At 43.4% G+C, this 72,089-nt stretch overlaps 1 protein-coding gene across 3 annotated transcripts; it reads right to left on the bottom strand.

Annotated features, from left to right (window-relative positions):
- Positions 1–34,505: 34,505 nt before the first annotated feature.
- On the bottom strand, positions 34,506–67,375 carry PPP4R2 (protein phosphatase 4 regulatory subunit 2). 3 transcript variants are annotated; one of them, XM_083426331.1, is made up of 9 exons: positions 67,165–67,375; positions 66,112–66,193; positions 45,826–45,996; positions 41,889–41,982; positions 40,764–40,801; positions 39,949–40,023; positions 38,933–39,076; positions 38,104–38,378; positions 34,506–36,956 (listed from the first exon to the last, which is right to left on the bottom strand). In XM_083426331.1, exons 1-9 carry the CDS (start codon positions 67,358–67,360, stop codon positions 36,640–36,642), a joined length of 1,392 nt encoding a protein of 463 aa, XP_083282457.1. In that variant the 5' UTR covers positions 67,361–67,375; the 3' UTR covers positions 34,506–36,639. The 3 variants fall into 3 exon arrangements, with proteins under 3 accessions (XP_083282457.1, XP_083282455.1, XP_083282456.1); XM_083426329.1 differs by having other exon boundaries at positions 66,944–67,262; XM_083426330.1 differs by lacking the exons at positions 66,112–66,193; positions 67,165–67,375 and adding exons at positions 49,437–49,488; positions 65,025–65,126.
- Positions 67,376–72,089: the final 4,714 nt, after the last annotated feature.

Genomic DNA, 72,089 nt, shown 5'->3' with positions numbered 1-72,089 from the left:
GCCATTTTATCATCCATGGTGAAAGGTCGTTAATAATATGCATAAATTATTTTAAATTAATGCAAATTTCAAATTGCCTGCTTGCTAATCTTGGAGCAAAAGGGGACAATCAATAAGCCAAAGACAAAACAAACCACTGGCCTGTCATCAACCCATTTGGAGGATACAATGCAAAATCAGAAATAAAGCACAGAAGCAGCTTATTTGTATTTCTTTATCTGCCCTGGAATATTTTTACCAGCCGGATACTTCTAGACAAAAGCTTTCCATTTCTACTTGGAAAGGAATATCCATTAAATCCTACACCAAGGCAATAATAGATGCTAAGAGATATAATATCCCACTCAAAAATTGCTACTATTTTTTAAATGAGAAAACACACTCTATTGGTTTTCATTAAGAAAAGCCCCTTGGGGACATCAGTATGTTTTTGTCTAATTTTTCATTTATCAAACTTATGGTTCATTTATTCTTTAATGGTAAGTAGGGGCTTACTCCAAGCTTGTAATTCCTGGTGACTAGCATAAAAATAATATGATAGATCACCTTGCTTACTAGAATCACATTTGTCTTTTTCCTTCCCCAGAAATATTGTAAGCGATTATGCTTGACTTCAGCGAATCAAGATGAGAAATTAGTTTTTGCTCCTCAGTCTTAAAACACATTTACTTGGTGCTAAATCTCTTTTCACATCGGCAAGGCTTGCTTCCAAAGCAAGAGCACTAGGATTGTCATCCTAAGCTTTCCTCTGTATATTAATAGGTGAAGGGATATATAAAAGCAGGCAGTCTCCCCTTCTCCACTTCCTGAGTACATCAACCCAAGCCACCTTTCGTGGCCACCCTTCCTACCTACATTTATCACATGTAAGGAGGTCGCTGTGACAGCTGGAGCCCTGCTCATGGGTCCAGCTCTGGCTCTGAGAAAGCCCCTGGGTGCGCATGTGTTTGTCTGGAGGCAGGGATCCTACATGTGACCAGGTCTGATCTCTCCAGGATCATTCCCCCACCCCAAAAAAGCAAGTTAGTAGCCCTCTTGATTACAGAATCAAAACAGGTAAGAAATGTGGTTCTTGAAGATCTAAAAATTGGTCCAGCTAGGGGACGGGGACTGGGTTTCAATCCTCTGCAGAACTTACTCCTCCCAGCTACCCAGCTTTTACCAGACCATATTTGCAGGGCATTTTTTCAGACAGAACTCAGTTCCACACCTCTCAGGTGGGCCCCCATTGACATAAGAGAACAAGGGAGGTGTTCATGGTGAGTGAACCTCTTTTTCTAAAAAAATAGCTGGAGAACCACATCTGGGGGTCCACTCGCTGTTTGAAAATATTATACAACATTCTTGGACTACTTGGACTGTTTCTCAGGTTCAGCTTACACGCAAAAAAAAATTCCGTATGTTTTCCTGCACGGGAATCTTTTTGGCAAGCTTCTTTCAGAGTCTGCAGAACATCAAATATCAATCAGTATAAAGAGCATTCCATATTATTATTTTTTGCTAAATGATATAAATCATCACCTTCTCACTCAAGTTAAATTCATGAGTGCGCAATTATCAGCATAATGATGGTTTCTCTTATTGTGTTTTGGACCCATACAGATCCAGCTGTTGAGCCAGGGTTATCAGAGTGCAGAATTAGGTGCATGTGAAACTCCCTCACTTGAAACTCTCCTCTCCTCTGGGAGGGAATACCTCTTCATCTTAGCTATGATTAAAGGATTAGTGAACCCCATGTCAACCCTGGTTACAATAAGCAAATTCTTTGCTTTCCAAGGATTCTTATCAGCCTTTGAGGCAGAAAGAGGGATTTTTACTTCGGGGATGGAGCATGGAATCCCATGGTTTGTCACTTATTTTTAAAAAACTCTGGATAAGACTGTGCACACAACTGTGCAATTAATCCAGAATGCAGCAGCTAGACTGGTGATTGGGAGTAGCCACCGACACCGGTAACACCGGTCCTGAAAAATCTTCATTGGCTCCCAGTACGTTTCAGAGCACAATTCAAAGTGTTGTTGCTGACCTTTAAAGCCCTAAATGGCCTTGGCCCAGTATACCTGAAGGAGCATCTCCACCCCCATCGTTCAGCCCGGACACTGAGGTCCAGCTCTGAGGGCCTTCTGGTGGTTCCCTCACTGCGAGAGGTGAGGTTACAGGGAACCAGCAGAGGGCCTTCTTGGTAGTGGCACCCGCCCTGTGGAACGCCCTCCCATCAGATGTCAAAGAAATAAAAAACTATTTTACTTTTAAAAGACAACTGAAGGCAGCCCTGTTTAGGGAGGTTTTTAATCTCTGGTGCTGTATTGTTTTTAATATTCAGTTGGAAGCCACCCAGAGTGGCTGGGGAGGCCCAGCCAGATGGGCGGGGTATAAATATTATTATTATTATTATTATTATTATTATTATTATTATTATTAATTTAAATCACACCCCTTCCCCCCACCAAGGAACCTGAGGATTATAGTTAGTTACAGGTGCTGGGAATTTTAGCCTGGTGAAGGGTAAATATCCCAGGATTCCTTGGGGGAAGTCATGTGCTTTAAATGTATGTTGCATCTGCATCAGCTGCTAAGAGCATGAGATTTAGCACCCTACTTCCTTTAAGAAACCATAGTTGGTGTTTTGTGCCGAACTATTTCCGTTTTTAATAGAGAAAAAGCTAAAAGGATACTGATGGGCCATTAAGGTTATTTCTAAGCTAGGAAGCGTCCATGGAAAAACAGTAAAAAACACAACCATGCCACTACGTTTATCAAAAGGAAAGAACAGAGCAAGGAAGGCGTTGGGCTGAGAGAAGAAAAAGTTCACCCAGCAACACTTGCCCTAAGCGCTAATTGCCTTCATTCGCCGCGGGAGGACAAGAGTCTGCTCCACCAATATGCCTGTTTTTCTAAAGTATTGATCCGCACGTTCCCTGTAGGGCTGTTTGCACTTTCTACCAGACAAGTGTCAGCTAAATATGGAAGAGTGAACACCTAGGGCCCACAATGAAACGAAATGCTGCTTAGGAGGGAAATATCAGAAGCAGCTAAGAAAAGCTACATAGCGAGTTAAGTGGGTTTCTGAAAGGCTGAGGAGAAGCAGAGGAGGTAGAGAAAGGGACACTTAAAAAGAACACAACTGTCGTTTGAAAAATCAATATGTGTCACCACCATACACAGAGCCTTCGTCCGCCTACCAGGGATGCGGCGGCGGCCTTTGACAGAGCTGGGAAAGAGGCAGGCAGGGAGGCGAGGTGAATGGGTACACCTAGGCAGTTATCACAACGGCTAATCCTCTCTGCACGAACCTCCAACCATGACCTTAGCAGAGCCCCCGTGGAAATATAGGCTTGCCTTCCCGAACAGAAGCATCACTTTCTTTTTAAAGAACTGTCCAGTGAGTCATTCAGCCTATACAGCTTGCTCCTGTGTTAGATGCACTTTCTATATTGTCACAAAAATCATACAAATCAGCCATTAGCAGAAGTGGGGATTAGGTCTGCAATCCAGTACATGGGGTAACCCCAGGGATGTGAGGAGTGCAGCTCTCTATACATTTCTGATTGGCCCTTGTGACTCTCCCCTTTGCCTCTGACTGTTTTTGCCTGGCTGGAATTTGTCGAAGAAGAAGAAGAAGAAGAAGAAGAGGAGGAGGAGGAGGAGGAGTTTGGATTTGATATCCCGCTTTATCACTACCCAAAGGAGTCTCAAAGCGTCTAACAGTCTCCTTTCCCTTCCTCCCCCACAACAAACACTCTGTGAGGTGAGTGGGGCTGAGAGACTTCAGAGAAGTGTGACTAGCCCAAGGTCACCCAGCAGCTGCATGTGGAGGAGCTGAGACGCGAATCCGGTTCCCCAGATCACGAGACTACCACTCTTAACCACTACACCTCACTGGCACCTGAACTCTGATAATGCTCCTTGTTTGTCTTGACAGAGGGCAGAGAGGGCTGTGTGACCACATGTGGACACCAGCCTACTGCACAGAACTAAAATTCACATTCATGGCCCCGCCCACCATTGACACATGACTCTCAGACGGTTGGTTGCCTAGAAGGGAATGTGGCCCTCTGCCTGGAAAAGGATTCCCCGCCCTTGGAAACTGGACAGAACAACATAGACACCACAGGTAGCCCTGTTCTTAAAAGGAGAAATTGCGGCTTTATTTGCTTTTATGCAACTCCTGCGTTCAGTCTTGTCTTTCCATTCACAGAAGGGCTTTTGATCCAGTGGAGGCTTCCATGAATGGAATGAGGTGACAGTTTGCATGAGACCCCCTTTCCCTCTGTAACCTCCTGTGTTCCAGAGGACATGAGGACTCTCCAGAGCAGATGGGGGAACCAGTAATTTCCTCAGAAACATATATTTCTGTGAATGGGAGTGGGCTTCTGCCTTTTTCATACGGTACACACAGACAACAAAAAGAACAGTCTCCATGGGGAAAAAAATATTAGCTATGCTCTATGGTTCCTGGTGCAGTTATCAAACCTCCCCTCAGGCATTTGCTTGTAGTATTTACATTTTTTACTAAATTATCAAGTGAAAATCCAATTGTTCTTAATGACATTCACTCTGTGTGTCTCCCATTCTCATATATGAGAAAGGGTTTATTATCCATTTGGAGTAATTAAAGTGCTGATGTTATATGGATCCATAAAAACAACTTCATTGAAGCTACCAAAGTGGCTTTTATCAAAACTGCAGCTGGAAATATATATATATATATGCACCAAATTCAAAGGAGGAGTTAAAGGTGGTTTAAAATAGCACTGTGTGGCTCCAAAACGTTCTTGAGCTTGACTGATGTGTTATTAAACTACACAAAGTACTGTGCAGGGCACGGGGGGGGGGGGTACTTGTTATCTGCCAGGTGTTGTTGGACTTCCAGTGCCCATCAGCCCCAGCCAGCACATCTAATGGGGATGCGAGCAGTTGACTTCTAGCAACATCTGGAGCATATTGTCAACTTTTCCCTTTTCTTGTGAGGAATCCTATTCGGAATAAGGGAATTTCCCTTTAAAAAAAGGAAAACGCTGACAGCTATGATTTGGAGGTCCCCAACCTTGTCGCCAACCAGGTATACAGTTAAAGCTGCTGTACATAGCTACCATATTTTTTGCTCTATAAGACTCACTTTTTCCCCTCCTAAAAAGTAAGGGGAAATGTGTGTGTGTCTTATGGAGCGAATGCAGGCTGCACAGCTATCCCAGAAGCCAGAACAGCAAGAGGGATTGCTGCTTTCACTGCTCAGCGATCCCTCTTGCTGTTCTGGCTTCTGAGATTCAGAATATTTTTTTTCTTGTTTTCCTCCTCCAAAAACTAGGTGCGTCTTGTGGTCTGTCTGGTGCGTCTTATACAGCGAAAAATGCGGTATTCCTTTTTCTCTACCAAATAACAATACGGAAACACTATAGAATGAAAATGCAAATTAAGACATAAGAATAAGTCTTTCTCCAAGAGAGAAACTTAAAACTAGATGACTGTGGTTTGGATGCTATACAGGCCCGTTTTGTGACCTCTGTCTTTCTCTCGCCTGCATCACAGAAGCCCTTTTCAGATCTCCAGGTTCCATGTTGAATCAGTGTGTGGAAAGAGGCAGCATTGCACCAGCTGTTCCTGGCCTCAATCTCTGCATGCAGCCATGAAAATCAAGATCACCCAAAGAGTCTTGTACGCACGTGGCGTGCGTGCCATCATTCCCCCCCCCCCCATTTCTGTGAATTTATTCCACATGGAACTTTATTTTAAATTATCTGTAAATCACTTTGCATTAAAAATACCCTAATGGCATGCAAAAAGTGAAAACAACAGTGGATAGCTCAGTTGGTAGAGCATGAGAGTCTTAATCTCATGGTCATAGGTTTGAGCCCCCATGTTGGGCAAGAGATTCCTGCATTGCAGTGGGTTGGACTAGATGGTCCTTTGTGGTCCTTTCCAACTCTACAATCCTGTGATTCTATAATATCATAAAAATCAAATCAAATGTCAAAATAACAAAACAAAAAAAAACTTTTGTATATTCATAGTGACAAGCAGTGACGAACAACAGCAATTAAAACTAAGCCTGGATGGGGGGGAAATGTTTTTAGCATGCACTAGAAACACTGTGAGTGCATGCCTTATTTTCAGGGGAAGATTCTTCCAAAAAGCAAGTGCCACCACACATAAGGCCCTGCTCTGGGAAGCCACAAGATGAAAGAAAAGCAAGACTGTGTGGCAGCACCAGGAGGAGGTCATTAGATGTTCACAGGCCAGAATGTAGGAGGAGAGGAAGAAATATTGTTGTCTAAAGCTGTTTATACACTAATGGTAAAACCTTAAAGGTGTGAATGGAGCTAGGGCTAAGGTAAAGGGACCTAGGGCTAAGGTAAAGGGTCCAGTCGTGACCGACTCTGGGGTTGCGGCGCTCATCTCGCTTTATTGGCCGAGGGAGCCAGCTTCCAGGTCATGAGGCCATCATGAAAAAGCTGCTTCTGGTGAACTAGAGCAGCGCACGGAAACGCCGTTTACCTTCCCACCTATTCATCTACTTGCACTTTGATGTGCTTTTGAACTGCTAGGTTGGCAGGAGCTGGGACCGAGCAATGGGAGCTCACCCCGTCATGGGGATTCAAACCGCCGACCTTCCGATTGGCAAGTCCTAGGCTCTGTGGTTTAACCCACAGCGCCACCCGAGTCCAGGAGCTAGGGCTGCTGTGAGGCAATTATCAATGAAAGCTTCAGCATGTTTCTGTATATGCTGGAAGCCGTCCAGAGTGACTGAGGCGACCCAGTCAGATGGGCGGGATCTTCTTCTTCTTCTTCTTCTTCTTCTTCTTCTTCTTCTCCTCCTCCTCCTCCTCCTCCTCCTCCTCCTCCTCCTCCTCCTTTTCCTTTTCCTCCTCCTTCTTCCCCCTTCTGGTTGCAGAGAGGGAGAGGAGAGAGAGACCACTCAAGAACACCAAGAGAAAAGACGGAAGTAAATACATCAAGCATAAATTTTTGTTTGAATTGCAACAAAAATGCTTCCCTGTACAGTGGTACCTCGGGTTACAGATGCTTCAGGTTACAGACGCTTCAGGTTACAGACTCCGCTAACCCAGAAATAGTACCTCAGGTTAAGAACTTTGCTTCAGGATGAGAACAGAAATCATGCCACGGCGGCGCGGTGGTAGTGGGAGGCCCCATTAGCTAAAGTGGTACCTCAGGTTAAGAACAGTTTCAGGTTAAGAACAGAAGTCCAGAATGAATTAAGTTCTTAACCCAAGGTACCACTGTAGTTGATGTCACAGTGCGGTTTGAACTAATAAAAATATTAAAGTGGACCCCAGAGTCATTTGAGTTTTGCACTCCCGATTCTAATCAAGATCTGTCAAAATCAGCAACTCAACTATTTCCCCATTGACATACAGTGTGACACTTACGGCACAATTATGTATATGTAAAAAAACCCTGACAAACAGATAGATCTCGTCAGAGCCAGCTTGTAAACCCTAATGCTGTATTAATTTGGTATGTTTATAGATCGTATATAAATTCTAAATTAAGGAGCTTTGTCCATTCTGCTCTCTGTTTCAATGGGACCAAGTTGCACCATATGCTTGTTTACCAAGATCTGCTCCCAACCCCCACAGCCACCATTTCAATTTATTTTCGCCTTGGCTATGGAACAATATCCGATGTTTAATGGAGAATTTCATGGTGCATATTACACTGCCCAAATTGCGTCGCTAATTATCTCCTTAATTTATATGAAGTTTTGCTTCTATAAAGCAAATTATTTGCATATACATTAGTCACAGCATGCATTTATACAGGACTGCTGAAAGTAGCACACATTAGCTCCCAATAATGGCCGGTCCAAAGGGAGAAGCGGGTGGGGGATGCCTCTATTATCGCTTTTTACAGCATCTTGCGCAAATGGGTCCCTCCTCATCCTTTGAGTGGAAAGAGAACTAAAGTAATAGACTTACCCCTTTTTATGTCCTTTGTTGTTCTGTAGGATGCAGTTGGCTCATCGTTTACAGCATCTTCAACCTTCCCAATGAATACATTATATTTTTTCACCATTCAAAGCTATTTTTTTACAGGCAGGTCTTCACAGCAGAAGGGAACCATTCCATACTTGTCCGTAGGCTGAGGTTTAAAGTGTCCTCAGAACAGGCCTGTGAAGGGAAAGCTTTCCAGTGATACCGGTAAAAAAAATAATCTCACTGACTTCAGACAGATCATTTGCTGTAAATGGCAAAACTGAATTTATTTTGAAGAAGAAGAAGAGTTTGAATTTGATATCCCGCCTTTCACTCCCTTTAAGGAGTCTCAAAGCGGCTAACATTCTCCTTTCCCTTCCTCCCCCACAACAAACACTCTGTGAGGTGAGTGGGGCTGAGAGACTTCAGAGAAGTGTGACTGGCCCACAGTGGCGTAGCGTGGGTTGTCAGCACCCGGGGCAAGGCAAGTAATTTGCGCCCCCCCCCCCCCGCTGCACTGTTCCTCCCCCAGATAGTCCCTCGCTCTCTCTCTGCACCGCACCGCACGCCTGGCACCCTCCCTCCGGTCCAGGCGAGGGAGTCCCTGCAAGGGAGAGTCATTCCAAGGAATCGTAGAACTGTCACGTCGGAAGGGACCCCAAGCTCTTTGCAAAGGCGGGAATGACAGCTTAAAAACCCCAGCCTAGGCTGGAAAACCTCCGATGAATCGCTAGAATCAGGGAAGCGTAGAGTTGGAAGAGACCCAAGAACCATCTAGTCCAGGCATCCCCAAACTCGGCCCTCCAGCTGTTTTGGGACTACAAATCCCATCATCCCTAGCTAACAGGACCCGTGGTCAGGGATGATGGGAACTGTAGTCCCAAAACAGCTGGAGGGGCCGAGTTTGGGGATGCCTGATCTAGTCCACACACACACACACCCTACGCGCCATGCAGGAATCTCGGCTAAAGAACCCCTGGCAACTCAGTTGCCTCGATTCCACCACCAGTTTCTCCCCCGATATTCTGCCACTCGTCCCAGCCAGACATGCGGCGACGGACGAGGGCACCCCCACCGCCTTTCCAACCAGCGGAGGACAGATCCCAGGAGATCCAGCGGGGTTGGGATGGGAAGATCTTGGAAGGAGAGGGGGAGCCTTTCAGAAAAGCGATCCCCGACGGGGTGTGGGATCCCCACCGCTTAAAGGTCTCATCCCCAGCCACTGAAGAGGCGGAGAAGGGATGGATCCTGCGGGAGACGGGGCTGGGATCCCGGAGCACCGACCTGGGGCTGGGAGCGGACGGCAGGGAGAGCCGCTGGACCGCCGCTCGGCGCAAGGCGGACCCCGGAGAGAGAGAGGCAGCCGGACTGAGCCGGCCCGGAGCTGCCCCAACCTCCGTCCCTCCGGCCCGCAGTGTGTACGCTGTTTCCCGGCAACGGCGCCTCCTCCTTTCCCCGGTCCCGGGGCGGCCCCAGCGCAGCGCCCGCTGCGTCCCTAACCAGCGTCTCTGGTCTGCCTGCTTAAAGTCTGTCCTGGGTTGCGGGAGGCCCTCCACCCTCCTGGCCACCCTCCCCGCCCCGCGCCCCTTCATAGGCACGGCTCGTTCGGCCGCGCCGCCCCACACGCGTCCCGCCCTGCCCGCCCCGTCGAGGCGCACGCTCTCGCCCGCCGCCGGCTCCATGGACGGCTGCGGCGCTTATCGCTGCCGCGCCAACCGGCACCTGGAGGGCGGCCAGTCGGCGCTGCCGGGCTCGCTGCTGTTCGCGGCCGGCCTGCTGGGCAACGTGTTGGCGCTGGGAATCCTGTGGCAGCACCAACTCCGCGCGCGGCTGCAGCGCGCCCGCGGCTGGGGGCGCCCAAGGGCGTCCGCCTTCTACCTCCTTCCCTCTGGACTTGCGCCCCCCCAAATGTTGCGCCCGGTGCGGCTCGCACCCCTGGCACCCCCCACGCTACGCCACTGCTGGCCCAAGGTCACCCAGAAGCTGCATGTGGAGGAGCGGGGACACGAACACGGTTCCCCAGATTAGGAGTCTACCACTCTTAACCACTACACAGCTCAACTGGATATACACAGAAGTAGAGTGCCTGTTTAAAACCTTTTGTAGATAGCCATTGAAAAATGTACCGTGTGAAGAGGTCCGTGGGTTACATTGCCCCTGCTCTCCTCTGAGGGTCTCATTATGGGAAAGGGAACCTTTTCAGCTCAAGGGCCACATCAGTGGCATGCGGTGATTTTTTTTGTAGGGGAACAGTTTAGGGTCAGAGGTGCCAGCTTGCAAGGCCGATCGGGGAGAGACATCATGTGTGTAAGCCTTGTTCCTCTCTCCGTAAGCTGAGCAGAAGCTTCCCGGGCTTTGGGAAGAAGGTGCCAGGCTTTAATACTTGAATACTCCAATTTACCAGGAACATTTAGGGAACTAGCCTAGTCTCCCTAGGCCAGGCTTCCTCAAACTCAGCCCTCCAGATGTTTTTGGCCTACAAGCCCCATGATCCCTAGCTAAGAGGATTGGTGGTCAGAGATGATAGGAATTGTAGTCTCAAAACATCTGGAGGGCTGAGTTTGAGGAAGCCTGCCCTAGCCCATCGACTGCACTGGGCCTCATCTATTCCCAGAAAACCTATTGAGGGACACAAGCCAACGGTGGCTGGGACCAGAGGGAGAAGTGGCAGAGCTACACATGTACATTTTACCAGGAGGCATTATTAGAGTTCAAGGTCACAATCCAGCCAGGCAAAAACACTCAAGGAGAATGCAAAGCAGGCTGGTGAGGGTTGTGGCCAGGGAAGGGATGTGATGGTCTTTGGGGACAGATAGAGAGGCCCTGTTCTAACAAAAAACAGCAAGAAACTAAGAACAGAGCCATCGTTCCATGTATCTTGGATAAAGCCCAAGACATCTATTTCCTGGGACAGCCCCTCCCGGTATGCTGCTGCCTTCACTGCCAGTCCTGCTGCCGCCGGCAGAGAAGCGATGATGATTTTGTGTTGATACACTCCACAAGATCTTATGCACTTTTGTCAAGCTCTTTCTTGAAACTGGCACTGATGCAGGCAGCAGAGGGGTGCCACGGGGATGCTATCTTACACTGCCTAATGGCTCGGCTGGCCCTGCTCTGTCCTCCATCATGTGACCTCAAATCACATTGCATTGTGTCAACCCCAGCCTTCTGATGCCATTGGCTGCATCATACACAGTGCAATTGAATTATGTTACATCATTGTGGCGTTTGCCCTCCTATGTGTGTGACATCATACTGGGTTCATAGGGAAAGGGTTAACTAATTGACTAATCAATGGGAACCCAGGGGGCAGAGTTAACTGTGTCTAAGTTTTAAGCATAGAGGTTTCTAGTGAGTTAGAGTTGTTGAGAAGACAGTCTGGAGTTAGGAGAGACAGAGAAGATAAGTCTGAGGGTTGGGCTAGTCTGGTGTGAGAGAGGGAGAAAATTTGTTAAGAGGAGTCAGTCAAACAGTTGAGATAATCAGTCAGAAGGTATTAGGAAGGTACAGGCCGGTAAAGAAACTAAAGTTAAGATACCGACAGGAATATTATCTGAGAAATCATAAACTTGTTAATGTTTGTAAAATAAACTTGTTTGTTTTTTTTTTTTGGTTCACTTTTAACAACTGACTAGACTCAGTGTTTTACCAGAGAGTAACTGGTTGGTGGCAGTGGGGAAGCGAGCACAGCAGTGGCACAGGGATCAATAGACCATTAAACGTCCGGGGACCCTGTGTGATCGCCACAATCGTGCATTCAACCCAGCTAAGGGTTTTAATGAAACAGCATTACAGATCAGCCAGAGCTCTGTGTCTCAGAGGGAAGGAGAGATAGAAGCCTAGTAGAAGGGACCGTTCCATCACAGCTGATAGGATGTTAAGCAAACAATGAAAAACAATCAGATGTGGGGGAAAGCAACCTGCCTGTAGCCTATGAAAAATTCAAAATTTTGGGCTATTTCTCTCCCCTGCAATCTATATATTATTCGGGGGGGGGACCCCTCCTCTAGCACAGCATCAGGTGTGTGCTCTTTTTCATCCTTTCTGCATTTTGCCTCCTGATGCATCTTCAGGAAGAGAAGAGGGGAGGAAAAAAATAAAATGAAACCCTCTTGTTCTTAAGCCAGAAATAAAAACCACACCTGCTTTTTTGCCTGAAATGCTCAGCATGGAATTGCTGGTAACACTACTTAGGAGCATAACTGCTCGAATTATTTGCTATAATGGCACTGCTTTATGGTTCCCAGCAGAATTGGAAATGCTGAATCTTGCAGTCTTCCCAAGGAAGGATATGCTGGGACGGTGCTTATGTAAAAATTCACTGTGCTTTGGCCACCAAGGGAATAAGTCCCCTCCTGTGATAATGCAAAGCATAAAACATGTCAGATTTTTAAGACTGCAAAATAAAACCTGTGTGAATAAATGATTGTTTATATAAAAATGCACAGTCAGAACATCTGCTGCATGAAGACCCATGAAACTTAACCCTTTCACTGCACCTGCTATCTCTATTCCTTTCCTGATCAGCCATGTTTGTAGATTGATCTGATCTGGGTCCACTGCACTTTAAGGAAGAAACTTCAGTCATACATCAGAAGTTCCATGGTCTGCAACACCTCATGCTGCTTCCGGAGTCTGAACAATTCCTCCGCTTTCAGGAACAGCATTTCGGGATGGTGAACCTCAACAGCAGCAACTGGCAGAAGGTCACCCAGTAGCAGCAGCACACCCAATAACACAAGGGTTATTCAATAACACACCCACATTTGGATTGCCCCCTCTCCATCTCTTTCCTCACACCCTTTGGAGAGCACATAATCTGACTGGCCACTTATTTGCCTCATAGACATTATAATAGATCTGTGGTGCTAAATGTTTAGCTTTAGTAAGTAAGGCAAAGGTAAAGGGACCCCTGACCACTAGGTCCAGTCGTGGCCGACTCTGGGGTTGCGGCGCTCATCTTGCTTTATTGGCCGAGGGAGCCGGCGTACAGCTTCCGGGTCATGTGGCCAGCATGGCGAACCAGAGCAGTGCACGGAAATGCCGTTTACCTTCCCGCCGGAGCGGTACCTATTTATCTACTTGCACTTTTATGTGCTTTCGAACTGCTAGGTTGGCAGGAGCAGGAACCAAGCAACGGGAGCTCACTCCGTCTCGGGGATTCAAACCACCGACCTTCTGATCGGCAAGTCCTAGGCTCTGTGGTTTAACCCACAGCACCACCCGCGTCCCTAGCTTTAGTAAGTACTAGGATTTAATTAGAACATGTATGTTATAGCTGGGATATGTTGTAAAACAGCCTCAATGTGTATATAGAAAGGGGGTTCAAGTTGTCTAATTAGAGTTTATGTGTAAAGACCGTGTGTCAGACTTTGAGAATGTAATAAAGATTCATGTGTATTGGAATGTGTGGACCTACTTCTGAGCATCAGCAATTAGGCTGTGAAGAGTTAATTAACCTAGACAAATATCCTTAGTATGTTCCAGTCTTTAATCCTAGTCAATCCACAAATGCTGATGAAGCGGAACTCCTTTGTTAGGTGACACCTGAGGAGATTAACCAGCAGTACCTCAAAGCACCAGGGACGTGGGTGGCGCTTTGGGTTAAACCACAGAGCCTAGGACTTGCCGATCAGAAGGTCAGCGGTTTGAATCCCCGTGACGGGGTGAGCTCCTGTTGCTCGGTCCCTGCTCCTGCCAACCTAGCAGTTCAAAAGCACATCAAGTACAAGTAGATAAAAAGGTACCGCTCCAGCGGGAAGGTAAACGGTGTTTCCCTGTCCTGCTCTGGTTCGCCAGAAGCGGCTTAGTCATGCTGGCCACATGACCCGGAAGCTGTACGCCGGCTCCCTCGGCCAATAAAGCCAGATGAGCACCGCAACCCCAGAGTCGGCCACGACTGGACCTAATGGTCAGGGGTCCCTTTACCTTTACCTCAAAGCACCAACAAAACTGACCATTGGAATGCAACTGAATAAAGGAGGCTGAGTTTTTAGGGACAGCAGAAGTGCTGCACTACTGTGGGCTACAATGACCATGCTGCGAGATCTGGAGTCCCTCCACGCAGAATGAAGGTGTAAATAGGTGAATAAACCATATTGCTTAAAGCTACAACTGTCTCCACAGTGCCTGTGTTCTCCAAAGGAACACAGACCCTGGGTAAGTGCCTGGAACCCCCCCTGGAATCTGGCAGAGAGAGTGGAGGACGGCACCCAACTCATCACTACAGACACCGTGATGAGTGCAGCCCTAATTTTTTGAGCCCAGCTTCCCATCTGATGTTTCTGTACTGGACACAGATTGTTGCGTTGGTCTGCTCAAGGTATAGACTCCCCTCTCTGACAATTTCTCTCTAAGCAACCACCCAGCTCCACTTAAGTTTCCGACTGTCCATTAAATCGATATTCTACATCCAACTGTGGTAGCAAACAGTTGGAGGTTTCCTGATCTTGTTTCAACGCATCACACCTGCTACTCTGCATCTTTGTTATAGCACTGGACTCAAGGCCAAGCTAAACATGAGAGAAGATCCATGACTAAGTCTAAAGACATTGTTTCTTTTTCCAAAAAGCAGATTGAGCTTTGGATTGGAGCCTGATACGGAGTAGGGCTATTCCCACAAAAGAATGCCCACCTCTGGGGGCGCTAAGCAGCAAGGGTACCGCAGAGATGTAAATGACTATCAGACTTTGTAAAGCTGGTATAACTGGGTCAAGTCCGTCTATTTGGTTGAATTAATTAAGCTAAATAGTTTTCATTGGATTTTGAATAAATGTGCAGTAAATTGTTACTGCTTTGAATATTATTGTGCTGTTATCTTCCTTAGTGGGTTGTGCAAACCTCTATTCTAAATAGGAGGAACTGAGGATGAGTTTATGGAACCAAGGGGGCAGTGGCCCAAAAGATTTTGAAAGCATTGATTTAACTAGTTGGCATTTGGAGTGACTGTGGCCTTGTTTTCAGACCTTTTCAAAATCCCCTGGCTGGTCACAGGAGTCAGAAACAGAAAGGACCTTGGTCCAATCCAGGAAGGCTCTGATGCTCTCATTGTCACCCTCCCCACACATTTTTCAAGTATTAGAGAACTGTCTAAAACTCCATTTATACTATCATTTTAATTGAATACTAACAAATAATAGTTCAGTGAATACAAGATTTAGTGCGACGCATAAAAAAAATAAAGCAACCATAAAATTTGGCACATAAACTTTTTTTATTTTTGTTATATAAAGAGCCCTAAACTCTAGCTGTCATATTTCTCGAATGTCAATTTCTTCTTCCTCACGCGCTAGAAAAAACACACAATAAATTACCATTATTGGTAAACATTTGCATTCAGTCCTGCAAAGCACAGATACTGATAACAAACATAACTCTCCCCTGTCAAAAAACATTCCCATCTTAAAGACGTTATTTATCATGTGTGACTTTTAGAAGGTTTACAAGCAGCATCTGCGGAAGCTAATTTAGGGGAACACCTTCATTCTGACCTCAGGGGCTTTTGGTAGGGAAAAGTAAAACAAATTAGAACTCAGATATTCACAAATGTACTGGATAAAATCAATAGCTTTAATTTTCACATTTAAACCCACAATTTCCCTCTGACAGGCTCAGCAGGTTTTAATGGACACAATTTACTTTTACTGTTTTAATTGTTTTTAGTCAATCACTTTTATTGCTTCCCTGCATCTGACTAAACAAATTAATAGAGCCATGTTCATAAATGATTACTTCGTGAAACTGCTTGGTACATGCATTTGACAATTTCACCTTCAATTACTGCCAGCATTAGTAATATTTATACCATTAGGTGCCTTTACAGATATATTTTTTAAAAACCCACAGAAAGCCAACAGGTTAGAAGCAGAGCGGAAGCAGGGAAGCTTCAGTTACAGAGAGAAACTTGACAGAAACATCATCTAATTTCAATATTTTTTAATTTTTTTAAAAGGTGCCATGAGATTGAGGGATAGGCCCATTTATGAAGGCCACTGAGGGAAGGAACAAGCCACAAGGTGTTCAAATTGCATCAGAGATCTTGTTGCTTTACATGCAAAGGCGGCTAAAGGTCACCAGTTGTAAAACCAATAAATAAAAAGAATACTGATGGAGCAAGCTGACCAGGGGAACCATGAAGATAGACATAAACAAGAATTAACATATTTCAACAAAATTACCCCTTGCTAGCCCTATTGCTATATTCAGCTTCATCGCTTTACCTTTTCTTCTTGTTGCCTTCAAAGTCATTAAAAAAAGCATTGACACGACCATACAATTTGACTTCATGTTCCAATGTCTGCTCTAAGCAAGGGGTAACAACTCAGGATACGACACCAAATGCGTTTTTGTAAGTACATTCTTTGCACAAACAAATAAATCCCGCAAAAGTAAAACCTTGGTGCAGAGATAACCTTGAGGAAATAAGACAGACCAGCTAGTTGTCAGCCAGTGGATTGGGACCCGCTCCCGGGTTGCAGCCTGATCTATGGTGGGTTGCAGCAACACCACATCAATACTTAATTTTAAAAGAAGAAAAAAAGGGATGTCAAATGCATGACTGGCTTAAAGGTGGTCCAAGGCTGAAAAGGTTGAAGCAGTGGTGGAGCTTCATGCTCTGGCACTGGGGAGCAGAGAGCAGGCGGGGGCGTGTCTGGTGCGTGTCCTGGGGGCATGGCACGCTGCCTGCAGGGGCATGGCATGAGTCCCAGGGGTATGGTGCACCACCCACAGGGGCGTGGTGCACATCCTGGGGGCGTGGTGTGCACCTGCAGTGGTATGGCGCCCAGTGTGGGCAGGGGGGCAGCCGCAAAGGCACCCCATTGGGATTGCGCCCCCACACCCCTCTTCCTCTGCCAGTGGGTTTAAGACTGCTGGGCTGGGGCTTACGAACTGCACTTCCTCAATCGAATCAGGGCCTGACAGCAGGGTCCGCTGCTATCCAGCTCCTCCCTTCCCCATTCATACTTTTCTATCCATTTGGAGTTGTTTATAATAAGTGGAGAGGGAAGGTGTAAGAAAAGACTAGCAGCAGAAGCCACAGCAGATGTCTGCGGTGAGTGTTCTGGCATAGTGCAGTTCTCTGGATTGCAACCGTGTAACCCTAGTGAAAAATGTGTAATCTCCCTCTTTGAAATACATAGAAAATGCACAGGGGTTATGCTGCTCATCTTCTCTTTCTTTCTTTTCTAACTCCCACGAAACCTGTCACTGAACGTAAACAAATCTTCCCACCACTTAATGATAGGAATTATTCTTGATTAAAAGAGTGTTCGCTTCTGAAATATATTCCACCTTTTTCAGTGCATGAATACACACAGCTGTTCGAAAGCAAGAAGCAAAATGAAAGCAAATTCATGCATGTCCTTTTAAGAGTAACACTGCACACAGTTTGTGCTCTTGTGTCAAGTGAATGTTGTAGCAGCAACCTGCCTTGGATAGCATTTCCTCTGACTGTATTTGTGATCAAGACACCCCCAATAACTGGAAATTGATATTATGTAGATTCTCACACTTTTATTATGCCCCAGGTTCTCGCTTCTCCTGTCTACGGGGGTGCAAACTTGAGTAAAATATGGTGGGGCAGGTAAGCCCTGCCCCACATAATCAATCACATGATGCGACACATGCACACCATTTGAATGGCAATGCTCATCAACTTTTGGAGGGCGGCCCCTCAGATATTTTATTGGGGTTGCCAAAGGGAACTCGGCCCCTAGGAGTTGGCTCCTATGTCTGTCTAGGTTAACCACAGGCAGAATCTCACCACCAGCATTTTAAAAGCAATCTGGGTGTCTGTTTTTTCTGTAAATGCAAAACAAATACAAGGGTATTTTGGTATTTTTCTAGCATTGGAAAACCTGCTAATAAATGGAAAAGTTCAGGAATAGTCCATGCTAAAACTGTGAATTATACATAGTTGCCTGTATTTTTTATTGTATATCTTAATGATATCATCATCATCATGACAATGGCTATTACTACTACAGTAGGCAAAGTTTTTCCCAACATGAAGTGATCACGGTGGGGAAAGCTTCCTCTACTGAATTTCTGCCTGTTGTGTAGCTCGAAACGGCACACACACACAGAGAGAAAATTGGTAACCTTCGCCCCAACATGTCTTACTGTGTGGCATCCTATAACGTGAAGATAAATTACTTTGGGTGAACATTGTTAGACTAGCAACAGTCCTTGAAAATGGAAAAGTGTCTTTCGTTTCTCAACATCCAGTGTTCTCTTTGTGTGAGGCACTTACCAGAAAGTAGTGGCAGGTAGGAGTAGTGGCTGGAGGGGCCACCATTAAAATTTCCCACAATGCCCTTGGGCATCAGAGGAAGGAATTCAAATGGCAGCTACACCCAGCTGCCCAATACTAATTAGATCACCAAGTTGGGGTGGGGTGGGGTGGGGAGGTTAAGAGTCCAAAGATACAAGGTGCTGGCCCTGCCAGTTAAAACTCATTGGCAATCGTATAACTCTCACTCATGTTGTTAGGATACATAGCTCTTAGTCCTGTCTAAAGAGTAAAACGGCGATACATCAAATTACTTCTCGGCTGCTTATGGCACACCTCATTTCTGAAAACAAGATAAATTGCTGGAACGGTTCACGCCACCCGAGCCCTTCTATTGCCACGTCGTAAACGTGATCCCAATTTACAAGCTTTTAGAAGGATGCTTGCCTGCCACCGCTAAAGCCGATGGTGCATCTTATTGACACAGTCCAGCTGAGCCTCTGAAAATCATTTCAGCTCCACAATAACCTTTCACAGCAGAGTGTGACTTTCAGGAAAACGCTCTGCAAAAACCCTTGGTATAATGTCATGTCAGGAAATGAAATGGCAGAGGGCTGGCTTCTGCCGAGCGCCGAGCGAAGGCAACTAACCTTTCACCTTGTGAGGCCTACACTTAAGCCCCGCTAAGGTCACAAGCGGCAAAGGTTTGGGAGCCCTCAGCTCACCACCCGGGCACTTCTTATCCTTACTTTATAGCTTACCTTAGAGCCACTCTACCAGACTAAGCCTTTTGAGAGGGAGCATATAAATAAGCTTTCCATAAAGGCCAGCAGGGTGCTAACTATGTTCTCCTTACTGGTCCTCCTCTCGCTTCCCAGTTTTTATCGTTCCAAATATATGAACATGCTTTAAAAAAAATAAAAAATGTAAATATAAAAACGATCCTTTGCCCTTTTGCAATAAAAGCTTTAAGCCATCTAAATAATGGTCGGCAAGAGGCCGATTGCTTGTGGTCCTAAAGTGAGGGCAGGTGAAAAGCTAATACCCTGCAATGCAAAATGCAGAGAGTATTGCTGTGGGTTTGTGTGAGGCATAAACATGGAAGACAAAGGGAAGGAGGTTTTTGTGAAGTGCTGCTCAGACTGTAGTCTTCCATTTTAGTATTATGAGCTTTAGGCAAGATCTGGGTGAGAAAGGGCCTGTAGGATGAGGCCTACTGATTTCAATGCCTGGTGGGCAGCCCAAGACCAGACATGACCCTTCCATGCCCTCCAACATTTCTCTGATGAAAATAAAGGTAAAGGTAAAGGTACCCCTGCCCGTACAGGCCAGTCTTGACAGACTCTAGGGTTGTGCACCCATCTCACTCAAAGAGGCCGGGGGCCAGCGCTGTCCGGAGACACTTCCGGGTCACATGGCCAGCGTGACATCGCTGCTCTGGCGAGCCAGAACCGCACACGGAACACCGTTTACCTTCCCACTAGTAAGCGGTCCCTATTTATCTACTTGCCCCCGGGGGTGCTTTCGAACTGCTAGGTTGGCAGGCGCTGGGACCGAGCAACGGGAGCGCACCCTGCCGCGGGGATTCGAACCGCCAACCTTTCGATCGGCAAGCCCTAGGTGCTGAGGCTTTTACCCACAGCGCCACCCGCGTCCCTACCATGGATGGCTCTGATGAAAATAGGGACATCCTATTCTACATCAGGAGATTTCTCCCACGTTTCAACTTGCTACACACGCACACGCGCACACACATGCCTTGTACACATATATACCTCTGTCACCCTGAGCCAATTACAACCTTTCAGCATAACCTGCCTCACAGGATTGCCATAAAGAAGAAATGTGTGAGGGAAGGGATCGTGTACAACACCTTCTGCAGATAAATGGAATGAAATAAAATTTCAGCTGTAAGCTGCCTTGTGGCAGGATAGAAGAAGAAGAAGAAGAAGAAGAAGAAGAAGAAGAAGAAGAGGAAGAAGAGGAAGAAGAAGAAATAATGGAAACTGTGAGAATGATCGGGAAAATACTGGATGGTAAATCCCATTTAAACTCAGTGGGACTTACTTCTGAGTCCCATGGGCGCAGTGGTGGCGCAACTTGCCCTTCTTCTGATAGGAAATGCTATGAGGGGGCAAAAGATGAGGGGGTCAGTTGGTGGGGAGTGTCCCTATTTTCACCTGAGGAATGTTGGAGAGTCTGCACCTTAATAGAGTTCAGCTAAGAGGTCTTTCTACAATCTGTCGTTTCACGGAAACCTAAGCAGTAATACCATACTGAATTGGCGATTTTATGAGGACAGGTATTTTCAGGCGTTATAATGATAAGAGCGCTGAATAAGCTAGCAAGATGCCTTCACTACCCAGCCATTCCTTCACCTGCATAATACCCACCATACAATCCACTCACAACTTGCATTTCTTTCACTTCTCACCCAGTGTAGCCGCTGACCTGTATCACCCACTGAAAGTACAGCCCATTAAACAATCTTCGAACCCATTTTTCCCACTTCTGAGGAAACCTGTGTCCCTCCACAGGTTGCTTGATTCCAGCTGCCTAAGACAGCATGGCCAGCGATGGTGGGAATTATAGTTCAGCAACTTTGGGGAGGCCGTGGGTCTCCCAAACTTGCTCTGGTCCTCCTCGTTCCTCCTGGAGGTCCTTCCTCGAGCGAGGCTGGCTCTCAACCCACACACCCAACGCACGCATTTTGCTCTCAGCCAAGAGCTCGCCCCGCACTGGTCCCTGAACAGCCATTATAAATCCATGAGAGTGATCATCAGATTGAGATACCGCATGTTAAGCTGATATTAATTGATATTTGTTTACGACACTTTGCGCTGCACAACAGCCAGACCTGTGAGGCAGGGGGCCTTTCATTTATTCATTAAGCGATAAGTATGCATCTCGACATCGAACAATTAAGGATCTTACCTTACTCATATAGTTACACTCTGCCCATTAATTATTCAAAGCAGCTAATGTATGCACATTGGTTGTGTTTATGCTAAAAATTCTCCAAAGTGTTCGAGAAGAGCCCTTAAGGTTTATCTCATTAGCTGCTCCTGTATAAGGCAGAGTTGGTGATTGAATGCTGCTTTTCCATTATTCAGAGGGTTTTTTCAATGCACTCCTGCGCCTTTTCGAAGATACTTCACTGGCATGACAAGTGAGGCGAGTTTCCCCTGCAAAAGTAAGAGATGTCTAAGCCTGAGGAAACCGAGGTTGTGGACAGGCAAGCCTTTCTGGTGGAGCAACAGAAGCCGTTCCACCTCTTAACGCCATTGCAGTGCTGGCTCTGATCCAGAGGGGCTGCATCCCATTTCACCGCCTGAGGCAAAATGGGAATGTGCCGCAGTTTCCCCACCTCTGGGAAGCCATACCTGGGAAGCTGAAGAGGCAGTGCCCCATGGGCAAGGTTTCACCAGAAACCGGTGCCATTGCTAGAGCCACTTCTCCACAGGTGCCCCCTTGAGGGCACTGCCTCTTCATCTTCCTCCACCCAGGGTAGCTGCTTCACCCTGCCTCATGGGTGGGCCGGCCCTGCTCTAATTCAACACGAGTAGTTTGAGGTCACATCTACGCCATGCATTTAAAGCACATTGCTTCCCGCAAAGAATCTTGGGAACTGTAGCTTGTGAAGGTTGCTGAGAATGGTAGCTCTGAGAGGGGAAAGCAATGGTCACCAGGATCCTTTAAGGCATGTGCTTTAAATGTACACAGTGGAACGTGCGCCTTGCCTCTTGAATCTTGACTAATGGAGACCGGTTCCTCACACAGGAATGGCCAGCTTTGTCTGGTAAAGTACAGAGTGAGACCTTTAAAAGAGGCTCCATGGATACAGAGTACACATGTTCCATGGAGCCTCTTTTAAATGACTCACCCTGCAGATAACACCCTCATTCTCCCAGACATGTGGGCAGATACACCCTTGTTGTTTCTGCGGCTATTTTGGCTTATATTTTGATGTTCATCATGGGGTTGTATGGGAAAGATAATTTATTCCTAAATTGATTGTTGTGGGTGAATGCTTTTAGTGTGTTGTTACTGTTTTTTAAGCAATGTGTTTGTGCTGAATTGCATTAGCATGCTGAAGGTCATTTTGAGGCTTTCTCTGGTAGGAACCAAGAAATTAAATCAACACCAGCAACAATACAACAGGTTTATAACTAAACAGGTTTATAATAGAGGCCCCGCATTTACTATACGGTGGTACCTCAGTTTTTTAATGCCTCCGTAGTTGAACGTTTTGGAACTCAAAACCCGGAAGTAAGTGCCTCGGAACTCAAACAGGAAACACGGCTTCCATTTTGAGTTTTCCATATTGAGGCTTGCGTTCTGAGGCTTCCGCTTTTGGTTTTTGGTTTTTGAACGTTTCGGAACTTGAATGGACTTCCAGAACAGATTATGTTCAAAAACCGAGGTACCACTGTATATTTAAAGTGGTATCATACCACATGCCACAATCATGGCTTCCCCACTTCCTAAAGAATCCTGGGAACTATGGGTTTGCTGAGAGTGCTGATAGAGACCCCTATTCCCCTCTTTGTTGTTGTTTAGTCGTGTCCGACTCTTTGTGACCCCATGGACCAGAGCATGCCAGGCCCTCCTGTCTTCCACTGCCTCCCGCAGTTTGGTCAAACTCATGCTGGTAGCTTCGAGAACACTGTCCAACCATCTCGACCTCTGTCGTCCCCATCTCCTTGTGCCCTCCATCTTTCAAACTTTTTCTTTCCTATTCCCCTCACAGAGAAACAATTCCCAGAGTTTCCTGTGAAGATCGATTCGCTGTTAAACCACTTTGAGAATTTTAACTCTGTGAGGAGAATAAGGGTCCCCAAGATCTCTCAGCACCCTTAACAAACTTTAGTTTCCGTGATTTGGGGGGGGGGGGGCGAGTCACAACTCTTTAAAGTGGAATGATGCTGCTTTAAATGTATAGTGCAGATGGCTGTCAAGGCTGTTTGCTTTTAAAATTCTCTTGTTTTTCCTTTCTCATTAGCTGCCTAGAGGGTTTGGGGTTTTTTAAAAAGGAAAGGACAGGATATGGTTTCAATAAAATGAAAACACTTAAAACATACTAAGGGGACAGCAGGACTGGGCTTAAGGGGACAAGAACATCGAAAGCTGCCTTATACTACTCAAACCATTGATCCATCTACTTCAGTATTGTCTCCGCTGACTGCCAGTGGTTCTCCAGGATTTCTGGTAGGACTCTCTCCCCACACTGTTGATTCATTCTGCCTGAAAACAACACACTAGCAACATAAACACCAAGCATTTAAAGCACATGACTCCCCCCCCCCCAAGAATTCTGGGAACTGTATTATGTTAAGGGTGCTGGGAACTGTAGCTCAGTGAGGGGGTAAGCTATAGATCCCAGGATTCTTTGAGGGGAGCCGTGTGGTTTAAATATGCTTTAAATGCTTGTATGAAGCCGCTGAAAATATATACAGTGTTGTTGTTTAGTCGTTTAGTCATGTCCGACTCTTTGTGACCCCATGGACCAGAGCACGCCAGGCACTCCTGTCTTCCACTGCCTCCTGCAGTCTGGTAAAACTCATACTGGTAGCTTCGAGAACACTGTCCAACCATCTCGTCCTCTGTCGTCCCCTTCTTCCCATCTTCTTGTGCCCTCCATCTTCCCCCTCCATCTTCCCAATATCTTTTCCAGGGAGTCTTCTCTTCTCATGAGGTGGCCAAAGTATTGGAGCCTCAGCTTCAGGATCTGTCCTTCCAGTGAGCACTCAGGGCTGATTTCCTTCAGAATGGATAGGTTTGATCTTCTTGTAGTCCATGGGACTCTCAAGAGTCTCCTCCAGCACCATAATTCAAAAGCATCAATTCTTCTGCAAAAGGAGGGAAGTATGGCGGGGGAAGGTGCAGAGGGGAAAGAAGTTTGACCCATTACCCTAAGGACACGTGGCAGCAACTTCTAAATATCTCATGCAAGTCGATGTGCTTTGCTAAACCACATTATAATCAGCCTCTGGTCTAGTTAATTCCCATGCTCCTAAGGGATACTTTAAGAAAAGTAATAAGGGAATTAAAATGTTTTGGAATGGCAGAGTGTTACTTAGAGTATTAACTTTGTGTACACCCACTTTTGAACTGGTGAAGTGATCAATCATGTAAATGGATCCCACACTGTTGTGTACTTTTTAAATAAGTTTAAAAACAGTTCCAAAAGTGCACTGGGCACAGGGCACCCACAACAGTTGCACCAAAAAGTGGCTTGTGGCAAACTCTGTTGCATGCTTCTGGAAGGAGCAGAGCTTGAAATTCTAGAAAAGTCTGCATCGCCAGTAATTGCCAGAAAACCTGGCAAGGCATGCATGTTAACAAGAGGCCAACAGGCTGCCCCCAGCTCTTTGAAAAGCTCTCACCTGTACATAGGTTAGTGCCGGCTCATGCATGGGGCAAGTTGAGACAGCCGCCTCAGGCGGCAGGATCTACAGGGTCAGCAGATCCAGATGTCAATCTTCCTTCCTCCCTTGCTCCTGATGTAGGTATTTCCTCACTCTTTCTTCCCTGGTGGGGAGGGGGCATCATTTGGGAGTCTGATTCAGGTGCCAAAATGTCTTGGGCTGACCCTGGCATAGGTAGATGAGGGGGGTCAGGGGAAAAGGCATAAACTGCATGATGCCAGGTAATCCGAAAAAAATACTTTTTACATACTTTCTTGGGTTTAGGACATAGGAGGCAGAAAACGTCTCTTTGCCTCAATGTTCCTTGTGATTTTTTTTGCATAACAAATCCTTCTTCCTCCAATTTCCAAACATGGTGCTCCCTCTACTGGACATTGGTGATCTTGCCCAGCAAAAGCCGTTCAAATGAATGAGGAAAGCACCCTTTTATGCGCACAGGAGTGAGCCACCCAGATAGCAAAACCGTCCAATAAGTTGTCGAATTTCTTATCAAGAATTTTTACACGCATCATTTCATCTATTTCACAGTGCTCAGGTGAGTGTTGCTCTTACATAGCCAGAATAGCAGAACTCGTGCAGAAAGGGAGGTATCAGAAGGCTTGGGAGAAGCGCAAGGTTTGCAGAATATTATATATATATATATATATATATATATATATATATATATATATATACACACATACTCCAAGACAGAACCCCAAAACAGTCCAATAAGGTATAAGCATACTCAGTGGTTATAGAATGCTAGAATGTGGTGGAAAACCAGATGGAAGATGGAATTCTGCAACAAACTGAAGAAAGGCATTGCTGACTGACTGGAACAATAAACAGGAGTACTCTATGCTGCCACATTTTGTTGCAGGTACCTCTTGTCATTTTCAGTTCATACATTGGTAACGGCATGTAAAAATAGGCTTCCTGCTTATACTTTTACTATTTTGAATTTTTTGTGAGTGGGGATGTAACTTTAGGGTTGCCATGTAAAATTTCTGACACCCGCAAAGTTGTGGAGCTTTTGGGGGGAAACATTCCCTCCCCCCCAACCCCCCCCCCCAGTGATTTTCAGCTATTGGAGCTGATTCCACTGCTTCTTCCATTGCATTGCCATACATTTGGGTTTTCCCGACACTTTGCCGATTCAGCGAAATTGGCCCCCAATGCCATATCTACACCCAAAAACCAGGACATGTCAGGAATTTTCCTGACCTATGGCAAGCCTATACTTGAACTGAGGAAACCCAGCCTGATGTATTATTATAATAAATTATTATAATTATGTAAATTTAACTCCCATATCTAGAACCAGAAAAAAGTATCTGAAGTTGTCCATCCAGCAGATAAATATATGCATTTAATCTGCAGAAACATATGTATTAATGCACTGTACTCTGTTGCAATCTCTGTTGCACTCAGGCCAGATCTGCGCATTCTTTATGGTTCCATGTACAGCTAAGTTGCGCTGGTCTCGGTGGAGCTTCCAAACACATAATTGAGAACAGTGTTACAAGTCAAAGGAATGAAATCTGCTGAAATAAAAATAGTTTCCACTCTAGATCAGTAGTTTGTGATAAATGGTGCCATAAAAGAGGGGGAAGAGAACCTAGACCTCCAGTAACTCAAACATCTTTTTGGCTTGGTTATTTAACCTAACATGCTGCTATTATTTTCTGCCTTATACACATCATGACTTTCTGCTGACCAATACCCATTATTTGCTGTTTGCATTGCTTCATGTTATTCTTAATTTTTTTAAAAAATCATTTTTTTAAATAAGAGGGAGAAGGAACACAACACAAGTGGTCTGTCAGTAGGCTTAGCAATGGCTGCCTTTCAACACAAATTTGCATGGCTGCCTCTCAGGCATTTACAAAATAACGCTGCCAGTATTATCAAAGCCCTGCTAATCCCTTAGCTTCAGATTTTTTTGAGAACGTACATATTGCTATTACTCACCATCTTAAACGGAGTGCCGGAATTAAGCAGTTCACCTATTTAAACAACAAGTAGCAAGCACTTATTTCTGTGCATTGCGGAACCAAACTCTGGATTAGCAAACTACAGTGTGCCTTTTGCTGCGCTGCCACACGGACCTCCCAGGAGAATTGCTGGGAGACACAAAACACCGTCCTGATACCATCAGACAATTACGGAGATCAAACTTCTCCTCTAGTTAAATAATTAGCTGCTACTAAGCCATCCAGCCGTCACCCAAGGGAGTGCACAAAGGCGCAGGCACCAGACAGGTTATTTGTAAAAAATCAGAGAGATGTTCTTGATTTACAGGCTGTTTAATGTCAACCTGTCAATGGCTTGGCTGAATAAGCATTGCCAGACAACACACTGTCCTCGTGCCATTCATCAGCAGCAAGAGACACTTTGCCGGTCCTCAGTTGCATTGTTCCACATGTCTTTTGCTGTGACAACATCTCAGCTCTTTACTGAAGAGTCAGGAACAGAGCCGTCTTTGCCATTGGATTTACTGGCGTGTTGCATCAGGGCGCGGCCTTTCAGGGGCGCCCCAGCAAGTGGGGGAGCTGCGCAGCTTTGCCGGCGGCCTCCCCTTTCCCTCCTGCATGCCCACCAGCTGCACCCCATCAACCATATGGCTGCTGGTTGTGCAGTTTCCTTCCCAAGCCCCAGCGGGAGGAGAGCAATCCCCGCAGAATGCGGCAGCTAGACTGGTGACTGGGAGTGGCAGCCGGGACCACATAACACTGAGAGATCTGCATTGGCTCCCAGTACGTTTCCGGGCACAATTTGAAGTGTTGGTGCTGACCTTTAAAGCCCTGAACAGCCTCAGTCCAGTATACCTGAAGGTGCGTCTCCACCCCAATAGTTCAGCCCGGACACTGAGATCCAGCGCCGAGGGCCTTCTGGCGGTTCCCTCATTGCGAGAAGTGAGGTTACAGGGAGCCAGACAGAGGGCCTTCTCGGTAGTGGCGCCCGCCCTGTGGAACACCCTCCCTTCAGATGTGAAGGAAATAAGCAGCTATCCTATCTTTAAAAGACATCTAAAGGCAGCCCTGTTCAGGGAAGTTTTTAATATTTAATGCTGTACTGTTTTTAACACTTGATTGGGAGCCACCCAGAGTGGCTGGGGAAACTCAGATGGGCAGGGTATAAATAATAAATTATTATTATTATTATTATTATTATTATTAGGAAAAGGTTGACAACTCTAGGAAATGGGGGGTGGGGCGCCGGAGGGATCTTTGCACCACGGCGCCGGATATGCTTAAGACGGCCCTGGTTGGGAACATGGGAAACTGCCTTATACTGAGCCAGACCATTAATCCATCTAGTTCAGTATTGTCTACACTGACAGACAACACCTCTCCAGGATTTTAAACAGGGTTCTCTCCTAGCCTTACATGGAGACATCAGGGATTGAACCTGGGACCTTCTGCAGGCAGTGCAGATGCTGTACCACTGAGCTATGGCCTTTCCTCCACTCCTTTATGGGAGGAGCCATGGCTTAGCAGTAGACAAGGTGTTTTATGTGCCGGAAGCCCCAAAGTTCAGTCCTCACAGCCTCCAGTAAAATGGTCTTAGGGAGCCATTATAGTATTTTATTGTTTATTAAATTTGTGTACCGCCCTATACCCACAGGTCTCAGGGTGGTTCGCCGCATAAAATCACAATATAAAAACACAAAAGACATAGTAAAAGCAAAAACAAGAGCAACCCAATAATCCCCTCCTCCAAGTGATGGGGAAGACCTTTGTGGAAAACTCTCGAGAACCACAACTGTCATGTCATATTGGGCTCAATGGACATATAGGCTATGCACACATTAGCTGTGTTTCAAGGCATATTTGCACATTGCCATGCACACCAGAGAAGGGGCAGGGGTGTCTTCACCCGATACACATCCCTTGCTTAGTTTCTCCACCCCCCAGCAGCCCTCTGAACTCCTATTCACGAAGCTGTTCATCTGTGCATGTGCAATGGCTCAAGTTTTCCTTTTGCATGTATTAGGAGAATTATAAGGTCTGAGATATAAAATAAATGTTAATAAATGTACCAGGCAAACACATACATAAGTATATAAACCATGTGCCTGAAATAGTACAGGAGAACAATCCTGAAGCCATTTTGACTCCCAAATTGACCTCAAATATTTCTCTGCAAGGAGGAAGGAAATGGGAAAAGCTTTCTAATTGCCTTTGGACTGTAGGGGCTTACACCTCCCTTTTCGAATACAGTCTGGCAAGTATCTGTTAAGCTGAGCACACTATCAATATGCAAAAGAGATTCAGGAATGGAGTGTTTACCATCACAAAAGAATGGCCAGACCGCCCAGAAAATGCAATCAGTGACCATTATCAGGTATCTGACAGACAGAATTTCTGCTGTAGACCGCTTCCTCTGCTGTTGACCGCCTCCTTCTGTGATGTATGTATGATGTTTCAGGGGGGTGGTCTCACTGGCGGAGGAAGAGGAGTGCGGGGGGGAGCGCATCACCCCCGGCAGTGTGATCCCCAGGGTGCCATCATGGCTCCCCCCCCCCCCGGTCGCGCTGGGTGGCCCACCCCGGCAGAACACGCATCACGCCCCCAGGACACGTGCCATGCCCCTGCAGGCGGCGTGCCCCACTCCCAGACACGCATGAAGCTCCGCCACTGGGTGGTCTTGGGCTACAGGGTGGGCAATTTCAAAAGTCTATATAAGAGCTTGCACACCAATGTTCTGGGTTCCTCCTCCTTCCTGCATGGGGAGGTGAGCACCCTATTGCAACAGTTTAATAAAGATCAGGCTTACTAGCTGCTTTGCTTCTCAATATTCTCTGGTCTCCGTTAATTTTTCTACTACCCATAGAGAACCTACATAAGGGCTCTATACGGGCTCTTGGGTACCCCATAAGGGAAAAGAAGCAGTTTTTTCTTATAACAGTTGGAAGCTGCTTTGAAGGAAAACAGCAGTATTTCTCAAGAAACTACAGGATAGCACTGAATCGTGGGTAACACTGTGTGTACAAGGATTCAAAAGCCAGTGACGGGAGCACACCGTAGCCAGAGTAAAATGGTAATGAGTACACAGTCACAGTCTAACCTGTGTTCCTACCCAGCTGGCATGAATACCAAGACCATTTCAAAGGCAGGAACCAATTTCAAGTGCAGGGCTTGAAACCTGTGGAGTCCTAGCAGTGTGTTTGAGCAGGGGAACTTCATTTATTCTATTCATATTTCATACTTTTTCTGTGGGTCTCGGGTAGTAATGGAAGCGTCTGTCAATATTTCTTTTCCCCAGTTTTTATTTATTATTTCTCTACAGTCTTTTATAGCCTGTTCACCACTGAATATTTTCAATTACAGGAGCAGGGAGCAAAGAAATAGAAAAAAATAGAGAAAACATTGTAGTAGATCTGTGGTGCTAAATGTTTAGGTATACTAAATATTAGGATTTAATTAGAACTTGTATGTTATTACTGGGATATAAGATGGTCTCAGTGTGTACTAGAAAGGCAGCTATATGAAAGGGGTTCGGAGGTTTAATTAGTGTTTATGTGTAGAGACCGTGTGTCAGACTTTGAGGATGTAATCAAGCGCCATGCGTCTTGGAATATGTGGACCTACTTCTGAGCATCAGCAATTAGCCTGTGAAGAGTTAATTAACCTAGGCAAATATCCTAAGTGTGTTCCAATCTTTAATAGATACCAGCCATTCCAAGAGAAGGAGGGAGGTGTTCATGGTAAATTCTGTCACCTCTTCTTTTAGAAAAATAGCACTAAATTCCTGTCTGGCAGAGAGCTTCACGGCTAAGTGGGATTGAGTCTGGCCTCCCAGCTCAGCAGTCTAGATTGTCTCCAATATTTTTTTTCTTTAACCTCATCGCTGAGTAACCTCAACAACTAAGTCAGAATAGGGGCAGGGGCAGGTAGGGCAAGTTGGAATTATTTAATGTTACTTAAAATGGTGTATAATTATAATTGTATTCAAGTTACAGTGAAGATTGTTTGAACAAAGGATGAAGGCTTGTAGTTTTCCATTGCAAAGGTGGGGTGAGCTAATCCATATGACTTGAGTCTCAGGTTTATGGATAGAGTTTCAAAGTGTTTACTTATGTTAATGAAGTTGCGCACAGCATTCAAGAGTCCTGAGTCATTTAGCAGGCAGGCACAAATCTCCCTGGGCCTTGACCAAAATGCAGCAAGTTGGAAAAGAAGGAGTTATTTTGCTTTTTAGCTGAAAATGCTGGTTTTGGGCAAAGATTTGCTCTTATGCCTTATACTGGGATCAATGCGTGCTGCAAGAACAGAAATTTGTAACTGAGACAATGTGCCGTTTATTGTTTTTTGTAACGTTTTAAGCCAAGTTTCTGCAAGTAAAGCTTTAAAACTTATTTTTGTGTGTGCTGAGAATTTATTTCTACATAAAAAGTCAGATATTATTATTATTATTATTATTATTATTATTATTATTATTAGCTTATACCCGCCCATCCGGCTGGGTTTCCCCAGCTACTCTGGGAAGCTTCCAACAGGAGACTAAAAATACATTAAAACATCAGCCATTAAAAAACTTCCCTAAACAGGGCTGCCTTCAGATGAGAGAGAGAACTTCCATTGGCAACATTAGTAATCTGTAAGGCAGAGACTACAACTTCCAGGAAGCAACCAGATTTTGTGGTGTGTAATGTTGCCACCTCCTTGCCCCCATACACCTAATAGCCCTAAAAGAGAACAGGGAAGGTAGAGCCTCTTTCCAAGTCACCATCCAGCTCACCCAAGGCAGTAGCGGCAACTAGCGGAGAGCCTCAACAGCAACCACTTCTGGTCCTACAATCAGCCGGAGAGGCCCTGTTGGTGATTGTGCTACTCAGTTGGTGTGAACCCACGACAGGGCCTTCTTGGTGGTGGCTCCCCACTTTTAGAATGCCCTCCTGGTGTGATGCATCTGTCTCACTCAATGTTCATATTCAGCAGGAACTTTAAAATATTTCTGTTTACCCAGGCATTTGATGGCTGAAAGAAACTGTTCCTGGCAGCCTTGAAAATTTTTGCCTGGGAGGGTTAGTGATTATTTTTAGATGTTAGTGGTCCCCTGTGGTTCAGATGCACAGCTTGCAGCTACCCCCCCCCCCAATACATTCATATATTGTGGCCCATACCTATGAAAGGCCCTCTCAACTGAGAATGTGCTGGACAAAGACATTCGTATTTCAGCAAGCATTTTAAGGTGATTTCTGACTGTCGTGAATTTTAATTGCTCTTATTCTTTAAAGAAAGCATATGGAGAAATTCTGAATATTAAGCAGTACCTGGAATGAATAAATAAATAAATAAAATGTTTTTAACGTTTTGAGATTTTTTAAAACTTCTTGGTCTTTGCTGCCAGGGTAGTAATTTGATAAATAACAATAAATAATAATAACAACAGTGAGTGACCTACGTGCAGAGACACAACGATGTGGGAATAGTCACTTTTTTGGCAGCCATTTCAGCTGGTTTACTGCTTTTCTGGATCAGTGATGAGGGGAGGATTGTGTCTGTGTCTCCCCACACAACTGAAACTACTTGTTGAGACCCCCTTTCCCACCCTTTTACCCTTCCTGGAAGGTTTGCATTTTTATTTTTATTTTGGTCCAGAAATTTTTATTTCACATCTGAAGGGCTTCATCTTATCCCATTTTGCTTCTCCCTTGCTGATACAACCCTTTTCTTTTCTTTCCAGCTTTCTTTTTTCCCTTTTCTTTCAAAAATATTTTGGCTCCTCTAATAAAACAAGCATTTGCACTAAACACACACACACACCGCTTGAATGCTCCCTGTGGCTCCTCTGTTGTGGTTGCTTTTAAGTCCCTTGAATTATATTGTTTTGACTGAACTGTCAGGATTTCAAAACTGCTTGCTGACTGAAAACATATGCAGCCACCAAAAATAGTGAGGCACCTCTCTGGCTGAAGAGAGCCCTGTTTCCCAGCAGAGGGCAGAATGGTCCTGTTTGAATCCGCGATGCTTCTTCCATATGCCACAGCAACAGGTTTGTTACTGAGATGCAAGAAAATGGGTCAGTGATACACACAACCTGAAGTATTGCTTTCTTTCACTCTTCCGCAAGAGACTATTAATTTTTTAAAAAATTCCTGTGGATGCTGTTGGATTCATTTTCACCACCTAGACTTTTCATCTTTCTCCATTATAGGAAAATACAGGTGTATGAGAAAACGAAGATTAACTCAAAGCTTGGCATTTTATGCACATCTCCTGACCATTGAGAGCCAGTGTGGTGTAGTGGTTAAGAGCAGTAGACTCGTAATCTAGTGAATAGGGTCGCTTCCCTCTCCTCCACATGCAGCTGCTGGGTGACCTTGGGCCAGTCACACTTCTCTGAAGTTTCTCAGCCCCACTCACCTCAAAGAGTGTTTGTTGTGGGGGAGGAAGGGAAAGGAGATTGTTAGCCACTTTGAGACTCCTTAAGAGGAGTGAAAGGCGGGATATCAAGTCCAAACTCCTCTTCTTCTTCTTCTTCTTCTTGTAGTATTTGTGGCAGGTCAGTTCATTGATTCTAGGGCAGGGGTTGAGAATGCCCTGGAAGCAGGGCCAGCCCAATACATTTTGGCACCTGAAGCAGACTATAAAATGGCACCCCTTCCTCCAGGGAAGAGGGGGGAGTGAGTGAAGATCTACATCAGGAACAAGGGGGGGGGGGAATAGGAACAATTGTGGAAGGAGGCCAGCAGCACTTCCTATTGGGGCAAGAGCCCACTGTAGAGGCAGCATTGGGGGCGGGGGCTGCTGAGGAGGTGACAGATTTGGTCTCTAAGGGGTTCACCACAGGACGCCACTGCAACAGGAGCGGAGGGCAATGTAGAGGTCGCCTCACCTTGCCTCAAAAGTAGGCCATGTCTGCCTGGAAGACTGCAACCCATATTAGGGTGTAAGCCAACAACTTCTACTTGTGTAATGGGACTACTTCTACTTCTGCAACCCAAAAAAACCTGTTCTAGAGGGGCCCCCAACTCTCTGGAGCAGGTTTTGAGGCTGTGAGGGGGAAGAGGAAGTTCTGTTACACAAGCAAAGTCTGGACTGCTTGGGCAACAGCAGCTTTGGATGTGATCCACTGGAAGCAACGCAGACGATCACCAAAAGTCAGAAACAATTAGCTTGGATGTGTCCTCAGCATCCCTATATAAGGTGGTAGTCAAGAACACCACACAGAAATATCTCAGCCTGGATATGTTGTGATTCGTTCCCAATTGCAGAGATCACGGCTTTATTTCCACACGAACTATGAATTGTGTGTAAGGCAATTTACATGGCTGTCTACTGTCGGGAGGAGTCATTGCATTTTAATAGGGCAATAGCGTTTGTGGCTTGGCTACATTCCATAGTAACTCATTGTGATTAATTTAAGTTGCACAGAACACAGCCACACCAACAATAAGCATTGCAATTAGGGATCTGACTTGTTCCAGATCTAAACACATTTACTTGGAAGCAAATGCCCCTGGTTTGAATGGAATTGCTCAATAACAAGGTGCCATCTTTGTGAATAGCCAGTGTCGATGCCCGGGCAATCTATTCTCTTGTAGGGGGAAGTGCTTCATGGAACGTCGCGCTACACTTTAAATTCTTTTTTCTGCAATTAAGAGAATGGGGATTGCCTGGGCAGCAGAACTCATGTAATCTAACCACCATCCCAAAGATAGGCCATAGGAACATAAATCAACAGAGACGAAGCACTGACAATGAATGCAAGCTTGCAGGTGCCAACTAGTGTGCATGGAGTCAGCAACTAAATTGTGCCTTCAAAATGAAATCTCAACTGTACTGTCCAAGGCAGGCTGATTGAAATTAGCTCCGCCATCTAACTAATACTGGTGGACTCAATTCAGGCTGCCATCTTAGAAGGGGGAAAGTCTCATTTGAGTCAACAGATTTTACTTCTCAGTAGACATTTACAACACTGCGCTGTTAAGAATTTATTTTCCAAGCTCCTGCTGCCATTGCATTAGTACATTTATAAATTCATTATTTACAAGACAGTTGAAATCTGGCATCAGTGGGTTCTGTTAAAAATAACAATGTCAAAAGAGCACAGGTGCTTAAAGAATAGGTTTATTAACAATATTTTCACAAACAAACATCTAAAGAAAAAATCAGAAATCTCTAAAACGTAAAATTTGTTCTCATTGGCAAAATATCCCTGAAGGAAAAAAAGAGCAAAAAAGGGAAGGTGAGGGGAGAAAAATGTTTTATAGCCTTGGACTTTTGGAAAGAAATTCTAATTTCTAAGTTTGGTTTTAGTGCTACTTAATGCTTATTACACACACCCAACCCTCTGCAGAAGAGGAAATGGAGAATAACTGATTTTTCCTTTGTATACAGAACAGCAACTGAACTTTTTTCATAAGCATCCCCTTGTCTGAACCTGACAAGACAGCACAGTTTATTACCACCGTATAAATATGCAAGCTCAGCCAAATTATTCTGGAATACAAACAGAATTCAGTCCCACCCTTCTCCAAAAGGAAGCACACCGTGGAAGTACAAGAATTGTCAGCATGCATTTTTGATGGTTATTTTTTTACTCCATGGTATGTGACTTCACCTCCAAAAAGGGGGGTTCCTTTTATATTTCGATTAAAATGTACTCAAACATTTCATAACATTAATATTTATTGCTTTATATGAATACTGTATTGAAAGCCCAAGCATTCAGTTTACACACAAATTATACAATTATATACCGTTTCACAATGGCAGTGAGCACTCTTTACAATCTACAAAAATCTACTTTACAGAAATTTAAAAATTCTAAATATCAAAAAGGTACAGTTGAAGAAACAGGTATAAATTTGGCAGCCAGTAAATGAGACTGGAGGTTGCGTCTTGAATGTTTTTACACATTTGGTGCTGGGGGCGGAGGGGGAGGGGAGACAATATGAAGAATTTAAAGCAGTCATTGTGCTTTGAGCTTGCTTTGGAAAAGAAAGGGTTAACACTGGCTGTCAAAGTAACATGTTTAAAAATATTTAGTGCACTTTCAAAATGATGTACAAATTATGGTAGTTTTCCTATGTACGCCTACAAATGCTAGTCAGCCATTCACCTCAGGTACATAACTAGGGGAATAGTCTTGAAAATGTTGCAGTCTCTTATACCAGTCTCATCTGCCTACTTTGAAAAAGCCATCTGAGAAAGGCTGGAAAAAATGCTCCAGTTCAGAGATACTGTCTTCCTCAGGCTTGCAAGCATTCCCCCTACAGAAAGCTGAAACTGAAGGCTGTCCTCAACACATTTTCTCAGAATTAAAACTTTTCATTCAGGCACCTCAGAAACGTACGCAAGTGTTTTGCTAGAGCAGTTCTGTTGGAATGTATTTAAACCCGGTACGTTCAACGGCTTTCGGATCTTCAGGATTCCAGGCGGGCCAAATTTTATTTGGTTTATTCAGAGGTGAAAATGTTGCCTTCTGTGAAATGAGCTCAATTATTTCCATTAAAAACAACAACACCATACATCTTAAGAGTGCGATAATAGGTTCTCTTTAGATTAGCATGTTTTCAAGTATTGTGTGTCAGGTATGTAGCTTTTTTAAAAAGTACACAATGCAGTCAAATGAAAACCTGAAAACCAAAAAGAAGCCTACAATTCACGTGTTGAATGTTGAAACTCTAACCAAAAAAGAGGGAAAATAATTGCTATAGCATTATTATTACTTGGAGGGGGGAGGGGGAAGAAGAGACAGATGGGACAAAAGCTTCCTTGCATACAGATAGCTAAGCATGGTAATCTCCAAAAAGTTGTCAAAATTATAATTACCTTCCAGTTTAAAAACTTTTAATTCTAAATAAAAAAACTATACACAGACCACTGATTTGACCATACTGAAATTTCAGCGGTAAAGCAGGACCTGAAAGGAGCTGGTATTTCACAGTTCTTAATTAGTACAGCTCTTCAGGATTTAATTCATTGACAAGTTCAATTTACAGCCTGCTTTTGTTGTAAAACTAAAGGTCCACTTTTATTACATAAAATTATTTATACAGTGTAAAACCAGAGCCTTATGGAAAATACTGCCTCTAAGTGTATTTAAATTATTAATCCTGTTCCATAGGTTCTTCTGCAGCTTCTGTGGCTTCGTCGCTGTTTTCCATAGGGGTCTCTGCCGCCATTTCAGGAGTTTCACTGGCATACAAGCCCAATTCTTCTGTTTCACTGCAGCCAGCTCTGCTACTGACAGACCCACTGCTTTCACTGTCTTCAGAAGGCAAGTCCTTCTCTGCTTGAGTCTCGTCAGATTCCTCCATTTGATTATTCTCCTCAGAAACGTCTTCTTTCACAGTTAAGGATGTGTTATTGTCTTTATCTTGATCTTTTCTTTCCGGAATAATCTCTCTGGGCGTCATGAGGGATTCTGGAATAGGGTTAGAATTCAGCGTTAAGTATCGAGAGTTCAAGTTCAACCCAAGCGATATATAGTTGTTATACCCAGGAATATTTCTTTATTTTCATTCACCAAAGTAGCAACTGTGTGCAGTACACACATAATAAAGCTCTCTCCTCCCTATCCATGCATATGCATCCATTGTCATCATCTCTGCCGTAAAGGAACCAAATTAGCACAGCGACTGTTTTAGGCACGTCTGATATGTGTGTGACTGCGACCGTGAGCATTGGGCCAAACCCAGAAGTGACCCAGAAACATCACAAAAGGGGGCAGAACGGGGCGGGGGCAGAACAGGGTGCTTGCAAGCTTTTTCACTGGTGTTTCAAATATATGCAATTTCACTTAAACATAAACATAAATTGTGAGTTTCCTGCAGCACACATACACACACTGAGTCGCCCAACCAGAGATCGTGGTATCTTGTAGCCTGAGCAAGCAAATTCTACACTGCCCCTCAGTGATAGAACTATAATAAAGGGAGCCCTTGACAATTTGCTATGATTTAATAGCAGCTTGTCAACTGAGGTGGTTCACTTCACCTAGCCCAATGGCAAAATCAGTTCTGAACATACCCAACAGAGGAAAGGAGAGGCAAGAATTAATCTGTTGCAGCTCCACTGTGACGTAACATCCTCCTTGCCCTTAAGGCCAAGAAGGGGGAAATCTCCATCAGGGTGACCAAGTAGCAGACCATACCTGGGTGATCTCAAGGTTTGTGGGAATACTATTGGAGGTGCATATTCCCAAACCTAATCTACAAACACACCTTCAAATTTGTGTGCTGGCATGAGCTGAGCTACCTGTAATTTTGGATAAGTTACTGAATGCAACAGATTCTGCACCGAGTTTAAGGGGCAGTCTCTATGAATGCTGGTTTCTCCACTACCACACATAACATATGTACAATAGCCTAGCAACAAGACCAACATTAAGATCCTCTCATTCCTTCACTTCTTCCCCGCAGTTAAGTATTTAATTCAATGTTAACCGTCTTCAAATGTTAGAGTGATGGAGTTTCTAACAGATGCAAAATTTAAAAGCTGAATTCAAGCCATATTCCTAAGTACAAAGAAACTTCCCTATACAAAAAGGTGATATTCAATGAGCGATATACCTTCCTCCTCTTCCTCTTCTTCTTTACAATGCTGCCTCTCACAAACGGTTTCTTTCTCTTTCTCTTGAGATGCAGAGGGCGTCTCTGTCTCTTCTACCATCGCTGAACAAACTTCGCTGGAGCCACTTTGGTTGGAGGTCCCTTCAGCTTCCTCCTCTTTGTCAAATTTCAGTCTTTTTACCTCGCGCCCCTCAACTTCGGCCGGATCTTCTTCAGGGTGTTTATTTTTTACAGAACTGCTTTGGACCCTTTCGGGTTCAGATGCCGACGTTTCACTGAAAGACAAAGAATTGATGTGGACAAAAATCTTCATATCTCATATCAACAGGCAGTCAGAGGCATGTGGCTTTTACAGTACTAGTCTCCTTGGGTCGTTTCAGTATCTGCTACTCTGCTCAAATGTGTGTTTATTACAATTTATAAACGATGAAAGCAAGATTGTGGTGTCCCATCTGCATAGTTTGAGTTCTATGACAGGACTATCTACCAATAAAACTCTGCTAGGAATCTCAATAGTTAAGGTTATTAGTTCTTCAGTTAACACTTTATAAATTTCCTCACTATCCTCAGACGTAATCTAGTAGCCATACTGATGTTCATGGTACCTGATCTATTGATTTACGGAACAGGTTCAACTTTAGGGATAGCCCATGTCCACAAGAAATCTTTGCGTGTATACAGAGTACATAGAAATATCCAGTTCAGAGCACAAGCATGTCAAGAGCTCAAAAGAAAGCAAACATACAGCTTGACTGATGGAAAGTGGATTGAAAGTTATAAACCTGTCTATGGGAAACACAAAAACCAACCAAATACTCCTCTTACAAACCTGCTAATTTTCTCTTCTGCTTGTGGGAGACCTGACTCTTTATTTTCTGGGCTGTCTGGTAAACCGTTCGTTGTCATTGGAGGTGACAAAGAAACATTTGGTCGATTGATGGGTCGGGGTGTTCCAGGACCATTTATATTGGATCTGCAAAAGCAGGAAAATTTTACATCTTAGTAAACAAATTGCTACTGAATCCCAAGACATGTTGGATCTGTGGTTCAAGACAAGGAGGTTCTTTTGCTTCATACTATTTTTGACAGAAAGATAGCTACATGCTTGTATTTGGACTGTTTTGAATATGATCACATAATGAAGCAGGGAGAATCTAAAAGCATAATCTTAAGTACAGCTATTCAGAAGTAAGTTCCATTGCATTGCATGGGACTTCCACCTAATGAGCAAGTATAGATTGCAGCATGGATCTCTTAATTTCAGGAAACAATGGAAATGTTTTAGAAAATGTCTGGAGTGCCAAACATACTACAGTGGTACCTTGTTTTGAGCCCAGGATCCATTCAGGAGCCCCGGACACTTGGCGAAAGGGACGCTCGACAAAGTCAAGCAGAGTGGTTTGCGCTTCTGCGCATGCACGAGTAGCAAACCCGGAAGTAACCCGTTCCGGTACTTCTGGGTTCGCCAAAATGGACGCTTGAGATGGGGCAGACGTTCACAGAGATATTGCTGTATTATTAGATGAAACCACTTCCCATTCTTTTAACTTTTATATTCTTATTCTGAAATCTGAAAATTTTCTCCCTGACTCATCTTGTCTAATTGCATTTAAATTTTCATCATTTTTTTCAACATGTCAAACCATTTTTTGGAGTTTTACATTTCTTTCAATCTAAGAGAATCTAAATAAGCTGTAAAAGGAGCAGGACACCAATAGCCCTTGCAATGAATAAACCCGGTCCTTCACAGAGGTTACCTTGGAATGACAGGATAAAGGACTGATCAAAAAGATCAGAAGATTTTATTTTTCAGAGTACTTGTTTTCCTTAAGCACTTTCTCTTACCTCTCAGAATAGCTCGGCGAGTTTCCAGGAAACATCACACCATTCATCCTGTTTAAACTATTGGAATTGTTTTTCCTACAATAAATGAAAGTGTTGTTAAGTCTTGCAAACTGCTTGTGGAATGCTTCTAACCAAGATGATTTTAAAAACAAAAAAACCCTCCAGTGTTTCAGAACTCTCTTCATTCCTTATGTTAACACACACATATCAAAACAGTGTAATTATTTGCCAACCAGTATTTTTACATTTTGAATGTCTGTCCTCTCCAAGTTATGTGCTTTTGGGCCTCCAAATGCTCCCCTCCACAAGACAAAAGATGAAACGCATGCAAATATGCAAGCAGCTCCATGTGGCAAGTTGTCCATTTGCAATAAAAACAAAACTGCCAGTATCATAATACCATTACACCAATCTATGGTGAGACCATATTTGGACTACTGTATAAAGTTCTGGTTGCCTCAACTCCACCTCCCCACCCCCTCCCCCAAGAAGAGCATTGTGGAGTTGGAAAAAGTTCAGAAAAGGGGCAACCAAAATTACAAAGGGGTAGAGCAACTCCCCTATGAAGAAAGATTACAGCGTTTGGGACTTTTGGGTCTTTTTTAAGAAAAGGTGAGTAAGAGGCAACATGATAGTTTATAAAATTGTGCATGGCACACATGGAGAAAGTGGAGAAAAGGTTTTCTCCCCATCTCACAACACTGGAACCCATGGACATCCCATGAAGCTGACTGCTGGAAGATTCAGGGAAGATCAAAGAAAGCACTTCTTTATGCAGTGCATAGCCAAACTACAGAAAACAAGGTCACACTTACTCTGAAGATGGATATACACAACTGACGACCATGACATTCTGTAAGACAAAAAAAGACAAGAGGCCAGGATTTTTAGACAAAGGAATGTATTTCTGGCTTTCATCTTTGCTATGGAGTAATTGTGCCTTTGCAACATACACTTCTTCCAGAAATGAACACCAGAGCCCCATGTGAGGTCCTGAACAGCATCTTTTAAATAAAGTCTATTGAGGAGAAAGTCTTCAGTAATATTGGAAAGTCAAACAGAATTTGCAAACCATGAAGACAGTTCAAATTAGAAACTTGCAGGCAAAAATCTGGCTAGTTTCTTCAAACCTGTAAGCAACATTCATCTTCCACCCCACGCTACTGGCACAATGGGCCAGTGCGCCTGGTTACTAACCAGAAGGTTGGTGGTTCTGGCCCACCCAGGGAAGAGGAAGCAGCTGGGGAAACCCCAAGTGAAGAAGGCTCAGAGACAGGGGATTGGTGGTGGGACGACAAAGAGGGAGAAGACTGGGAGGAGGTGTCAGAAACTCAGGAAGTAACAAGGCTTAGTGAGCGGGAACAGTCTGTGGTAGGGAGTAGATCAGAATCAGAAGCTGAAACAGGAGAGGAAGGTCGTCAAGAGGCAGAGGCGAGGGTGTCTCCTGCTGCGACAAGCTCCCCTCCCCACTGGTCTCCCAGAACCAGGAGAGGCATGAAGAGGGCAGAGAAGATAGCTGCACAGGGGCACAGTCTCATATTGCTTGGGAGAAACTCTGGAGAGGAGGGGAAAGGCAACTGTGGGGAGGTGCGGACCTTCAGTCTGAGCAACTGCTTCATGGGGCAAGATCTACTAGAGATGAGTTGCTGTGCTCATTAGGCCTGACACTCTGGAGCAGATCTTGCTTTTGCTAAGGAAGTGTTATAATTTTTTGCTGGCTTGCTCCTGGGAGTCCCAAGCTACCTCCTCCATACCACTTTGTACATGAGAATATTGAACATGAATGAACCAAAAAGTAGAAGGCAAATAATGCCAAACTCTAAACAACGGATAAAGACAACCACTCATTTGGGCTAAAATTACTGTTGACCATAACACAACCATCCTGAGGATATTTGTTAAATGGTACAACTGTAATTTTGGCCATAAGACGACATTACCTTTTCTACTCCTCTGAGAAATTTGTCTGTTCCTGTGTAATTCCTCCTTGGATCTGTCAGAAGTTCACAGAGTCGCTGAATAGTAAAGGGGATACTAGAACAAAATACAAGCAAGTAAAATTTTATTTTGAATTAATGGAGAAGGAACAACCCTGATAATTTTGTCCACTGTATATCACTTTGCACTTATCTGAGTGGTTAACTACACATGAATTCAACACTTTCCCATTTAGTACCTCTAGGAGTGTGCTAGGCTTTATGGACAATAGATGGCACTGTAGCATCACAAACTCATTTGATGGCCAATGAATTCACTTCAGAATTCCTCAGGATGCTCAAAGTAATCAGAAAAGATTCACATGATCAGGAATTATGTACCAGTAAGCATTATTTTGGTACCTCCATCATAAATTAGATAACGTTCTCATCACCTGTTTCTTCTGAAAGATTGTTCAAAATCTTAGCGGGGAAAAGGTAAGGCCTAAAAATCTCATATACACCTCACACCAAATAAATGTGAAAAGCAGCCTGGGGTTTTCATTAGGGTTTTTTAAAAAACAAAACAAATAATAATAAGTTAACAGTGTAAACTTCAAGGCACAAATGGTACCATAAAGAACGATACGAAGGACGGACTACTGGTTTCAAACAAGCTCTTCCACCACACAGGTATTTGGTTTGTTTGTTTTTGAAAAACATTTACAAAGATAGGTAAAGATATAGGGACCCCTGATAATTAGGTCCAGTTGCAGAAAACTCTGGGGTTGCGGCACTCATCTCGCTTTATTGGCCAAGGGAGCCGGCGTACAGCTTCCGGGTCATGTGGCCAGCATGACTAAGCCGCTTCTGGCGAACCAGAGCAGCTCATAGAAACGTCGTTTATCTTCCCGCCAGAGCGGTACCTATTTATCTACTTGTACTTTGTGCTAGGTTGGCAGAATCAGGAGCAACGGGGGCTCACCCCGTCGCAGGGATTCCAACCGCCAACCTTCTGATCCACAGAGCCCTAGGCTCTGTGGTTTAACCCACAGCGCCACCCGCATCCCATATCTGAGCCTAATAACCCCACCACATAAAACGCCAAAAAAGCTTGCTATATGACGCTAACGGAAATTGAATGCCCCCCCTTTCAACTTTGAGATTAACATTTTAAAAAGAAGGTCAACAATAATATGTAATGAGAGCTGGATGAAGCCAGGTTAAAAAAAGAACATGACAAAGGTTTATATACTAGTGCCAACACAATTCTCAAATTATTAGACCCTGAAGAGAATGGTACATCACAGGGCAGAATCACTGGACCCAAAAATCATCGCGATTTTCTTATATTGCAAGTGGTGTTTATACAGTGGTACCTTGGTTCTCAAACTTAATCAGTTCCAGGAGTCTTTGAAAGTATAAGCTATATTGCTTAAAACTGAGGAGAAAGAATTACTTGGCAATCAGCTATTTGCAGCCTGAATAAAAGAAAAAATTGTTACATTTGTCTAAATCCTACCACACCAAATCACTCAAAGCATGTTTCTCTCTCTCTCCATATAAATCTCAAATGTAGAAGAACTGAATAACTTGTGTCCAATTATTAAGGTATGTGGCACAGTACAACTCCCAAAATCCAAATGTAAATATTATTTTTTATGAGTTTAGATTTCTGGAAGGATTGCAAAAAGAATGTCAGCGCCTTTCATGAAAAAACTATTTAAAACTATTTTAAACCCTACGCTGTTAGCTGCACAGTTCCAAATGCTCTGAATTTTATAATTCTTCTAGGCTATGTTTTATAGAATCTTATTCCCTCTGCTGGTTAAAATTTCTGAATTTCAAGATCAAAGAATACTTTCAAAAATAACACAAGCTTTTCTTAACCACTGTTTCATGTCTTATGGCAAGACAGTCCAACAATAAAAAGGCTCATGCATTTATGAGTTTGCACATTATAGGATGCCTTAAGATCCATTCTTCTATTAAATAAGGGCAGATAATAATTCCAGTACTAAGCTAAGCCAGTGGGATCCCTGTTAGAATTTACAATAAAATATTTTGGTATTTGGATTTGCTGAGCCAGGAAGTAGCAACGTTAATTGGATATGATGGTGTTCTTGGTGGACAGAATTCAATGCTAGTATGGTAGAATAAATTTAATACTGACACAGGGTTTCTAAATCAGAGAATAGGTTGTGAAGCTCAGTTTTAACTTGGCTTCAACTGCCACAAACATATGACCACCTCAAGCAAACAAATATTATTCAAAGAGATGTTTAATATATTGCTGCAAATAATTGGTACAGAGACAACAACTCTGGCTCCAAGATACAGTCGTACCTTGGATCTCGAATGCCTTGGTTTCTGAACAAATTGGCTCCCAAACAATCGAAACCCAGAAGTGAGTGTTCCAGTTTTCAAACCATTTTCAGAAGCCAAACATCCGGCGCAGCTTCCCAGGCTTCTAACTGGCTGCAGGAGCTTCCTGCAGCCATTCAGAAGCTGTGCTTTGGTTTCCAAACATTTTGGAAGTCAACGGACTCCCGGAACAGATTAAGTTTGACAACCAAGGTACCACTGTAACTGCACTAACAATTTGGAGCCAATATTGGAAACATTCTCCACCCCCACCCCTTAACCATGCTGCTCATAGATACCAACATTAGTCTGGGTTTCATTTAACCAGAGAAGCCCATTTATTTCAATAGATCTCAAGTTCACCGACTTCAATAGGTGTACTCTGGGGGTTGACTAACCATTATCACCCCATTGTTTGAGGTTGGAGGTTAGAGGACATCCTGTTTAACCTTAATTGTGCCTAGTAGTATCAAAAAGTGCTTAACCACAGCTACGGGCAAGAGACTCGCAGTCCAGAGGCTGTCTCCTTATTTCTTAACCGCACTTAACATGAAGCCAGCATTCTGTCTGCATAAGCCCACTGTACCTGAACATGCAAGCCTTAAAAACAGGCACAAAATGATTAAAAGAGCAGTAGCTCACTGGCAGAGCACCCACTCTGCATATCAAAGGTCCCAGGTTCAATCTGCAGTATGGTGCTGATAATACCAAAGTTGCAAGTTCGATCCCCATAGGGGGCAGCTTCCTATTCCTGCATTGCAGGGGGTTGGACTCAGTAAAGGATCCTCAGGGTCCTTTTACAGCTCTACAATTCTATGATTCTATGACTGTGAGGTTCCCCAGTCTGAAAGTCACTACCAGTCAGCACAGACCACACTGAGCTTGACTGACTCAGTATTATGTAGCTTCCTGCATTTGTTCCTATGAACTAAAGCCAAATGAATTTCAGAAGCTAGGTTCATAGTTTGAGCTGCTACAGTGGTACCTCGGGTTACATACGCTTCAGGTTACAGACTCCACTAACGCAGAAATAGTGCTTCAGGTTAAGAACTTTGCTTCAGGATGAGAACAGAAATCAGGTTCCGGCGGCGCGGCAGCAGCAGGAGGCCCCATTAGCTAAAGTGGTGCTTCAGGTTAAGAACAGTTTCAGGTTAAGAACGGACCTCCGGAACGAATTAATTACTTAACCTGAGGTACCACTGTAGTAGAAAAGAACACATAGCTTTCTGACCTGCAACACTAACCAGAAGAATTAGTAGTTTTGATTCCTATTCTGTCCTCACTGCAGGTTCACATGGAACTTAGTCATCTAGTAAGTTATTTAAAAGTTATCATGCAAATTAGAAGGCGCAACCTTTGAAGAGCCTGATATGAACTGAAAGAATGTAAGCAACTGATTTTTGCATGAGGACAATTCAGAAAGCTTACCACAATGGCTTGAACTTTGCCAAGAAACATTTATTTATAGAAATTATTCATTTTGCCGAACATATGGCAGAAAATTACTACAATATGAAAGACAGAAACAGAATGTCTAAATTTGATAATAAGCCATGCGGTCTGAACAACAAGTGAGGTTTGATCTAAGATTGCATACCCATTAAAGCCAGTGACTATTTTGAGAATACGTTCTTTCATCTCCTCAAAGGGAATATACTCCACGTTGGGGTTAGGAGGGCCTCTTGGCTCAGGAGCAGAAGTTCTGAAGTCATCCATCACTTTCTCCAATTTGAAAATAAAATAGCCTTTGAACTGCGACCACTGGATCCTAAAAAAGAAACACACACAGCTTGCTTAACAGCACACAAAAAACCACATGCTAACCATATTTATATTAAAGCAATAAAGCATGCACAGCACAGTTAGCTTTAAAAATACCTGCAGGCAAAACAAGACAAACAGAGAGAGAAAGAGAGAGAAAATCACATGACCAGGTATCTGAGCCATTTATTCAATCCTGTGTAGGTAGGGCTAGGTTCTAAACTATGGATTGTTAGATCTGAACCTGGGTATAGTGGTGAGTATAGCTGCCTTCCAAGCAGTGATTAAATAAAAAGTATTTTCTGTTATACCTCTGAGCCATAATACCAAATTTAAATCACTGACAAACAGGGCAGGTTTCGTCATTAAGCCCCCAAAACCAGAACTATTACATGAAGATGCAAGTGATAGCAAAATTTAATACCACTACCCTTTACTAAAAGAAATAAGGTCAAACATCAGATGAAAAGAAGGCTCAAATAAGACTTGAAAGCAGGGATGCCTCAATCCTGAACAGCAAAAGCATTCACCATCCAGCGCACAGAGAGGGGGATACAAGTCAAAGGGCACTCTCTGCTTTCTAATAAAACTCTTGTCCACCACTCATTTCCCCCCAGTCAAGCTTGGTTTACTCCAGATATTCAAATGACAATACACAAAGTTGTTTGACCTTTCATGTGGTTCCTCCATTCAGGCATTACCAGAGTAGTTTAGGAGCAGGTTCAGAGAAGCAGCTCCTTTGTTGTTCCAGTGATGCATGAATTTTATCCAGCTGAAGACCAGTTGGTACGCAGAGGGGCATGACTGTCCTTACTCTCAGCAGAAAGAAGGGTTGAACGAGGGATTAATGTATTCTCTCACTGAAAACCAGTTTGAATTCTCATAAGGGATATAAATCTCCAGTATCACACTTGCAACTGGCAGCTAATCTAGACACCAGTTGTAGAATTATGTCACAGAAAATCTACTTCCCTGTGCCTGGAACAGCCCAAATTAGATTTCTGTTGACTTTCAGCCATAATGCATGCAAGTATCCTCAAATAATCGTGCCTGCTAGCCCAGTACAAAGCATATTCTCTAACATATGAGAAAACATAGAAGGTTTATTGTCTCCATTTTATCACGTTCAAGCCAACCAAACCAACTAAAGCATACAATACTTACAAAGAGAGGGGGGAAATCACCTGACCAGATATGAGTCATTTATTCTTGTGTAGGTAGGGCTAGCTTTTACACTATGGATGGCTAAATCAGAACCCGTGTCTCAATTCACTTCCAGGGTCTTTCCATCTAGCATATCCCCACCAACACCCAACTTAAGTATATCCTCCTATTATGTAGTTCATCTACTTTCACTTGAGCAGGCAAACCCACAGGCAAAGAGTTCTTTGAGGTTCTCTTTCCACCTCTGCTGCTCACTGTCACTTGGTGTGTCTGAATCATACACAGAAGTGAGCATCTGAGATGCATAATAAGGGCAGGCACCTGACACCTGTTCACTCTATGGCTAAGAAGAGATAAAAGACAATGAAGGCCAGATAAAAACAAGAGGTTGTGTCTAGCTAGCTTTTACTCAGAATAGGCTAACCTAGATCTAGTAATATCAATGGGTCTTCTCCGAGAAAAAGTTAGTTGACTCATTCAAGGGTAAGATGCAAATGTTTTAGAACATGGTTCGAAAACCTGTGATCCTCCAACTCCCACAAGCCCTAGCAAGTATGGCCAATGCTACACAGGTGGTGGGAACTGAAGTCCAACATCTGCAGGGCCACAGGTTAGTCATACCTATTACAGAACTTTTAATGCACAGACCAATACGGAAGCAGTTTTGCATTGTACACATACATATTCATACATCATATATCCAATGATAAATACTACCTGCCTGTTACCTTTCTGCCATCACCCAAGTTTAAAAAGAACGTCATTTTTAAAATAGAAATTGGAGGTTCTTCAAAGATGAAACAGCTTTAAGTTTTGCTTTTGTCAAAAAGCCCCTAAACTTTTCTATGTACTTTTGACTCTGCCCTCAAATTTTTGTCTTTCTCATCCAAGTTCTGAGCACTAGGTGGTCACATGGACTAGAAGAAACGCAAGCTGTGATGTGAACTTTCTGGAAAATTTTGAATTGGAAATTATTTCTGGTTCCTTAATTCTATTGCAATCAGATTTCATGTCCTGTATTAGTAAACTAAACTACTAAACCATGTTAATTCTAAGGGCTCTGTTAAGTATCGCAGATGTTTTTTCCTTGAGCTGTGTCCCAATAGCTACATCAGGGAATGTACAGCTTCCAAGAACCCTAGAAACCACACTTCAGAGACTTTTGCACAGCTCATCTGAGCTGTGAGTCCAAGACCTAGATAAAGATAAGAAAATGTTTTTGTTTTGTTTTTAATTTTCATGTGATTTGCTTAACACTCTGAAGAAATATGCAGATTTTGCCATGGAAATCGCAACATTCAAAATTTAGCTCAAGTCTCATGTTTAGCAAAGCTATTTCTCGTAAAAGTACAGAAAAAGGAACCTATTAAAGATATTGCCACCCTCATAGTACAATATATTAACCAAAAACCTTATGTTAAAGAAGCTAAAAGGCAATAAAAGCTGAAAATTCAATAGCAGCCACTCTGCAGTGGGTAGTCAAGCAAGACTATTGTTAGCATGTTTATCTAGTAGGAAGCAATTAGGAGGGTTTCCTATTTTGAAGGCAAACTAGGCAGTTTAACTTAATTTGGTCTTTCATTATGCCAAAAAAAAAAAAAAGTGCTATCCAGTTGCAGGAAACACTTAGGAACAGAAGTATTTTTTTAAAGGTTTTATGTTCATATCTTGCCCATTGACAGTTTGTTGTTGCTGTTGTTGTTTAGTCGTTTCTGACTCTTTGTGACCCCATTAGTTACCTGCCTTAGGTTTTTAATGCTGAAAAGCAATTTCATATATACTTGTAATTCAACATGTACAAACCTGCATATTTACCTTGCATGTAATTTATTCACACACAAAATGAGACATTTAATTTCTAAAGCATGAGTCAGAACTGAACCTTTTTCAGAGCTAAGCAGATGAGCAATCAAGACGGTTATTTTTAACTTCTATCAGATGTTGTGAACCAACCCAATATTAATTTTTCTGGCTGTATCTGTTCTGGAGATCCGTGGCATAGTGAAGCATACCTACCGAATGCCATTCATGCCAGAGGTTAGACCCACTTTGGGTGAATTCTGATGAATTACTTAATCCAGGCAATCTATCCAACAGGTAGTATGACTTGCCGATCCTCCATGTGGTTATCCTGTGCTATACTTATAAGGCTCAAGCTTTGGAGTCCGGGAAGACTCCCTCTACCTGCAACCCCCTACATATGTTCTAAGTTTTTGTGTTGGCGAAACAGCACCCATCACAGTTCCGTGATGACAGCTGATTGTTCCCCAGAACCATACTCACCTGCCAATCTTGTGGACCAGAAGTTCCCCATCCTTGCTCTATCTCCTTCAGGCTGTAAGGGAAAGGGTAGTGTTGGGGCAAGCAGATCCCTAGTGATTTTTCCCTTGCATCAAAAGGCTCCTAAATCTTTGCAACTAGTAGGAAGGAGGATATTCCAGCCTCTTCAAAGCTAAAATAAATGCCTGGTTTGAGCAGCTGGCAGTTGTGTTTGGCAGCATACTTGCAGTCCCACAAGGAAAGAGGCAGTCTACCCACATTTTGTCCACATGTGAACCGAACTGGGTTGCTGCACCTATGCAAAAGCCTTGGTGGTGTGTTCTACTGGGGCTGCACCAACACCTGTGGTGCACTTGTGCAAGGGCACGTGATCTTGCACACTTCTGAATTTTCTGCAGCACAAGACTCAACTACAAGAAAGCAGCAATATTTTTAGAACATGCATTTTTAGGAGGCATCAAAAGTAATCCAGCTTGTCTCAAAACACTAACATCTACAAAAACCGATTAGAAGATAGTAAACTTTTAGCTATTGTCAGCGCCAGCATGAGCTTAAACCAGCTTAGCGGTTTTATCAGTTTGATTGAGAGACTGTTTTCCTTGCTGGCCACTTTCACCCTTAACTTGATTCTGCCTACTGACATTTTCATTCTTCTTGTTACCATGGCTTCATCACAACAATGCTGCAACCAGCCTCTCAGAGGAATGCACGGAAAACAGTACAGTAGCTTATTCAGCAACCCAGGGCTATATTTTAATGCAAAAACAATTAGCACAAATTCTTTGTGTACCACACTTGCTTTTCAGAGTTATCCCCAAGTTTGGCCAGATCATGCATAATGCATGATGCTATCCTATGCATATAGAAAATTCAAAGTTTCACTGCACATACAATGAGCCTTGTCATCCTGCTATTCTCCTATTCTTTGGGCAACTGGGGTAACGAGGTGGCAGTAGGAGAGGGTGTGGGCATATCCCCTGCTTCCAAGCTGTTGAGGCTTCTAAGTTTTTCATTTAAATTTTACAGACTGAAAAGTTCTTCTTATTTGCCTTTTATCTTATGGGGAAAGCCCTACTGCTATCCTTACAAGTTACTAAGATGAAAAGTTGGGAAGCTTCTTTCACTTGGTTAGATCTTGCCATTTGTCATTGACAATGCTAATTTTCCAGATAACTAATATTTTTCAGCCTCATGTCAGTACAGCAGATCTGCTCTTTGTAATCCTGAAAATAACCTAAAAAGCTTTACATTAATTTCTTCTTTAGTTATCTTCTATTATATATTTTTACACTGAAGAATGCAATGGCTTTCATGGTCAAAGTTAATGTGATATGTGAGAAGATTCAGGGAAAAGCCTATGCATAATACAGTTCATACTATGGTGAAGAAGAGCATATACAGTGGTACTTAACTAGGGTTACATACACTTCAGGTTACAGACTCCGCTAACCCAGAAATAGTGCTTCAGATTAAGAACTTTGCTTCAGGATGAGAACAGAAATCGTGCTCAGGCAGCGCAGCGGCAGCAGGAGGTCCCATTAGCTAAAGTGGTGCTTCAGGTTAAGAACAGTTTCAGGTTAAGTACAGACCTCCAGAATGAATTGAGTACTTAACCCGAGGTACCACTGTATAGATATATAGAGCATATATAGATGAATAGTCAAGTTTAGATGTGGGATGTGAATGATGGGTAAAAGACTAATGATTTTGCTACAGACTAACTGTGGCAGTCTTTGAGCAAGTCTGTATTAATTTCCCGTATTTTCAATATTAGCTACCCATGGTGTTCAAGCAATTTAAAATGTCTGCCAACTTTTTTATTATTTCTCATTTTTCTAACTGTTTTCCCTAAAAGCTGAAATATACATCAAAAGACATTAAGTACTACCAAACTATAATCAACACCACAGAACCCTGGAAGCATGAAGCAAGAACTGCTGTGAACCACCCACCCAGATCTAAATGAACACCAACAGAGAACTAATTTTAGTGTTTCTGGGCATAGTCAGAAGGCAAGTGATGAAGCAGCTAAGCATATCTGGTTTTGTCAATGCATGAATGGAAGACTGCCTGGTAATCCTCAAGTTCCATGGAAGAAAAATGAAAATAATGTAGCAGAGAAGCCAAGCATATTTCAGCACATATAATTCCAACATTTAATAGTACAGTGGTACCTCAGGTTACAGACGCTTCAGGTTACAGACTCCGCTAACCCAGAAAGAGTACCTCAGGTTAAGAACTTTGCTTCAGGATAAGAACAGAAATCATGCAGCAGCGGCGTGGCAGCAGCAGTGGGAGGCCCCATTAGCTAAAGTGGTACCTCAGGTTAAGAACAGTTTCAGGTTAAGCATGGACCTCCAGAACAAATTAAGTTTTTAACCCGAGGTACCAGTGTATTTATTCCCTACCTTATTTGAACTTTCTGAATGCTGATACTTTGCAATTGTGTCACTAGAGCCATTTCTAACTTTTTATTTTTTCCTCTTTAATTTATTCTGATAAAAAATATGTTCAATTTGTCTAAAGAGCTATTTACCACCAAGATCGTATTTTTGTAGATGTATTTGCCAGGGATCTGTTCATCACTACAGTAAGATCTGTGGCTATTTTGTGGGGGTGATGAAATCATTGTAATCTCATACAGGAATAAGGTGGGCGCCCCACATTAAAGGTGTTTTGGGGGGGGCGGGGAGGTAATTTTGTCTTCACTAGCAGATAAATATTTTCCCTGTTCAGTAGTGGTAGGAGAGTTGCATCACAGCTTCTTCTACAAGGCAGGTATAGAGTATTTATATTTTTAAAACTTTGATCTGTTGAATGTTTACTTTGTATTGTAAGCAGGGATTCCCAAAATTTGGTTTTTCATGGTAGCTGTCATGTTCTGTCATCACTCAAAGTGAGAGTGACTTGTACCAGCAATCAGCAAAGATTGGAAACCCGCAAGCATGCTTGCTCTGCCTTTCCTTAAAGTTTACTTTGAAGTGAGAGACACCACCCCCCCTCACCACAGGCTTCACTGTGATCCATGCAGAATTGGGAGTCAGGGGTCTCTCACCTTTTGGTGGGTGTCTATGAGAGTGGCAGGCAACAGTTAAGTTGGATTATATGGCAGTGACTACTGACCACCTTTTGTGAATTCAGGATTTCAAAGTATCTTAGCTAGTATAATTTGTGGTACTATATTCTTTACACAACATATTGTGTAAACAGTTTTACACACAGCATTGAAAGAAAGCAGTGATCCAGTGAGCGGTCTGGAAGAATCTTTCGCTGTAGCAATCTGCCTCTTTACATAAGAGCCCCTGGAGCCCCATTTAGAGGATGTATAATAAATACATCTTTTAAAAAAGCTCGACATATTTCCCACTTATAACAATATTGGGCTGGCACCATAATTAGTAGTAATTCATTCATCCTAGAAAAAGGGAACTGAGTCTCATTTATCAAGTAACTGCTTTCATTTCCATCTATTCCAAAGATTAGATTCTCATTCATCCTGATTTTAAAAATTACATTGGTGCTATGATGTGCAGAGGTTCCTGTGCGAAGGAGGGCTTCCTATTCATTTCAGCATTACGGATTGCTGTGTGCAAGTAAAATAAATATGCCAAAGGAAATCTGTAGAATAGCAAGAGACAGAAGTACAGCCACAACAAAGGCTCCATTAACTCCTCCCTTATATTGACAGCTTTGGATAGTTTATCACAAGATCCCCAATACTCTAGCAATCAAGCCTTTTTATTCAGATTGAATCCTCAATGTCTCTTCAGTTTTGTAACAACCCTCAACTGTCTTTTAGACACTGATGGATGGAGGGGGGGGAGAGAATCCACCCCATTTGCCTTCATCAAGTCTTAAGGAGCTTATTATATCTTTAGGTAAGTTTTAAGATTTTTACATCATCTCGTTCCAACACATTCCCACTAATTGACAGACTTCTAAACCACCTTAACAAGTCATTTTACAATCATTTTAAAGCAAACAAGTTAAATTGTGATCTCCCTATATGTTCTTGTAGATGTTGAGATGCCACTCAGATAGAATTTGCACATGCTGGTCATTTTATTTTTTTAAATGTGGCAGCAGATGATATTCTGCATTCTCTTATCTGAGCCAGCTTCTTCAAATTTCATTCTTTTTTAACTTGAATTGTCTCTTTGTTGCCAGTGAAAGATTCTTGAACAGAAGTATTTAGTCCCCTAGATGACAAAACTGATTAAACATTCTCTTCAGTCACTCCCTCTTACGTTGCCAAACAGTCACTTTCATCATTGTTTGTGCTTAAAGTGATGGTGCTATTAGTGAACATGGTAAATTCCTCATTTCTCAAACAATACTGTGATGTTTCATCTCTGAGCCCTAGAGTTCTCTGCTTCTGAAGTGTTGGGGCAAGTGGGGAAACCACTGTGACAGAAGTGGCCACTATTTCTAAGTAGCACCATAATTAGGCTGCAAATCACCTGACAAAGAATAGATTAATGAAGTTACTGAGAGTTCACTGGCCTAAGGGATATTACTTTATTTGATTGGAAATAAAAGCCTGCAAGATTGGTCACCAAATATAGTTGTCCAAATTACCGGTAAATTACTGTTTCACATGTTGTGCACATGCATGAAATCTATGACAACAGGGAAGAACTAACTTTCCAGATACAGCATTCACATTTCTGGGACACACTCCATTAATACAAGCCTCCTTGTTCAGAGACTGAAGAAACTGAAGCAAATTACCAAGGACTATCTAAATTATCATTTTTAATAGACTGGGCTAAGACAATTTTGGGGGAAGCAGGGGGCGCTGTGGGTAAAACCTCAGCGCCTAGGGCTTGCCGATCGCATGGTGGGGGGTTCGAATCCCCGCGGCGGGGTGAGCTCCCATCTTTCGGTCCCAGCTCCTGCCCACCTAGCAGTTCGAAAGCACCCTTAAGTGCAAGTAGATAAATAGGTATCGCTTTATAGCGGGAAGGTAAACGGCGTTTCCGTGTGCTGCGCTGGTGCCGGCTCACCAGAAGTGTCTGCGGACAGCGCTGGCCCCCAGCCTCTTAAGTGAGATGGGCGCACAACCCTAGAGTTGGACACGACTGGCCCGTATGGACAGGGATACCTTTACCTTTAAGACAATTTTTATTAATACCAATTATTTTGGATAAGCAGTTTACAGGTATGAATGAGCATCTACAATCCCTTCAATACCAGCTAGGTAAAGGTAAAGGGACCCCTGGCAGTTAAGTCCAGTTGTGAACGACTCTGGTGTTGCAGCACTCATGTTGCTTTGCAGGCCGAGGGACCCAGCGTTTGTCCGCAGACAGTTTTTCCGGGTCATGTGGCCAGCATGACTAAGCAGCTTCTGGCGCAACGTAACACCGCAACCAGAGCAACGCATGGAAACGCTGTTTACCTCCCCACTGGAGCGGTACCTATTAATCTACTTTTGGCGTGCTTTCAAACTGCTAGGTTGGCAGGAGCTGGGACTGAGCAATGGCAGCTCACCTCATCGTGGGGATTCAAACCGCCTACCTTTTGATCGGCAAGCCCAAGGCTCAGTGGTTTACACCACAGTGCCACCTGCGACTACCATACATTATCTGAGAAATCCACATATTTTGGGGTGTCAGATTAAAAATTAACACTAGCTGCTGAAAACATCAGAGTGCAACTGTGATTTCTGGAACAAAGAGTAGTCAGGAACACAGACATACAGACACTGATTAGACAGTGTTTGCAGCATGTGGGATCATTTCAAATGGAACCAAATCCATGAGCTTTGGATAGTACTATTACTACTACTAATTTTTTCAGTAATATGCATATGTTCTATCTTACACCTAATTATGAATTACTGCAATTGATTAAAGCTTCCATAAAACGCATAAACAGACCCAATGGAAGGATAAGAGCAAACAAAATGCTGTAAAGTAAGTATCTAGAGTGATAATTAATGATAATCTCTGCCCATGTGTGGAAGGATCCCCACTGGGCTTAAAAGAGCTCTATTCCACACACACCCCTCCTAGCATGTAAGACCAGACAATGAAACATCTGTGCATACTTCCCCCATCCCTATACAATCCTCTTATTCCGCATGATCAGGTTTAAGTTGTTTGAACTGCCTTTCAATATTGTGTTTGAATTGTTGCAACCCACCTTGGAACGTTAAGGTGAAGGGCAAGTAAATGATAATGATGATAATGATGATAATGTGTACTCCAAGCTATTATCGTTAGGTGCCAAGAAAAAGCATTCCTCTTCTCCCAGGTTTTTGGCTAATTAAACAATTGATGGCCTTTTAAACTCTGTGTGTGTGTGTGTGTGTGTTATCCATGTGTGTTATTGCTCTGTTTGCTACTATGTTACATATTTTGTGTTTTTATACTGTAAACTATCCTGCGATCCTTGTTTGAAGGGTAGTTTATAAATAACAACAGCTACTAAAACATAATAATTATAATGTAAGAAGGCTAAGAAGAAAAAGGCAAAATGGGGATTTCTTTTTAACTAAATTTATATACTACCTGATTGTAAGAGAACCTCTGAGTGCACATAGGAAGCATGCGCAGACTTCCCAGATCACAAGATGGCCTGTTGTACTGCATGCACATGCATGGGTTCTGTGCATATAAGGAAGAATAGTACCTCAACTTAAGCAGTACTGGGAATTAAGGCTAATTGATTTTAGTAGGGCTTCTTTTAATCTTTAAATAGGATAGGGAAGAATATTTTTCATTGTTATTGTCTTGTCAGTTGATAAACACTCTCAATATTTTGTATTTTAAAAACATTTAGGGCATCTTTGAAATTTTAATGTTTTATAAGTTCCTTAGAAACTTTTCTTGTAAAATGCACTGAAAATTATTATTATATGCTTCATTTTATTTTTGAGTTTTTACTGGAAAAGCAAGTGTTAAATAAGTAAGGAAAACCACTAAGGCCTGTTTCCAATGAAGTTGTACTTTTGCCACAACAATTTCCACTTGCACAACAGAACTCCTCCCTTTCATCCACCCAATATATCCTGGTCGCCCCCCCCCCTCCAAATAAGATCTGGGGGGGGGGGGCACATGGAGAAAGGAAGTTCTGCTGCTCAAACAGGATAATTTTGTCAAATACAACTTGAAATGTATGGCCAGCTCCATGCTAGAACCTGCAGAAGGAAACTTGCCAGTCAATTCAAAAAAAGGCAAAACAACACTATTAAGGTGTCTTCTCACAATATCTGAACTCCTAACTGCACTCAACAGTATCTGGGCAGCATAAGTCAACGTAAAATTGACAAATACCCACCATTGGCAGTTAATTTTGACCCATCTGGATATGCAAGCATTGAAAAGTACATTGAAAGTCCAACATGGTAGTTAAAAAACAGTACGTAGTTAAAAAAAACCAACAGAAGTAAAAAGATACAAGATAGACAAGTTGTTCATGTTCATTCTTAAAGTCAGATAAGTGCAGGAGAATGAAAGAGTATGAATTAGCATGCAAGTAAATTAGCATACACGAGAGGTGCTCTGATTGCTTCGTGTTTTGTCACATGCTACTCTATAAATCACACCAGACACAATATGTGCAACTACAAGGAACATAAAATTAGGTAGAGCTTCAACTCACTGACATGTCCAGGCATGCAGTTTTATTTCCGGTACAAACAAGAACTTCATTCAAAGATTGTGAAAATGCCTTTATACTTAAAGAAAGCTGTGTGAATCAGAACAACTTGTTACAATGCTCTTATTTCTTCATTAAGAATTAAGAGCCAAAATGAAAAATTCCATAAAACAAATTTTCAATAGTGTTTGGTACAGCAACCAGCTCTGAAACAGCAGCAAAAGCATTGGGGCTGTTCGCATTTTCAAAGCATCTACCACTTGAGGCTCATTTATGTGCAAGGAAATCCTCTAGTGCAAAAAAGCACAAAATGTGACATGCCTTTCACACATTCCCTTGAAATAATGTGGCTGATAAAACAGACTGACAGATTATAAATACATTCCCCACATGCACAGCCTTCAATTCAGAAGAACTGCACTGATGCTTCACTAGCAGCAAATTGGCAGCATTTTAAGTTTTAAAAAACTACATTTAAAAAGCATATGCTCATTATCAGAAACCAACAATTTGATAATGGAAGCTGTTCAACAGTTCAGTTCAAAAAAATGTTCACGGTAAGAGAAAAGTTACTCTGCATCAAATACAAAAGTATCTGAAGCGATGTGAAAGTAACCAAAAAAAACCAAACACCCTTTACCTTGTTTGCCCCCATCAACCACATGGTCACTACTGTTATTTATTGATTATGTGAAGTTTTACATGCTACCATGGGACCTAAGAAGCATGGAGTTGGAAGAAACCCCAGGGATCATCTAGCCCAACCCCCTTCAGTGTAGGAATATTTTGCCCAATGTGAACCCACAATCCTGAGATTAAGAATCACATGCTCTACCGACTGAGCTATTCCCAATATTGTCCAAAAAGCAGCGTGATATCTCGATGTGATCCAAACTTTCAATTTCTAAAATGAAATTACAGATATCCTCCGAGATTGGCAGAGGTGACCCTTCTTGTTGTGCCCTTAATTGGGGATAGATCAATGTGCTATGACATAGGACAGGGTCATCTCTGTAACAGTGCTCCATCTACAGAATTCCTTCCTCCTGGGAGGTATGGTTAGCCTCAATTTTCATGGATTTCCAGAATCAACTGAAATACAATTTTTCACTAATTTAGAGTCTGCAAAGTTTTAGAGTATCATGTCTGCTACTGAATTTTCATTGCATATGTTGTCCTATTGTTTTAAATTGCTGTTGTAAAACACCCTGGGATTCCTTTGAAGGAAGGGTGGTTTATAAGCTCAATAAATAAGACAATACAGGTTTTGCATCCAAGTTGGGTAATCTTCTTCTAAGAAACCTTGTCAAATAAGGATACTGTAGTTAAAAATCAGAACCCAAAGACATTATTATGCACACAGGAGAGATGTCCTCATGCATGAAGCTTTGGTCTATTGTTTTGGTAGCAATAATGTTTACACTGCCAAAGAAATCAAGCAAGTTTAAACTACACTGTGTGCTGCATGCTTCCCCAAAATGATGTCCACCAAATGTTTCAGATTACAACTCTCTCTTCATTCCTGATCACTGGCCATATAGGCAAAGGCTGAAAGGAGTTGGGAGTCTAACAGGTACTCCTAGGGAGCATAATTTTGCAACACTCGGCAGCTCAAGTCCTGTTTATCTACTTTCACATATGAACTTTAGCTTGCCTAAGAGAGTTAACAATAATTAAATGCAGTCTTGTAAATAGTCACACCAACCTAGTCATTCATGGGATGTGAGAATCTTCCAACAAAGGAAGCTTTATGAAATTGGAAATGTTACCATCCCCCACTCCCTCCATACACTTCCAGGCAAATATTATTTATTATGTTTATAATTCATCTTTCCTTCAAGGAGCTCACACTTGCATAGATTGCTCTCCTCCCTATTTTATCCCCACAATGAGGTAGGGTTAGGCTGAAAATCCAAGATCACCCAATGAGCTTCATAACTGAGATATCAACCCTCATCTCCCAGGTCCCAGTCCAACACTCTAACCACAATGTTCCACAAATGACTGATGCAGGTGAGGATAAGAGAGTTACTATAATTTCCAAGGGAATAAGTTAATTTTGGGGGCTGTGTCTACATAACTGATTAAATGGGTGAATCCTTTTCCATACATAGTCTTAAAAAAACAAAAAAGTTAGATGGATACCTATGAAGGCTAATTGCTTGCATATGTTTTACAGTGGTACCTCGGGTTAGGTATCCCTCTGGATACGTAATCTTCAGGTTGCGCAGAAGCATGCACAGAAGCGATCTGTGCGTCGCACACAGGCGATCTGCGTGCCACGTGTGTGTGCACAGAAGCACTCAGTTGTGCCTTGCGCGGGCACAGAACAGCACCTCCAGTTACAGACTTTTTGGGATACAGCCGGGCCTCCGGAACAGATCCCATCCGTAACCAGAGGTACCACTGTATTGCTTTGAAACAGTGGGGGGAAGCAGTTCATTTTTTAAAAAAAATCATAGTAAGTTTCCTAAAGAAGTACTGCTCTTAAGGTTTAAGGACAACAGCATATACCTTCAGTTTTGAAGTTGTATGAAGTCAAAACAGTTACCAAGATTATCAACTTTGGATACTAGGGCTTAATTGATCCTTAGAGACAGGCAAACCACTTCGCTTCTTCTGTGCAGCTAGATGTAAAACTACATTGGAAGCACAACTTGAAGCAAGCATTTTTCCTTTGGAAACATTAGTGTTATTCCTTGTAATATGTTACTGGCCTCACCTCTATTTATCCTCAACCCATTTGAGTTACCTATCCCTGGCTTTGCTTACTAATTTTGCTTGCTCTTGGCTAAAATTTGTTAATAGCCAACTTCATACCATTGGCTACTCACTATCCCATTTTCTGACACCTGGGTTAGAAAAAGAAGCAACTACATTAAATTTCTAGCTATTAACTTGCAAAATTCATTAGCTCTGGCAAAAAGGATTTGTATTGTACCTTGATCTACAACAGGGGTTTGCAAACTGATCTGAAGACCAGCAGTGAGCAACCAGTTTCATTCAGTGGTCAATGACATGTATATGAATTTGTGGTTGAAGACAGGACATGGCATATCCATCACATTTAAATTCATATATATTTAAATTGTATTTTTAGCTTTTTTATATTTTATGTTGTATTTTATTGCATTATAATTTGAATTCTTTGGAATTCAAGTTGTATTCATTACAATATATAAGAAATGAAAAATCCATTGTTTTACCATAGGCAGTTACGAAAAGTTGATTTATCATGCTGCCCTGGCATTTAATAGTTTGTCCTTGTGAAAGTGGCTCAGCTGAAACATTGGCCAATGCTCTTCTATACTGTAATGTTTATAAGAATATAAACTCCTACTCTATCTCCCCAGTACTTTCCTTAAACCTGGGGAACTCAGATGAATTTTATGTTTCAATTTTAATGACAGGCACTAACCCCAAAATTAATGAAAATATAGCAAAGTCCCTGGCTGTAGCCATTAAAACTAGACCACAGCTAGATGATTTCAGAGTTAAAGATATCTGCATTTTAAAACTACTTTTGATTGCTCGTGGATTTTGTTATACTCTTATTTTAAAGACACAATATGTGTGTATTCATGCTGTGTTTCTTTGCTATGGTTGTCTTAGCACTATACTGTATCTGCTGTTTATGGTCTGAAGACCAAATAAACTAAACTGAATGACTGAAATTTTGTACTTTTTTTGAATTGTTGTTATGGCTTAACAACACAGTTAAACATACACATTTACTATCTGTTTATCTTCCTTCAAAATGTCTGCAGAATGCATTGTACAAGTCTAACCAATAGCATCAACAAAGCATTAATTTTGTGAAGTCTCTGTGTGTCAGACAACAACTGGCTTTATGAACAGGTCTTGCCTCAAGCTTTGCTATGCCTCCACCAAGTTTCCAGAACAATCATTTTCCCTAATTGATTAACCCATGGAAACCAGTAAGTCCATTATCTGTTGTTAAAGCAGGCCATACTTCTATTCAATGTACTACCTAATAATACACAACACATTCCTATTCAAACTGTTGAAAGGGAACTGCGCATCTTCATCCTATGAACGCTTGCAGCACAGATACACAATTCTCAGTGAGGTTACAAGCCTTTGCCTAGCCTGTTTCACTTCAAAGTACAGGCCTCACCTTCAAAGGCTTCATTCCAACATGCATATCTCATGTGTGCATGCCCCAACCCACATAGCACATAGACATGACACACAGGGGGTGGGGGAAGGAAACAAGAAAGCGGACACAGATCCCACAGCAGGACCCACTTCCTCCCCACTTTCTGCCTCCTTACTCTCTCTATGCTTCCCTGCCCTCACTTTTACTGGCTGTATTCCTGCCAGTATCTTCAAGGTTCAAGAACCAAGTCTCAAAGAGGTCCCAGTATGGCCACTAAGCATGGCAGCATTGGATTTATAAGATCTGAGGTCTCTGCAATCCTTCTGCCCTGAGGAGCACTGGTAAAGAAAAAAAGTGACCTTTCCTTTGGTACAACAGTGGTGACAATATTGGTGGCTACGCTAAAGAAATCCGGGGAGGGAGGAGAAAATTCAGCCCCCTGTGCAGTTAAAGGGGATGTCTCTGCTCACTGAATCAGATGGTGAGGAGGGAAAAGGGAATGAATGGAATCCTGCCATGATGGGGCTCCAAGCTGCCCCCTCCCCACATTGCAGCTACTGGAAACAGCCAAAGACAAGGCTACGGCCGGCCGTGTGCAGTGTTCAAGAGGGCTCAAGTAATCCTGTGAATACAGAAGTTGACCACTTAAAATCAGAGCAGACTCTTTGGGAAAGCTTGAATGAAAACAGAGGAAAGCACAAAATAGCACTGGGGCACTCAGCTAAGACTATAAGACCCACAAATAATGCCACAAACCACTCACATCCCCCATATTATTAAATCAAAAAGAAAGTGTGGTCTTTGCAGTCCACTGAAACTGGCTTGAGGGGCATATATGGTCTATGAGGCACAGGTTTGCCACCTCTTTTATTATACAACCCTTTTTCATGGTTGACATGTATACAATCATTTGTATATGTGCCAACCATCAACAGAACATTCTTCTATCGGGAAATTCTCAGGTGTTTCTTAAAACAAACAAAAAACTTAACAGCTACATTTTCAATACTCGTGCTTCTTACTACAGTGGACTTTCAACCAACAGGCTAATATTCATTAAAAAGGTACAACTATAATCCTGAAAATATGTCCTGGCATTTCATCCTGAAAGCTAATGTAGTCTAAGGTTACCAAAATGTTAAGATGCTAAATATGAACTTTCTAAAGCCAAACTGTCAAAGAGGACTAATTCTGATACTAAAGCAAATAAACAAAATTTGTTAAGGAAGGCCACATAGGATTCAGGCTACTATTAAGTATATAAATAAGAAATACAGGCAATGACCATTTAGTGTGCATTCAAATAAGGCGCGACCGTGCACATGTGCACTGCTGCGAACATGGAAATGTCAGGAAAAAGGGGCATAATGGGTGAACTTATACATGCTCCACCATTGCTCAAAATGACCCAAAACATAACCCCTGCACAAATCAAGGGTTGCCTGTATGCAAGCTTTTACAATCATTGTTCCATTCTATCATACTGACACAAATTTTAATAGACATTGGCTAATATCCAAAATTGTGTGAGATTTTGTAGTCCACAAGATTAACATGAATCCAGTGTGATGCAGCTGCATAAAAAAAGGTAATACTATTCTATGCTGCATCAACAGAAGTATGATGTTCCAATCAAGGGAAGCAATAGTACCACTCTTGGTCCGACCACACCAGGCATACTGAGTTCAATTTTGGGCACAATTTTGGCAAGCTGGAACGTGTAGAGAAGGGTGACGAAGATGATAAAGTGTCTGGAAACCAAGCCTTATGAGGAACAGCTGAGGGAATTCAGTATTGGGTATGTTTAGAATGAAAAAGACGAGACTGGGAGGAGATATGATAATCACATGCAAATATATAAAAGGCTGTCACATGGAAGATGGAGCAAGCTTGTTTCCTTCTGCTCTGGAGGGTAGGACTCAAACCAATGAATTTAAGATACAAGAAAGGAGATTCCAACAAAACATCAGGAAGAACTTCCTGATGGTAAGTGCTGTTCCAATAGTGGAACAGAAACAGACTGCGTCAGAAGGTGATGGACTCTCCTTCCTTGCAGGGCTTTAAGCAGAGGATGGGTGGCCATCTGTCATAGATGCTTAAATCGAGTTTCCTGCATTGCAGGGGGTTGGACTAAATGACCCTTGGGCCACCTTCCCATCTCTACAACTCTATGCTTCAATGACTCTTGCTTCTGCAATGGGACTTCCCTGTCCTCCTCTCCACATCCATACAATTCTGCTCTGGAAGGTTCTCCAAGCCACGGGAGAAGATTTGGGAAATATGCCTGGGGGATGAGAGGAGGACTCATCACACGAGTAGAGACATAATTGTCTGGCATCCATTGCATTAAACTGAACCTGCAACCGACACTGTCAACAGTTAACCATGGAAGGATGACAAAAAACAAAACAACGAAGTTTAAACTGGTGCAGCTAAGTATAGAAAAATAATGTATTTGTAGTTTAGTTTGAATATATATTAGAGTAAGACATGAGCAACTTTCTTTTGTTATTGAGCTTGAACCCTTTAATTCAAAGAGCCAAATAAAACTGATGACGTCAGCTTTCCCTAGAAACCAGTCACAAAGGGAAGTAAAGCTTCTCTGGTAAGCTAGACATAAACTCTAAAAGGATGCTCACTGAAATAAACATTCCTTGCTGAAGCCTGCATCTTGCATTACCCTCCCCCACTAGGATAGCTTGGGAGCAAGAAAATTTGCACTCGCTAACAGTGCACACTGGAGACCTCTCCCCTTCATGCTAAATAGTGAGACAATAAGGAAGTCAGGGAAGCTCTAGAGAAGTGAAGTATATAAGCAGTCTGTAACTAATAAATAATAATAATAATAATAATAATAATAATAATAATAATAATAAAAAAACAATACAGGAAAGAAAAACTTAAGATATATAAAAAGTGTGCTTCCTCATCTTTTTTACTGCAGCCTTAGGGAAGGGCTGCAGCTCAGTGTCAGAGCCCAAACTTTGCATGTAGAAAGACAGTTTCAATCCCTGGCATTTCCAGGAAAGGTTGGGAAAGACTGCTGCCTGAAACCCTGAAAATCCACAGCCGGTCAAGTCAGTGTACTATGCAATAGTGAGCAAGATGGGTCAATGGTGTGACTCTGTGTAAGGCAGCTTCCTATGGTCCTAACCACCTCTCTAGTCTTCTGTTGTCTCACCTTTCCCCCTCCCCCTCACCTTTCTTGTTGCTCTGACCACATAAAGCTCCTCCTTAAATTCCTATCCTGACTTCCTGTACTCTCTTGGTATCCAGCACAAGCTTCTCATATTTATCTTCAAATCCTACCATGGCCTTGCCCCACACCTCTTCAATGTCTGCATTGTGCACCATCAAATTATTTCCCAGTTTACTTCTTGTTACCCTTATGCATGAAACTACCTCCCAGAACACTGGAGATGCACCAAATCCCTCCTCAAAACTCATTTTTTGAGACACCTTTGGGCATAAACATAGCTATAGCAGGGTATAAGATTAGACATTAGAGTGTTAAATATGTGTAATTGAAATAAATATTTATTTCTCCTCAAATTAATCCTGTCAACTACTGCCTCTTCCTCTACTGTCCCTTTGTCCTGAATTAGTCTGTAACCCCCTTGGGACAAGGACTATGCCAATCTCCACTACCCACACTCTCTAAAATGGAAGGGATCCAAATTCAACCTCACTGCTTCTGGAAACTGATGTAGTGGGCAGGGCTGGAAGTTGTTACAAGGTACAAGATAAAACAGGGATACAAGGGAGCCCACCAGAATAGAAGCCACAGCCTGGTTGTGTGGGATGATATCAACAAGTACAAAATAAGTATTGTTCTGAGAGATCTGGGAAAACCAAGCACTTGGTTTTACCTGGAATCTCAGTCATGTAGATCCCAGGCACATGGCTAGCCATTCTGGAAGGAAGAAATGTCCTTTCAAAGGGCTGGTTAGAGGAGGGGGGCTGCCAATAAATTATCCTCCCGGGCAAATAAGAGCAATTCAAATAATAGTAGGCATTCTCATCTTAATAAACTGCAATTCTGTTCAGAAACATTTTAATCATTTAAAAAAAACCTATGCAGAGGCAGTCGTGGATATCTTATCTGGTAGAGAGGGATTTGCTCCCTGATTTTATAGAGATTAGAGGGAAGTGGTGTGGAGGAAAAAGGCAGACAAACAGAAAAGCATAGATATTTGCCTTGGGCCTGAAGGTGACCAACAAAGGCTTGGAAAGTGTGGTTAAGTACACTTCTGGATCAAGATGCACTGGTACAAAACTGCTACTGTGTGAATGTGCTGGTAACTAAAGTAGAACTGTCTCAAAATTTATTTAGGTTTACCAAACAGGGCCAGCACTGCCCCAATGCACAATTACAACTGTCTGGGGGAAAACAGTATCTTATGCTAGCTGGTGAATCAAGAGCTATTAAAGAACAGAAAGTCATCATTTGTGTACAGCTGTGTGCAGGAAGCATCACACTGGGGCTCCTTGTGTGAAAAGTTGAACCAAACTTAGAAGAGGCTTGAGACCCAACGTCTGTACTTTTCATTAACTTGCAATTCCAAAAACTGATTGCAAAACACATGCTTTTCTGGTTTCTCACTATAAAAGCAGAGGTCAGAAGTGTGGATGGTTGTCTTCTTAAAAGGAAAAAACAGCAGGCTTAATGTACTCAGTAGGATCAATTAAGGCTGACAAGCAATACTATAAGGAAGCACAGGGACTTAGATAATTTTCAGTCTTCAATGAATGTGCAGCAACTTTTAAGTCTGGAAGTAAGTTACCCGAACAGAAAAACTTGAGAAACTCAGATTGCAGAGTTCTTAGTGTAGAATTCTGTAGAAACTTAACTGATTAAGTATTCCTAAAATGGAAAAACACTTGGTTACTAACTTTCTGTCTTGTCCAAAACCACACCAAGACGCTGTTAGTTAGTCAATTAAAAAAATCACTCACATTGTCTCTCCAGTCTTGGCAACATGACAAAGAAACTGATCCAGTACAGGACACACTTCCTTCTTCCCCCTCTTTTCAAAATCTGCAAAAAGGTAAAGAAAAACGGGAGAAAGGTTATTAAGGAGCAAAAGAAACACACACTCACTCCCACACACAAAAGGCCAGGGCCTTATAGGCCTCCAAAGGACAACATATACACTTCAATGACTGGAAAGTTCATATCCAACTTCCTTTTCAAAGCCGGTTTCTCATACTAGGCCACCTGCCTCAGGTGAGGTGAAAGCTGTCGCCAGTGTAAACCAGAGATTTCTTGTGGGTGGGGTTGGAGGTGGGGCTGGGGGATCATGGAAGCAGAAAGTAACAGGAAATGGGAAAGGGAAAGGAAACGGGGAATCCATTGGGGGCCACGGACTATGGAGAAGAAACAGTTCACGTTGAGAGTGGAGAGGGATCTCCGAGGGCCTTTTTAAGGGGGGGGGATCAAGATAGAAGGAAGGCGGTGGGGGGGGGGAGGAGACAGAGAAACCTCTGGGTCGTTTCAGACTCCTCATACCACCACCCTCACCCCAGAAATTAGGGCCCTGGAAAGGACGACTGATCAGACTCTGGCTAGACTTCCTCCACATCCACACAGAGCTTTTCTTTTCCTTTTTTTACAGGTCATCTTGCCGCCCCCCCCCCGTTCCCCTTCTCTCCCTCAGGGCTTCCTTTACAACCTCTTACATGGTTTTTGAAGGGGGTGGGTGGGTGGGTTAGCCCGGGGTCACCCCTTCCCTAGGTGACCCCGCGGTAACCAACCCCCCCAACCCATCAAAAAACAAGCAGCCCTCACCTTTCAGCGCCTCCTGCAGCCTCTCGATATCCATGATCCGCTGCTGCCTCCTTTTCTTCTTCCACCACCACCTCCTCCTCCTCCTCCTCCTGCCCCCCGGGCCCTCACGGGAAGCAGGCACCAGCAGCCGCGGGAGCGACGGCCTCCACCACAGACAGAGACGAGAGAGAGAGAGAGAGACGGAGAGAAACACAGAAACCCCGGCGGCCGGGCTCAGCAACCTTCCAACATGGCGCCCAGGCCGTCGCCGTGCGCGCCCCCGACGCCCTCTCGCAAGCGCACCGAAACGAGCCTCTCTTCTTCCCGCCGGGGCGGGGGCGCGCTCGAGAGGGGAGGAGGCGGGGGAGGGGCCGCGGCCATGACGTCACCGCCCAGCCGGGGGGGTGGGGCAAACAAGCCGAGCAGGGAGAGCCGCATCGCCGGCAAAGCAGCTCGGCTTGGGATTGGTCGGAAGGCGCGCTTTTCACCCCACCTCGCCCCGCCCTCTCCCCGGCTGCGTCACGTTCCGAGATGGAAACGTGCGGCTTTTCTCTCTCTCAGCACCTCTCCCCCGCCTCGCTAGTGTTTTGGGTGCGGGGTTGCGTCGGGCGTTACGTCGGCCTCCCTTTATCAGACACGACCCCTCTCCACCCCACCTCACAGACAAGGGTCATTCCCCTTTCGGTGCCCCCCAAAGCACCCACATGTGCTCGTCCCGGTTTTTTCCGTGAGCTGAAATAAAACAACCGTCAGAATATAATGGCGCATTGCTTTGCAGATTAAGGACGGAGCTACACAGGAGAGGGGATTTCACGCTGGATGGCGCTAAAATTATTTCGAGAGTCTATAAAGTTGTAAAACTTGAGGGCAGCTGAACTTCAGTTCTTGCATCATTCTATACCCGGAATTCGTTCACTGTCTCATGAATGGTGCTGAGTAGTGAGACTCATCACAGACGTACAGTATTTTTTGTAATTTGTTTTCGTTGTGTAATGACCTGTGATGGGCAGAGATAAATTTGTTATATACTGTATCGCCATTCATCAATAGACCACAGGAAGGTTTGCAGCATAGAACACAAAATACATAATGTATTGAGAGTAAAATAAAAAGACAACACCCCAAGTGCTTTAAAGGCCATAGATTGATGAATAGCAGCTACAGCATCCAGCTAATTCTATAACACAGGCTGGAAAGAGGATTATTTCATATCATAGTTAGGGAGGCAAGAAAGGTTTCTGTAAATTACTATTTCTCCCTCACTATATCAGACTCAGGCCTAGTTGGCAGGCACATGATGTTGTAAATCTTGAGTGGATTCACAGGGCTGGCCCACCCATGAGGCAAGGTGAGGTGACTGCCTCAGGTGGCAGGATCCACAGGGGCAGCAGATCCCAGTGTAGATCCTTATACCACCCCCACCCCTTTGTTCTTGCTGTAGATTTTCACTCACCCATTCGCCTCCAGGGCCAAACTCTCTTGGGCCAGCTCTGCCTATTCAGGTTGAATATACCCTCTCTGTCTGTCTGTCTGTGTCAGTCAGTCTGTCAACAGAAAATGTCATCAGAACGGTTCTAGTCTGGCTATCAGCCTGCCAGTCTATTTTCCATAAGCAGTTATTTTTTTATACGAAATAACATTCCATAAAGAGTCCTAAGTCAGCCTGTGGTGGTATTAGCCAGACACAGATTTGCTGCCACATCTTCTGATTTGTGGTGATAGGCTTTAATAACCTTCTTATATACCCAGTGCTTAATTTCTAAAATAACAACCATAGGAGCTTATGAACTGTGATGGACAGAGATAAAGTAAAGTACCCTTGGAATGTAAATCCTGCTCTTATCCCTTGATAAGTAAATCCTACTGTCAATCCTAAATGTGCTGACTGATTGTTTAAAATCAATAATAAATGGAAGGCCGTTATTTTGCATTTTTAAAGAAAACAGGTCCCTGGATTGAGCTCCAGTCCATCCCAGTATCAAATTAAGCCCCATTTATACCACAGTGCCTTCCATTTCACTCCACACATAAACAACACATTTATGATCAGCACCATAGAGATTGCATCAGGGGCTGAATTGTCTCCTGTCATACCTCCGAGTTCATCACACACACACACACACACACACACACACATACTGTATTTTTTGCTCTATAAGACTCACTTTTTCCCTCCTAAAAAGTAAGGGGAAATGTGTGTGTGTGTGTTATGGAGCGAATGCAGGCTGCTCAGCAATCACTCTTGCTGTTCTGGCTTCTGAGATTCAGAATATTTTTTTTCTTGTTTTCCTCCTCCAAAAACTAGGTGCATCTTATGGTCTGGTGTGTATTATAGAGCGAAACATACGGTAAACACATAGTTTATGGGCTGGCCACAGTCAATTATAGTAGGACCACATTTATAGTAGACTGCAATAACCTTTTAATGAAGGTGAAAATAGATGGTCTGAAGCTCAACATCAAAAAAACTAAGATCATGGCCACTAGTCCCATCAACTCCTGGCAAATAGAAGGGGAAGAAATGGAGGCAGTGAGAGATTTTACTTTCTTGGGTTCCATGATCACTGCAGATGGTGACAGCAGTCTTGGGAGAAAAGCTTCTTGGGAGAAAAGCAATGACAAACCTAGACAGCATCTTAAAAAGCAGAGACATCACCTTGCCGACAAAGGTCCATATTGTTAAAGCTATGGTTTTCCCAGAAGTGATGTATGGAAGTAAGAGCTGGACCATAAAAAAGGCTGACTGCCAAAGAAAGGATGCTTTTGAATTATGGTGCTGGAGGAGACTCTTGAGAGTCCCAAGGACTGCAGGAAGATCAAACCTATCCATTCTTAAGGAAATCAGCCCTGAGTGCTCACTGGAAGGACAGATCGTGAAGCTGAGGCTCCAATACTTTGGCCACCTCATGAGAAGAGAAGACTCCCTGGAAAAGACCCTGATATTTTAATTTAGTAAGGCCGAAAGAAGGTGGGGATGCCGCAAGCTAGTGCAGGGTAGTTGTTCACCTTTGGTCCCCACCCTGTACTCAGCTATCACCTGTAGCTCCTAGGTGTCAGCATGTGAGTGTGAGCACACCTGGGGAAACAGCTTTGGCTGGCCAGCTAAACCAAGTGAGGATAGCTGATGGGTCTCAAATCCTCAGTGAGTTAGGAACTTCCTCTGCATGTAAAGACAGGCTCCGGTGGATTGAACCAATGAGACAATAGTGGGTCCAATGGTCAAGAAGGTGGTTTCTGCATGTGCTGTAGAGGGAAGTGAGGGGCAAATGGGGCATGTCAGCCTGGGAAGGTAGCCCACATAGGAGAAGGAAAACTCTAGTCCTAAACCTCTGCTGCCTTGCAGGATATCTTCAGGAGAAGAAAAGGTTAAAGAGTAAAGCCTATACAAATACAGAGTGGAGTCCCCAAGATGGTTGGATGGTGCTTGTACACCTCCTTCTGGCAACTCCTGCAGTCAAGCTGTTGCCAAACATATTGCTCTGCTTTCTTTTGGACCACATCAGCGAAGCTGAGGGAGGTGTTTCTTGTTGTTTGAGCAGCCCAGGACCTCCATACACATGGGCCAGGCTTGCACCCTGGCCTGATGCAACAGTTTGACTTCACCCCTGTAGGTGCACTCCTTTGTTTCTTGAAACAGCTGGATGCCAGCAACAGTCTCTGGTAAATGGGACAATGACTGCAGCCTAAGTAGGGTTGCCCAATATGTTTTTACTGAAGGTCTTTTTCAAGGAAAAAGGACCATCACGTTTCTTACTCTGGTACACCAGTTAGTACAGTCATACCTCGGGTTACAGACGCTTTGGGTTACACATTTTCAGGTTACGGGTGCGCCAAAACCCAGAAGTACCGGAACGGGTTACTTCCGGGATTTGGTGCATGCGCAGACGTGGTGCTGTGGGTTGCAAACATGCCTTCCTCATGGATCACGTTCGCAACCCGAGCGTCCACTGTATATGTACTCTGAGTTGCTTTATCAGGTGACTAGAATAACCCATATGTACTGGATGTTTTTTTCACACAATAAACACCAGCTTGTGGCTTATCTTTTCCCTTGCCCCTCCATTTTTGTTGCGGATGGGGCGGGGGCTCCACTTCTTCCCTTACACAAATGTAGTACCACAAATGATGTAAACAGGGAAAAAGCACCCATGAATTGTCCTTGAAGTGCTAATATCATAGCTGTCAAGTGTCCCTTATGTGAAGGGACAGTCCCTTATTCCAGCGCCATGTCCCGCTGCTGTCCCTTATTGATGGATGTCCCTTAAATGATGTCCCTTAAATTTCAAAGGAAGCTGGCCAGGGAGGAGGGAGGCTCCAACTGTGTTGCTTTGCTGTGTTGCTCACCCAATAAGAAGTCTAACAACGACGGGGGGGTGGAGCTTGCATGCCTTGTGTGTGGCTAGTTAATGCAAGCTGAGGAGGTTTTTGAATGCTGGACGCCATTTTGTTGCACGTGCTGCTGCAAACTTTGCAGTGCAAAGCCAGGCCAGGGAGCCATCTTAAGTTGATGCTGCATAGGCCTTGTGGTGCAGGTGATTCAGATTCTATTCAGTTGAACCTCTGGTTACAAAGTTGGTTGGACAGTGTTCTCGAAGCTACCAGCATGTGTTTGACCAGACTGCAGGAGGACAGGAAGACTGGAGTGCCTGGAACAGGTGAGGCTGCAGGTCCCTTATTTTGGCTGCTGGTCCCTTATTTTCAAGGCTGCTGGCCCCTTATTTTCAAATCTGTAAGTTGACAGCTATGGTTAATATATATCACCGTGTCTCTGGATAGAATTAGAGATAACACCTTGAGATGATAGCCTGTCTTTGTTGAACCACCTTAATGGTTATTATCATACAATTCAAGTGGCAGTAGTTTCTCAAACAGCCTCCAGGCTGATGGAGAAAACCTCCCCACCCCATCTCCCCAGTTTTCAGGAGGGCAGAGCCAATTTGTCATTCCATGAAGTAACTGACAAGGCTCATCCATCTTTCCCATTCTTCCGGGTGACAGCGCATATTATGCTTCAGTAATGTCCAATAAGGAGAGGAACAATTGCTGTCCAGGGTACAAAAATGTATTATAAACATGTTAGTGAATTAAAGATTTGCTTAGTTCAGACCATGGAGTGGGAATACTTTTGTATATGAGAACATTATGAAATTACAGGCTTTCCCCAACC

The sequence above is a fragment of the Podarcis tiliguerta genome (assembly GCF_965153285.1).
Source record: "Podarcis tiliguerta genome assembly, chromosome: 2".
Lineage (NCBI taxonomy): Eukaryota > Metazoa > Chordata > Lepidosauria > Squamata > Lacertidae > Podarcis > Podarcis tiliguerta.
Note: the sequence above shows the minus strand (reverse complement) of the source record. Positions and strands in the feature narration are given on the sequence as shown.

What these genes read in the sequence shown, in the direction of transcription:
- PPP4R2 (XM_083426331.1), bottom strand. Translation starts at nt 67,360, where the DNA reads ATGCGGCTCTCCCTGCTCGGCTTGTTTGCCCCACCCCCCCGGCTGGGC. An exon ending in CCTGGGCGCCATGTTGGAAG is followed by an intron (nt 66,194 to 67,164) that starts GTTGCTGAGCCC and finishes ACCTTTTTGCAG; the next exon opens with ATTTTGAAAAGAGGGGGAAG. An exon ending in AGAAGAGGAAGAGGAGGAAG is followed by an intron (nt 36,957 to 38,103) that starts GTATATCGCTCA and finishes ACCCTATTCCAG; the next exon opens with AATCCCTCATGACGCCCAGA.